Genomic DNA, 72,089 nt, shown 5'->3' with positions numbered 1-72,089 from the left:
TTTTCACAGACAGAATTTTCTATGTCACAGACTTAGAAGTGCTTGAGAACAGAAATCTATTTTCAATATGGCGTCTTAGTAAGGACTACATATTTAACTAAAATTATTTCAAATATTTCCAAATTCCCTCTATTTTTGACATTATAAATTGTTATTTACTTTTTTCTCACTTTTTTAATGCAAGTAAACTTAAAATGAAAGTATGTGGTTAATATTTCTGAAGTCCACCTACATCAGGAAATATTGTCTCCATGTGTAACAATTTCCCCAAATTTTAGATAAAGAAAATGTGGCATTAAGTATAATAACCTGAGGCTAGAGAGATGGCTCAGCAGTGAAAAGCATTGTGCTTCCGCAGACCCATGTTGGGCAGCTCACACACGTCTGTGAATCCATCTCTAAATAAACTGATGGCCTCTTCTGGCCGCCACAGGCCATTGAACACATGTAACATACACTCGCAGACACAAATGCATAAATTAAAAATGTTTCTTTTAAAGTAAAATTTTTGCAATCACCCTTTGCATAGCAGAACTGGTAGGGTTTAACACAATCAGGAGTTTAGCCCTTGATTTAAATATATATTAAATCTTTCATATATATTTAAATACATCTCACATAGATCTGAAGACGAAAATTGTTTCTCGTAAATAGATGCAATTACTTTACACTTAGAAGACAATAAATAAAAGTAAATCATATGGAACCAAAAAATAGGTAAGACTCTATAGAATGAATGAGACTGGATAAGTACAGAATATGAAAAGAAGGTGTAAATGGGAAGTAAAAGTAGAAAGAGGTAGTCTTGTACTGTGATTGACAGGTGACATCTGACTGAGCGGACCACAGGAATTAATGGGATATACACATGTCCACAGTGTATTCTGCTGTCGCTGGTGCTGCATGCATAAATCAGGTTAAGTAACAAAACAGGCTTAGCTGTATATCATAGAAAGATCCGGGGTATAGAACAAAGGCAATCTCAGAGCGGAGAGGGAAAATAAGTGAAAATCATGAGAGAGAAACTGATGAAACCAGAACTGATTCCCAAAACTACAGTATTTACAGGGAATCTTACAGAGGGAGTGAACACTGAAAGGGGAGGAAGAATAATCTTACATTCATGGAGATGGTGTAATTTTTAACTGAAAGCTATAAAACTTAAGATGCGAATGATCAATTATGATTGAACAAAGTCAAAAGTAACCTTTAAAGAATTCTTTATCACACCTACGATTGGCAGGTTTGTGGGCAATCAGAAGGGAAACTTCAGATCTCAGAGTGCATAGCAGACTAGCAGATTCTCACCACAAGGACTTCTGGCAAAATTTGACCCAAGAAAATATTAATTATATTTTCAAAAGTGTCATTAAAATGGCTTAATCCTTAGATTCCTCAAATCGCCCTATTAAAATTTAAATAACAGACGTAAACATCCTTTCAAATTTAAATGACTGAATTTTAGTACCCACAGAGGGAACTTTTTGAAAAAGAAATAAGATAAAACATACAAGCACACATAAATATCAGTACCTAATCCAAACTAATGTCATAATTAAATTTAATAATTTTAATTTGGTTACTTATGCATTTTAGGGAGACTAGGATATAATGTCTGATTTGTTATATTTTTGAAGTAAAATAATAATTTCTGGCATTCAGCAAAAAAAAATATAGGATCATAATCTAAAACTCAGACCTCAAAAAAAGGGGCAAGAATCATACAGACTGAAAAACATTCTTTTATAAAATATGTTTTAATTCTATACATCAAATGAAAAGCAAACTGAAAAACAACATGGGGTAAGTTTTCAAGGCATGTTCCAAGAATCACAAAATGTTTCTAAGAAGGAGATACAAATTTGTTCATTTCTCAATTTTAGGGCAGTTTCTCAAACAAAAATAATTGGTTGACAAAGAAGGAAACACAGACCAAGTCTGAGGTGAACACTGGAGAAGGAAATGTAAAGTATGAAAAGAAACTAATGTGATTCAATGAAAGAAGCATTAACTATATCAAAGAGTGCATAGTTTATACTATTAAAAGAACCAATCACATAAAGATGCAAAGGTTTTACTTGCTAATATAGCAAATCAATTGCTTCCAGCAATAAGTGTGTCCTTTTACTTTTAAAAGTCTACAAGTTTGCTAGGACAAGTACGGTTCACATGGGAACTCTGTGCGTCTCATTCTGGAACCCTCTGTTATCTTACAGTTGGCTCTATTACCAAATATAAAGCACAAAAATTCTTTTCCTCTCATGTAACCTGCTACTCGATTCCTCTGAATATTAGAACACTACTGTCCCATCAATGTCGTGTGGCAAGAACGCAATCCCCTAGAATAACCACTGTGGAAAAAATTGCTTAAAATTGTTCTCAGCCCCAGATAATTTTCCTTTCAGGATTATTCACTTGACTCTCACAAAAGGCATTCTTTTCCATAAGAAATTCTTCACCTATAACCTCTGGCTTAACTTTGGTTCTCTTGATCTGAAAAACAATTTCTAAAATAGATAAATCTATTCTATTTGTCTCATTTAACCCAACACAAATGGCCAAAGGGGAGCATGTTAACTTTTCTCTTTTTTAATATTTGTCTGTGCAAAAATTTTAAACCAGGTTTCTATCATAGGCCATAAGAGGGCATTGAATTCCCTGGAGCTGGAATCATGGACAACTGTGAGGTGCCAAGTAGGTGCTGTGAATCAAACCTGGGAACTCTGGAAGAGCAGCCTGTGCTGTTAACGACTGAGCCATCTCTAGCCCCAGCAACTCTTTTAAACGTTAATCAAGAAGACAGATTGGAAGGAACACATATGCAGGTTGTAGAATGACTTATGTTCTTTGGGACAGGGACACCACCTCCCCTCTAAGGTAGACTTATTCAGGCTTTGGGGGAGTGACCCATCACTCTGTTCTCCCCGCAACACCATTTGTTATCATGCTTTCCTACACTGCATTTGAGAAAGGCTGGGGAGAACACATCCTGCCTGACAACAGAAAGGTTTATTTTAGCCTGCTTACTGCCTGGCCAAAATTGGGGGCCAGTTGTCTTTTCCAATATTCACAGACTCTTTTTAATCCAGAATGGTAATAGAGTTCTGTCAAATTTTTATTTTAGTTTCGGGGAAAAAAATGTGACTTCAATCAACTTCACATGTCAAAATCATATCCAGTGTTCTTTTTGAGACACTATTTCAAATGCGACCCAACAGCCACCACAGGCTGCCATGAAACCCCTTTGCCCCACGCTACAAATTCATAAGACTCATCCCGGCTTTCCAGGTTATCAGAGGTGATGGTTTTACTAGCTCATTCTTCACTTCATAGCAGAGTTCCCAGTTAGCTTCTCTGCCATCATATTTCCATTGCTGTCTGTCACTTTTACTGAAAGCCAAAAGCATATATATATATTTAGCTTTTGTGACATTAGCAACCCAGTTCGGGATCTAGTTTCTGATTTCGGCACATTTCTGCAGCATCCTGCCACATAAAATAAAGCCCTAAATACCATGACCTTCCCATTGTGCTTTATGCTTTACATTTTTTTGATAACTCATATGGGGTTCATGAGCACAGCTTTTTTAAGTGGCACCAAAGATGCAGAAGTTCCCAAGTCAATGATGCTCTTATGTGGCTTTCTTTGTCTATGCCCACCATACATTTGTCCACAGCAAAACCAAGGTATCTATGGGTAGTACGAGTATGCCTTGTCCTTGGCTAGAACTGGGCCAAAAGTCCAATGTAATGGCTATGGATATATGAACCACTGCAAAAAAAATATAGAGAATTAGAATCAAACATGAATATTACCACAAAGGACTCAGACATGTCATAGCACAGACCAAAGATTAACAAGCGTCTTGCCAGAGGAAAATATTAGTTTGAGTTATTGAAGAATACTAAGAAAATTTTACATATTACAAAATTGATTTTTTATACAGCTGAGAGAGAATAACAAATTTTTAAATACAAATTATGAAAATAAATTTCACCATATTTCATAGAGAAAAAATCACTCTAAGACTGATATCATTCTGAAGCTAAATCACTTGAATATAAATGTAAAAAAACTAAAAAGAAGTGAGCGGACAGACCATCACCTGCATTTGGAAACTAAAACTAAAGATCTAAATAACAGATAAGAGAAAAGTAAGCATGGAAATCATACTGCATTGAGCAAAGGCCAACAGTTAAAAAACAGTGCCAAGGTCTCTAGCAGCACAGCACTTCTTAGAGGCAAAAGTATAGTTACAAATTACTGGAAAATAACAGGGAATAAAAACTTAGTTATGGCTATAACTACAAAATCTATGAAAAGAACAGCTGCCCCAGCCTGAACACAATAGAAAAAGGAACTAATGAAGACAAAGGCAGACTTAATGAAACAAGGAGGCTAAGACAGACTGCAAACTTACAGCTATATTATATGCTGCTTAATACATATGAATTTAAAAACTTTTAACTAATTGAAAATCTGACAGCAAAGTATAAATTAACTAAAATGTACTCTATGCACTGAAACTCACTAAGAACGTAGAAAAAGAACAGAATTCTAAACCCACACTATATGGATAACATGAAGTCAACACTAAGAGTGAATCCAGAAATTATTATACTCATATATGAGCTTAGAAATTAAAGGACAACATAGAATATAATTGTAGAAAAAACCCAAAAATATTAGGAAGTTAAGTGCATTGGAATATAGGCATTGATAACCACACCCTAACAAAATGCCCTTTGTCTCAGCATAGACATAAGGAGATGAATTTAGCATCCATTATTCAAGACTGAAACATGAAACATATATAATCACTTCAAAAAAATAAATATATTGATATGAAAATGAATTTCAATTAAAATCCTCATGCTAGCACTTTCCCTATACACAGAAATAGGCACAGGTGTTTGTGTGTGTTTGTGTGTGTGTGTGTGTGTGTGTGTGTGTGTGTATATGTGTGTGTGTGTGACAGATAATGGATGAAAATTTACACTTGACAAAGATTTGGTAGAAAGTCAAATAAAACTCATTAAGAGGAATGAAGTTCAAAGGCATTCTGACAAGCTGAAGAATGAAGCCCTGCTTCTGTTTGTGCTGCCACTCACATTCTCCTAAGGCAGGATCTCACTTAAAACAGAAGCAACAGTGAGCAGCGCACAGGACTTTACTAGATAAACAGGACAAAACTAAGTGGAAAGCATGAGATCTGGATTTTAAATGAATTACATTTTGTGGAGAGAAGAATAAAAGTTCCTCAGGTTATCTAGGTTAGGCACAAGTTCAACACCATTCCAAACAAATTCTAAAAGCATGCTTTGCATGACTGACAGCTAATGGCAAAGGTATCTGGGATATCAGATGAAAATAGTGCCGAGAGATTTTAGGAGAGGAATAATTGTGACAAGATTAACGCAATAGGAAGAAGTCTAATCCTGTCTGGAAAGCTTTCAGAACACTGTGCTAACCTAGTGATTAGAACATTTGCAGATTCTTAGGCAGAAGAACACACGGTTGAACAGAAAGTCCCCTGGAATTTACAAAGTGGCAAAGCTTTGGTAAGCATATTTCAATGCATGTAATTAATTTTGTTATGATATCTACTCATTTATGAAATTCATATCAAATACACAGTAAATTTCGTAGATACATTTGAGCTAAAAATATAAGATTACACTCTTCACAGTTAATGGTAAACTAGATGTGTCATAGTTTTTTTGTTTGTTTGTTTGTTTGTTTGTTTTGTTTTGTTTTTTGTTTTTTGTTTTTTGTTTTTTTTTTTTACTGACAGTCCTTATTTTTTCAAGACAGGGTTTCTCTGTGTAGCCTTGGCTACCCTGGGCTCACTTTTAGACCAGGCTGGCCTGGAACACACAGAGATCTGTCTGCCTCTGCCTCTCAGAGTGCTGGGATTACAAGTGTGCACCACCACACCCAGCTATTGATAGTCTTAAAGGAGGTAAATGGCTAATTAAGATTTTAATGGTATCATATCATCAAGATGCAATTTTATAGGTTATGCAGCAGTATACTGTAAATAAATACCTTCTAAATATTTCTTCCTGCCAAGTACTCAGAGAAAGGCAAATTCCTGATTTAAGCAAAGATATACTGAGATAACTTTGGTGATTCGGGCCTGGTTAAAATAGCCAAATCTGTTTTACATGCTAAATTCATGACCTATTTTTCTAGTTTCTGCCATAGAAAAGTGGTGTATGTTTCTGAAGAGACACAAGAGATCGTGTTCACTGAACTCCTGCTTGCCTTTAGAAAGATTCTGAGGCAAAGCAAATGCCTATCATTTGGAGACTAGTTAAATAAAGGTACATCAATATATAAATAGCAGGTAGTCATTAAAATTAATGAGATAAGTCTATAAGTACTAACCTTGAAACATGTTTATTATACTCACTGTTCACTGTAAATATCAAGTTAAAGGTCTGGACACATTTCTTCATGGTTCAAACATAGGTATATGTATGAATTATATGAGTTTTCATGAGGTTAGGCATATCATTGCTATGTTATATGAATACAGAGGTTGTTTTTATTACATATTCTTTGATAAATTGATTTATTTACAGAATTTCTTAATATTAAATATAATGAATTATTTTTAAAGTCTAAACGTTTATAATATCAAATTTTTAGGAGAAACTGCAAGGCAAAGTTTTGAACAAGCCATGGTTTCCACATGCAGCATATACTAATTATTCAAATGCTTTTAAAGCTTTAAGTTATACCCCAAGGCTTTTGTTGCTGATAAGTTTGACTTTCTTACAGGGTCCTTTTTATATGATGACAAAAGAAGGAAGTAGTTTTTGTTTCTTCAGATCTTTAGAATATTTGGAATTCACTTAAGTAAAATCGTAGTATTTTCTTTTGACAGCCGATAAAGCCAACACTCATTTATAACCCTCTTTAGAAAGGAATTGGTATTAGTACTGGCACGTATCAGGTCATGCCACTCAATTACTAGGAAAATATATTAAATTATCTCAGGGAAGGTTTTCCCAGAGCATAATAGTGCCAATCTCAAAACTAAGGCCTCAGAATTTAACCACTAAAAGTTGATAGCTTCATATAAATAACTCCTCCTATTCAGTTGTGAAGCTTGCTGCTGCATATGTGACATTTTCTTCATCACCGTTCTGTTCCCTCCTTCTCTATCAAGCCCCGTAGAGCGCCCTGCTTGTCATCACAAGATGTTCTCTGGCAGTTCTTGCATGTGTGGAATTAATGCCATTGCAAATTTGAGTCTCTAATATATGAATACCTCTCTTCCATTGTATATAGATGATATACTGTAGAACTGTGGGTTGGTTGTTTTGTTTTGGTTTTTTTTTTTTGAGAATCTTATGTACAGGTTAAAAGCATTGCTGAAGTAGATTTTTCTTTTGTAGCTAAGAATGAGTGCTTTTCTAAAAGAAGAGTGTACTAGAACAGTATTTCAATAACTATTCATCGAAATTACAAAAGTGAAGATGACATTTCAGAACTTCATTTTAAAACATATCATTCCGTAGCAAAATGCATGCATCTTTGTCCAATAAGATTTAACACTCAAATTGAATTATAAAATGCTACTTCAGAAAATTGGTAACAAAATTTCTTCAACTACTTGCCAGTGAGCAACACCCTTTTAACACTCTAAATCTTGAATACTACAGCAAAAAAATGTATCTTCCATTGGTGAGGATTTGTTTAGTCTTAACCAATTCTCTCTCAAAAACACATTATAGAGCATATAATAGTGACATCACAGGCCAAGACAAAATAGAAATAAATTATTTAGAGAAGATTTTCAAAATTCATGAAGAGTTTAAGTGTTGAAATATATATAATTTGTGTATTTTCAAAACTCATAAATGTAGAGGAAATTCAACTCACCAACATAGCTGCTCTGTCAAGATATCATATCCAAAGGCCTTCTAGGTTTATGTGGTCTTACTGGAATGCAGACACACTCTGGATTACAATATGATCTGTCTGGAAAAACTATTATCCATAAGAAATTGGCCCAAATCAAGACAGCCAAGTGGTTTCAGTTCTAATCACCAACTTGGAAGTGTCCAAACAAATTGATTAGAGATTTTGGATCATTGAAATTCATTGTAAGTCATCCAAAAAATACAGGTTGCTTATACTGGAACTATTCACAAGTACTCTGCAGCATCTGATTTTTTCCTTTCACATTTTAGAAATAATTTTTCATTTTTATTAAAAATACTTGTTGTTAAATGTGCTATTTTTTCCCTTTTCAGAATATGGACTTATAGAAGAGAAACACTTTCAAATGTTTAAATCTGAGTATAATACCTGCAGTCAAGCTAGAAACCTGAAAAAAGGGGGGATCTGGAAGGGTTGTCTAATGCTTACCTTCGATTTCAGCATGTATCTAAAGAAGACAATTTTCTATTTATCTCACTTCAGATTCCACGATTGTTGATGGACAAAAGGTAAATTTTGCCATCAGAAATTTACCTTGGTTTAAATTTTTCCAAAATATGTTTTCTTTTATGGAGGAAGTTCATTTCAGTGGCAAGTGGCCATGAAGCAGGGTCATGCAGGCTGTGCTAATCTTCTAGAAGAGGGGGAAATAATGAAATCCAAAATGAAATCCAAATCTTTATCTGACAGGCCATCTGAGCTTTAGAACTCCTTGTAAGGGGACCATGTCAAAATTTATAAAAATGTAAAATTGTGAATGAACTTGACTGCCCATGATCTGTGATGTTCCCATCATAGCCACGGAAGACCCCATCTGCCTCATAACCTAAGGCATAATCAGAAGGAAGCTTTCATGACTTTATTTGTTCATTTTTCCCATATTGTATGTTGTCTTTAGAAAGCCAGTCAAATACGAGGTATGGGACAGTGTAGAGACACAGGATTTAGAAATAATATTTTCATAATATTTAAGAGTAATTAAAAGCTAACCATTGTTAACACTAGAAGATATATGAAAAAAATCTCAAAATTGGATTGGGTAACAGATTGTGCACATGCCTTAGTTACCTCTTGCTGTGCGCAAATTGAAAAACTACAGCAATTAAAGCAAACAGCTAACTGAAGGCTTTACATCTTCATTCCTAATGACATACTGCAGAAAGGTTTTTTGTTTTTTGTTTTTTTGTTTTGTTTTGTTTTGTTTTGTTTTTGTTTTGTTTTGTTTTAATATTAGTGAAGGAATCACCAAATGAGATGTGTTAAGAACCCATTCCAGCTGCTCTTCTTTCTTTTCTCTGTGACCCCAAACAAGGAATGTTTCACATGGTTTTAGGTTTCATAGTGAGAGTTCAGCACAGCTGTGATATCAAATGAGGTGCCACCTGGTCTAATCACCATGACAATATGTGCTCTGTCCTGCATGGCTAACAGATGGATTGGGTATCAGGCTGATGTCATAATCTGTTAAATTTGTAATATGAAGCATTAGGCATCCATTGAAGATTCACGTCTTCTTCTCTGATGGCATTTTTCTACCCTTGGTGGAGAGATGATAGTGTCTTTACATGTTGCCAACACTAGTAATATGGGAACTTAATTTGCATCGTTTAAGGATAATTAGATGGTGCTCTGATTCATTCGGTGAACTATCCCTCCACTACCAAAATACTTAGGTAGACTTTTCCATTCACAACACAGATTACCAGTCTGACATTTATTTTATAATTTAAAAACTAAGTTTTGACTATGTTGCTTGGTTTTCTCTTTGGGGCATTTGAATGTCACTAACTGTGTAATCAGATGATTTTATATTCAAATCTATATTCCCCTTTTAAACTATAATATAAAAGTCAACATGAGTCTGCGGACTACAGTCAACACTTAAAGGATGACGGGATTTATGTTAATAAATGCATCACGCATTTATTACATGTTTCTTGTAAACGCAAAGGACAATGACAGGCAACAGTAATAGAGAGAAAATAACCACATATAAGCTTCAAGGGGCCAATATCCACTTTTAGTAACTTCCTTCATCGCCTGTTCTCATAACATCTCACACATTTGCTCATACAAACAGTTGCTTCTGAAATATGACAGGTGCCTTTGTTGGCCAGGTCAGTGGCATTCCAACACTTCCATCACACTTACTTTAATCCAGGAGTGCCACTACCCACCCCAGTCTTATCTCTACCTATTGCCAGTTAGAAGCCAACTAGGACTGTGTCCACAGTGCTTAAGTCCTCCATGTGCCTTATAGAAAAATTTAAAAAGTAAGATTACTTTAATTCTCTGAGAGATAATGTATTATTAATAGGCAGAAACAACGGATGTAACAATAATGTAAAAATAAATTGATGCTGTAAGTTTATCAAGGATTTCTGAGTAGTTATCTTATTTCTTTTGCAAGCTCTATTTATTCTTTAAGGAGAAATATAAACAATTAATATCATAGCTTGATTTTCATTTTTATTTGTTTGTTTTAATTTTAAATAAAATTACTTTGTTGAAATGGACAAACAAATACTTTACAGAGAAAGATTAAGGCAGCCACAAAATTTAACACTTGCGTAGCCTCTAACTCAGCACATCTCCATGAACTTCCACACAGTTATGACAGCTATTCTGAAGCATCACCTTGGGTTTTACACTTTACACATTAATTTCATCTTTATGAATGTATCTACCACCAAAAAGTTTTGACAGAATTGAAACTGGAAAGATTATGATCATTGTATTCATATTTTTGGCTCATGTCCACTTTACTACATGCACAGATGTATGCACACATATGCACATTTGTATCCTATTCACAAAACCTGCATGTGGCAGTCTATAGTTAAACTAGCTAATGCCATAGATATGATGCAATAGCTTCATTACCACATAAATAATCACTGTGAAAATATGTTAGTACACCATTCCTAATCATGCAAATATGAAACCTTCACTTGATTGAACCAAATGGAAAAGGCATTATTTTTTCATATTTTAGGGACTTACAGACCAATATTTACAAAGAAGAAAGCATTCACAAAAAACTCCCAGAGCTGATGATTTTCAGAATAGGGTTCAAATTTCAGTCTTCACATGATTATGCTAATCAGGTTTATTCTCCAAACTGTGGGTTTTATCACAGCTCCAACAAATGGTTCTCTTGTTATCTAATTACTAGACACCAAAATTGGACAGAAACCACACATATTTTATTCTATCAACAACGTGGCTTTGTAAATCTCATACATTTCCATACATCTACAATAGGCATTGCATGTTTTCATGGCTGGCTATCATGAGAAAAGAGAACTTAGATATGTGGTATCCACTGAAGGACACAGGGTCATGACGAGAGGGAACTCAATAGCTACTGAATCCTAAATATCTAAAAAAACACAATTTTAGAAAATAAAATGAAGCCCCCCCTTTATTTTTCAAAAAATATTTCTGAAATTATTCGAGGAAATGAAAAGGAAGGAAAGAGCTTGGAAGGAAGGAAGGGCAGGATGGAGGAAGAGAGGAAAGAAGGAAAGGAAAGGAAAGGAAAGGAAAGGAAAGGAAAGGAAAGGAAAGGAAAGGAAAGGAAAGGAAAGGAAAGAGTTTCTCGGAGTTTCTATTTGCTCAGACTAATGATAAAAATGCTAGAATTTGCATACAATACAGGTGACCTACGAGTGAAAGGCAGAACATGTTTCTGGGAAGAAGGAAAGAAGTGGAGGGGAGAGGGATGGAGGGAATGAGAAACAGAGATGGGTCAGACAAAGGTTCCCTTGAAAGTATTGGATTTGAGTTGGAAAAGGAATACATTACATCTTTGTAAATATCTGTACACACCATATTTGATTACCAAGCTCCCTCGGTGTTTACCTTTTCATGTGACATTTACTTTTTCTGACTCGATAGGAGAACTACAAACATCTTATTTATCAGTTCAATAAAAATCTAAAAATATTTTAATATTTCCCTCAACAAATTTGGAGACACACATAATAGATACAGAACATGCCACTTCCGTGGTCAGACATTTAACCCTGTAGGGATTTGTTCTGTGTTCAAGCAGGACTGAGGATGTGAAGTGCCTATCTTCTATGGAGCAAGTGGTACACAATTTGTTTTACATAAGTACTTAACATTAATAAGTCAAAAATTATTTTCGAAATAGATTTGCAATTTGTCTGGTTGTTTAATTTTAGCTGTCACTCATGTTAATCACTATAAAATTATATTTTTAAATACATTTCAATTTTTATAGAGAGCAAATGTTTGAATTCACTGAGAGGATTAATACTTAATAGACTTTTAACAACCTCATAGAACTCTCAGGTTATTCTAGAAAGCTATAACTATAGCAGCAAATATGTGGTTTTTAATGTAAAAATATGAATAATATATTTATAGAAATTATTATTTTTCACAATAAAATTGTTGCGATATGGGCAATGTTAGTTATATATTTAAACATTGATGCCATGTTTGTTATATACATCATTTCTAATTACAAGGGAAATTTATCAAAAATATGCATGTGCTCACTTTGAGTTACATATCTTCCTATGATAGAATATTTTCTATACTTGCTGTTCTATTATTTGGCCCTATTTAGGGATTATTTAAAATCCTGGAAAACTGAATAATGTCATGTTTTCAAGGCAGGTATTACTGACACTGTTTCCTTTCCCTACAAAATTAAATAGAAACGTCTTAGTACCCACAATTCTGTTCACGTGTCTGTCCCATACATACCCAGTCCTTCTCTAGTCCTAGAGACCCAGCGTGATTTAATATAGTTCTTTCTATTTCTAACACTCCTTCTTTTAGATCCAGTCCAGGGAAACTCTTGGTTTCCAAGTCTCAGTTGAAGCACTATATTTTAAGACGTCTTCTCTCCCTGATTCAATGCAGCACAAGTTAGATTTTCATTCTCCTTTCCACTTATAACTCTGTTAAAATATAGCGTGTACCTTTAAATACAGGCACATAGGTATGTTCCGTTGCCTGCTTCTACTATGTCTCCAGTAAAGCAGTAAGGAAAGTTTTTTACAGTTTTTGTCTCTTTGACTACATGGAGTCTTAGGCTTAAGGTGATTACTGTTTTAGGAAAAGTGTCTAGCTTCCTATTATAAATTCTATAAATTGCCTCTGAGTGCAAAAAAATATCGATTTTTACATCTGATCATTAATAAGGTAACTTACTGAATTAACTTAACAATTCAATATTTCCCAGTCATTTCTATTTTTTTCCTGACTACACATTATGAGCTATATACTACCACATTATGAACTAACAACAAATAAATATACTATCATTTTTGTGTCAATATTTTAACTTCTCAATTTTCTTATCAGATTTGATTGATGAAGCAGTTAAAAAGTTGTTTGTGGTATTTTTTCTCATTTATCATTGATGGAAATATTTTTATGATTTTCCCTTGAAGAATTATTATTAATTTAAAAATATGATGCATTCCAATGCCTTAGTGTAGATATAAAATATGTTTCCAATTAGAACTCATTAATAAAAAGTATTGTGAGTTTGGAGAGATTGCTTACTCATGGATACTTCTACCACACAAGTGTGAGAACCTGAGTTGTGATCATTGGAACTCACAGAAAGATGGGCATGGGTATGTGTGTCTCAGTGTTCCTATAAAAAGACAGAAGATGGAAGATGGAAACTGAAGGATCTCCTGAGGCTTGTGGGCCAACAGCCTTGATACACAGCAGAAAAACAAAAACAAAACTGAAGAGAGAAACTCTTCCAAACATGGTGGAATACAAATACCACCAATAGTTGTCCTCTGACATGGACATATGCACTTCTCATTTAATATAACCACATTACACAAAAATGCGTGCGCACACACACACACACACACACACACACACGAATTTAGAAGAACTATATTATTTTCTTTAGAAACATCAAAATAGCATAATGAAAATAGTCCTTGGGGCTTTGGGCTTGGATTTTTCTCTGCCTGCCTGTTGCTTACCAGCCTGGTACACTTGGGACACAGCGATCGAACAGGCAGAGCTGAGTTGGGCACACGCCACACCCCACATTAGCTGCCAATCCTAGAGAAGATATATGGGACACCTGAGCAACGCTGAGCTTGGACCTCTCTCCACCAGCCTGCTGCTTACTGGCCTGGTCCATCTGAGTCACAGAAAGAGAACAAGCAGAGGCCACAACACGCATTATCCAACATATCGAGGAGGTCTGAGGGCCACCTGAGCAGCTTTCAGCTTGAAGGTCTCTCAGCCTTCTCCTGTGTTGTTTGACCCCGCTGAGACACAGACAGGGAACCCAGCAGAACTAAGCTGGGTGCACGCTCCAACACCCATTGCGCACCATCCTGAAAAGTCTTCCAGGAAGCTCTAGCAAGAAGCCTTTAGCTTGGAGCTCTCTTTGGCTGCTCCCAACCTGCCCGGCCCATGTGAGAAACACACAGTAACCATATTGTAGGAACCTTCAGACATGCTAACAGCAAAGTCAACCAGATGGCTAAAGACCAGCACAAAAACACAAGCAACAAAACTCAGAGCCATATGACACCACCAGAAACAAATGATCCTACCACAGCAAGCCCTGGAGATATTAACATCCACAAAGCACAAGAAGATTTTGAATCTGAGGTGATGAAAATGACAGAAGCCTTCAAGGAGTAAAATAAATTACCCAAAAAAATACAGGGAAATACATTCAAACAGCCTACAGATTGGGAAAAGATATTCACCAACTGTACATATGACAGAGGGCTAATATCCAAAATGTATAAAGAATGCAAACAATTAAACACCACTAAACCAAATAATCCAATTAAAAAATAGGGTACAGAACTTAACAGAGAATTCTCAATGAAGGAATATTGAATGGCCAAGAAACAATTAAAGAAATGCTCAGTGCCCCTTGTCACAAGGGAAATGCAAATCAAAATGACTCTAAGATTCCATCTTACACCATTCAGAATGGTTAAGATCAAAAACTCAAGTAACAGCACATGCTGGAGAGGATGTGGAGAAAGGTGAAAACTCCTCCATTGCTGGTGGGAGTGCAAACTTGTACAACTACTTTGGAAATTAATCTGGCACTTTCTCAGAAAAATTGGGAATAATTCAACTTCAAGACCCAGCCATACCATTCTTGGGCCTATACTCTAAAGATGCTCCACCACAGAACAAAGACATTTGCTCAACTATGTTCATAGCAGCTTTATTTGTAATAGTCAGAATCTGGAAACAACCGAGATGTCCCTCAACCAAAGAATGGATAATGAAACTGTGGTGCATTTACACAATGGAATACTACTCAGCTATTCAAAACAAGGAAATCTTGAAATTTGTAGGCATATGTATGGTACTGGAAGTGATCATCCTGAGTGAGGTAACCCAGACTCAGAAAGGCAAGGGTGTTATATACTCACTTATAAGTAGATATTATCCAAATAGTTCACAGTAACCACCCTACAATACACAGACATAAAGAAACTAACAAAAAGGAGACTAGTGAGAATGCTTAATTCTCATTCAGAATGGCAATTAGGAAAGAGAACGGAAGTCATTGAAGGGAAGGAGCAGGATGGGAGCCTACCATAGAGGTATCCTGAAAGATTCCACCCAGCAGGAGATTCAAGCAGATGCTGAGATATGCAGCCAAACTTCTGCGTGGAGCACAGGGAGTCTTAAGGAAGAGGTGGGAGATAGAAGGACGTGGAGGGACCAGGATCTTCACAAGGAGAACAATGAAGCCAACAAAGCCGGGCAAGAAATGGTGGGGTACTGCAGACACTGATGCACCAACCAAGGACCATGCATAGTAAGGATCTAGACCCTCTGCTAAGAAGTAGCTAATAGGCAGCACAGTCTCCTTGTGGGTCCCATAATATGGGAAGTACAGAGAACTTCTGACATGGACTCTGGCCCCCACACATTAGTCACTTCCCCTTGGTGGAGCAGCCTTGCTAGGCCACAGAGGAAGAGGACACAGACAGTACAGATGAGACTTGATAGATCAGATGTTGGGGGAGGAGGGCTCCACTTTCTGAGGACTAGGGCAAGTAATGAGAGTGGTTGAGGAAGGAAGAATGGAATTGGGAGGAGATGAGGGAGGGGGCTACAATCAGGGTATAAAATGGACAAATTTTTTAAAAAATTAATTTAAAAAAGTAGCCGTTGGACGCTGGCAAGATGGCTCAGTTGGCAAATTGTTTGTCTTGTATGGGTAGGAACTGGGTTTGATGCACAGCACCGAGGTTAAAAGGAAAGCACAGTGGCACACACGTGTTATCTCAGTGCTGGAGAGGCAGAGGCAGCCAGATCTGGGGCTTTCATAGTCCAGTCAGCCGAGCCTATGGGATGAGTACTGAATCCCAATGTGGGACCTTTTCTCAAAAACTAACATGGAAATTTCTTGAAGAAAGGCACCTGTGGTTGGCATCTGTCCTCCATACAAATACATGCACATGCAAACAGTTGAACATGCAAATATCACACACTCATATATATATACACACACAGAAAGATAACATTTTTATTAAAAGTTTCATTTATTTTTTTCTAACTTCTTCAAAAACCCCACTTCAACTATTATTAAAGCTACTGAGACTATAACCCAAGCAGATGAAAAAGGTTTAAAGTTCAGGGACGGAAAACCTTCTACTATCCTACATGAAAGAAGTAAGAAATAATACATTGCTTTTCCAACAAGACAAGTGTTGGGGATTAAGGGGAAGAGAAGAAAAGAGGAAGGCGAGAACCCTCACCAGGGAGGATGCTGCTGTCCTTGAAATTCCAGAATTGCTGATAATACATTAGCAGCATTCCTTACTTCTCAAATCCTAGTCCATGTAGTGCCCTCAAAGAATAGTTTACAAGTGAGTGAATTAGTTATGCATGGGTCTAATAAGCACCATTTGAAAACAGCTTCCACAATGATTTAATAACATAATTAAGAGACAAAATAATGGAGCTTAAAGTTGCTGTTACATACGCAGATTGGGGTGCAAGGAAAGACAGTATGCACCTTGTGATTAAAATCTCTAAAGGCCACTAAAAACTTTCCAATATTCCTCCAGCATTAGTGCCACAATTTCAGTCAGGTGTCCATGATCAGATGTGCTGTATCAAAAGGAAGAGTCAACAGTAGTGTCTGTGGGTATGGCAGATGTGTGAATGCACATGCAGACAAATGCTGTAAAAGATGATGTGTTAAATTGTAAAGAACTTCATTCCATTTTATGCCAACTCAGCGTCTTGGCAAATTTTTATTGTCATGCAAAACATTGCCTATTTTTAAGTCTCTTAATATTTTTGACAGCTACGTTTGATTTCAGTTATTCAGATGGTGTTCATCATCAAATCTGGTATTCTTGGCCATATCTCTCAGAGGCATTTATTTGAGGTACATTTTACTATATAAGAATTTAGTCATCATCAAACTCCTACCCAGCCAGACCTAGCCAAGGGACAGAATATTCTCCACAGTTAAGTGGAGGCTGTGGACTGACTTTCACACGAACTCTGATGCCCCTTATTTGGCCATGTCCCCTTGATGAGGAGGCCCGATGGTGCTTGGAGGAAGGATAGCAGACTACCAAGAGGAAACTGGATAACCTAGCATCATATTCAAGGGGAGGAGGTCCCCATCAGTCACAGTCATAGGGAAGGGGAATGGGGTGAAAACGGGAGGGAGGGAGGAATGGGAGGATGCACGGGATGGGATAGCAATTGTATGAATGATTTTATTTTTTTCAACAACAACAAAAAAAAGAATTCAGACAACTGAACATTTTCTCACAACTTTTGCTGAACAAAAAAAAATGTGGAGTAAAAGAACCTTAAGACTTCATATCTCTTAGACTGTTATTATTGTGACCTTACATAGATGATAATTGGTCCAATGAAGACTTTCTTGATAGGTGTGTTTCCTCCTAAACTGAGCATTTGGTTCATGAAACTGGTTTCCAATGCTATCTATGGTGACTGTAAGCTTACAATTATTTAACCCCAGTTTCCTGAGTGCTGGCACTGGCTCCTTTTCCCTTCCTTTCTTGGAATAATACTTGATACGCAAAATAAATTTGATGCCACCACACCTTTTACATTCATATGTGTTAATTTTGTTAGTATTTGCTTGCTTTCTTCCAGTGTGATTCCTTTCAAATTAAAATTAATTATCAGCGTACAGTAATGTCATTTAACATCTCTTGGTTCTCCTAAAAATACATGCTGAATAAATATCTGTGCTACTATATTTTTCTTCTTGTGTTTCTTATTTTATGCTTATGTATATATTGCCTGCATGTATTTCTGTGTGCTATGTACATGCAGGAGCTGAAGCAGGCCAAAAGAGAAGTTAGATTCCCTGGAACTGTAGTTACAGACAGTGTGAGCTGCCATGTAGGCGCTAGGAATCAAGCCAGGCCTTCTGCAGGAGCAGACAGTGCTCTTAACCCTTAAGTCACCTTTCCAGCTCCTCTTTGTTATTATTTTAATTACATATATTTACACATTGGATTATATTATCTTTTTTCTCCTGGAAACTTCATTATATGTACTTAAGATTCCTGACTGGCCTTTTATACTTGGATTTCTTTTCACTATGTTCACTTGTTCACTTCAGTTTTGCTAAGCATTTTATTTGAGTTCTGGGGAACTTGAGCACTGATGTCATGCATGATTCAGTTTGTGAGGTTCTGATTCATTACTTTCAATAAGGTCTTTTCTTAACTTGAGACCATATGTTTGATCTTGAATACACAGTTCGGTTGCTTTTTCCGTGAATTCAAAGTCCCCTAAAATCTTACAAGGAGAACGTTATGGGACTGTTCCCTGTTCTTGGAAATCTTGTTCATAAAATTATGAGAACGAAAGCTGGAAATTTCCAGAAAGGTCACTTTTTTCATTTCAGGATTCAGCTTTTCTCTGTTTTATTTCCAGGTAGCCCATTGGTTGTGTATAAGAATCTTATATATCACTACATGTAAGTTCTATCTCTGTCTTTTGTTTATGAGGCCCAATATCATTCTTTGGGTCCAATTCTGTCTCCATATTCAACATAAATTTCTAGAAAAATCTGGTAAATAGATTATGGTCATCTTGGTTGCTGGATGCTGTATCCAAAATCTTCCTATCCACGTGAATGAGGGGATAGGGTAGATAAATTAACCCTTAATCTGAGAACTTCAGACAATGCTCCTCAACATGTTCTGTAAATGTTTTTCTATAAATGATTTGGCAGAGTTAAATAACATTACTAGAACTTACTAGAGTCAGAGTTCGTGCCATGGCAGCACTAACAAGCTAGGTTCAGTGAGTTGTTCTCAGCAGGCCAACTAAAGAAACAGGCAAGTAGTAGTGAACAACAGAGAAAGGAGATTTATTCAATGTGACTACATAGGGACGAAGTCCAGTGAGACGCCTGGTCCATCTTGAAGGTACCTACATAAGGTTTAGGTTTATATGGAGAGCGAGCAATCGCATACCTAAGGAGTCCCTGCTGAGCTGTGGCACCACCAATCATCATCGTCTCAGTTCTAGCCTTTAGTTTATGGATGTCTGGAAAAAAAAAAAAGCAGAACTGTTTAAATCGTTTTTACTCTTCTGGCTGGCACAGATATCATCCTTTTCCTTTCCTTCCCCCCAAAATGGGATACTTATGGAAGTTCCCAGCCTTTGGAGACCATTGTTTGAAAATCCTTATAGCTAAAGGAAAGAGTCCCATGTACCTTTAAGATATATTCTTGCCAGGACAGCTGCAATAATGCTAAGTGATATGTCCCAAACCACTCAGCTCCCTTTTCTTAATACTTTTTATGGTCTGTGTTATATATTCTTCTTATCAACATATCACAGGATAATTTATAAAAAACAAATTTTCTGAGATCTGCTTCCAAAAGAGTTCACTTAAATATGAAATGGAGGGTAGAAAGTCTGTGTCCCAGGGAAGAGGACAAACAAAAGGAAGAAGCACCCTAGAGGCCTGTATTAAGAACACTCATTCAAGAGGGAGAATATGTGATCACTACTTCTTAAAGCCATCACACATAATATAATGTGGCAGTATGAGCCCTTTCTCAGTGGATCTTCAATGTCTGCATTTGAGAATAGTTCTATTCCCCACATGGTGAGGCTGATACAGAACAGGCATTGCCAGTTGAAGTCCTTGAGATGATCCCAGTCTTTCTTAAAATTTTACCTTAAGTAAGTGAACACTTCCAAAGCCATTGGCTGCTATTAGAACCAGAACCCCAGCACCCCAACTCAGAACAGGTCTTTAGAAATAGTGTGCAATTGTAGAGCCTTTCTCTAGCACCTTGAGGCATGGTGTCCTCACAGATCAAGGTACCATCTACTTGAAATGCAAACTTCCTAATCAGTGCTTCCCAAAGACTTCTGTTCCTGTGAGAGAGGAAGTGTTTAACGCTGTTGTTTATCTTCATCTGTATAATCCAAAACTATGTTACAACCTAAAAATATGCCCTTTAACATAAGCCCAATTAACAGACTTAGGAGGTTTAATGACATCATTGATAAAATCTCTTTCAGATTTTACAATTTACCCATTCTTCCTTTACTCTCTTCTCTCTCTTTCTTGGATAATGCAAGCCCAACACCACCACCCACCACCTCCGTGAACTGGAGATGAATTCCAGGTACCTTTGGTTTTTCTTTTCCCTGATTGCTGAATATTAAATAAAATCGACCTTTACTGCCTTAACAAGTTTTATTTATTTATTTTGCTTAGGTTTGATTTGGGGTGAGGAGCTTTCCTCGGTTTTGGTGGGTTTTTGTTTGTTTGTTTTAATTTATTTATTTAATCAATTTATAGCCTAATCCCATCCTCCTTCCTCCTCTGCTCCCAGTCTCACCCTCCCTCCCTGCTCCTTTCCCCCTCTCCTTCTTTTCAGACAAGGGAGGCCCGAGGGTCCCAACCTAGTCTGGCACCTCAAGGCTCAGTGGGACTTTACAGAGATCTGGCGCGACAGCCCAGCTAGGAAAAGGTATCTAGAAGCCAAGCAACAGAGTCAGTGACAGTCCTTACTCTATTTTTTTACCAGGAAGATGTCTTTGCTTAGCAGGTCAAGGCATTTATCATCATGTGTCATGTTTTGGATAGGTGTTTGAATGCTTGGCCATAGGGAGTGGCTAAATTAGGAGGTGTGGCCTTGTCAGAGTAGGGATAGCCTTGTTGGAGGGAGTACGCACTGTGGATGTGGGCTTTCAGGTTATTTATGCTCAGGTTATGTTTAGTGTGACACGGTCCTCTTCTGCTTTCTGCAGATCAAGATGTAGAACGCTCTGCTTCTCCAGCACCATGTCTGCCTGCACGAACACTGCCGTGCTTCCCACAATGAAGATAATGGACTAAACCTCTGAAACTGTAAGCCAGCCCCAGTTAAATGTTCTCCTTTATAAGAGTTGCCATGGTCATGGTGTCTCTTCAGAGCAATAAAACCTGAGCAAAGACACCATCCATGACAACTTTAGTTGTATCCCTAGGATCTAAATCCTAGGAGAACTGACTTAGACAAAGTTGTCCTGTGATCTCTTCATGTGTAGACTAGTGCACGCGCGCACGAGCACACACACACACACACACACACACACACACACACACACACACACACACTGTGTAAAAAAAGTGTTTCTCACTACAAAAGTCAAGCACTGCTTCTAACCTGAGTGCATCCTCTGAAATTTAATTCAGCCTAGAAGTTTGTTTCCTTTCCCAGAGATTCTCATTGCTGAGTCAGCTAATGAGACTCAATGTTTCACTTCTGGCAGTTTACCTGGTAGTTCTAGGTTAGCCATTCGGTTTGTCTTTGAAAGAAAAGAATGCAATTAGAAGACAAAAGAAAAGAAAGATATGCACAGGGAAAACTAAATGTGCACATCTACTCCTAAGTGTTGACACTTATATGGAATTTTTTTTTTGGTTGTTTGAAATATGTCGTCTGTGATAGACATGCCTCTCTGAGGGTAAGGGACATATATATCTCCAGCAGAGTTAGAATGCCTTATTCCAAAGATAAATTAAAAAATAAGATAAATTAAAAAATAAAAAATAAAAAAAGTTAGCACTAACTTTTATAAAAACAACAAAAGTGGATGATACTTTACAAGTCATAAACATGAAGATCCATTGGAACATTTTGTAAAGGAGATGAGAGCCAAGCATGTGCCATGCAACAGAAGACAGCAGTGTCAGGATGCTAGTGGAAAGAAACCTGCAGGAAATTCAAAACTGAAAACAGATTACGTAACATGAGGGGATCATAAGATCAAAGCAATCAGGGTCATCTTGATGACCTAGAGGAAAAGCATGAGGAGAAAATGGAACTCTGTATTAACTGCCTAGTAGGAATATGTTAATGAAAGAGTTGCTTCAAAATTCATCAGATCTTTGTTTCTTCAAGATAATGAAGATAACTGTTGAATGCAGAGTTCTCGGCCAGAATTAGGCATTCTAATCATGTGAAGAAAAAACTAAAATTGCACATGGCCAGGATCTTCCTGAGAGGTGGAACCTGGTAATCTAGAACACTCTCTGAGTTTCAAAAAGCTCTCAGATACATCACACCTCCCATTAACTTTGAATGAGTTTGCAATTTCATTGGAGGCATTCCAAGATGGAATGTTGTTAGTTAACACCCAAGCATGGGCCAAATATGTGTCTAAATTAGGCAATTATTTATTATTGAGTTTATTACATATGAAAATCATTCTACCCTGTGTCAAGTACTTTTTGGACATTAATCAAGATGATTCTGTTGTCTCTTTCCTTAAGCTTGTTAATATAGTAGACTATAATTATTGATTAGCATGTTTTGAGAAAATCTTACATCTCCCAGATGAAACCCTCATTGTCACAATATATTTTATGGTATCTTAACATGAAGTGAATTTGGTTATCAAAGTATTTTGATAAGAATTTTTATGTCTATGTTCATCAACTTGTTCCTAGTTTTGTTTTTGTTGTATTCTTATCTGGTTTGAGTATAAAAAGTGTGTTTGCATTTTACATGAGTTTGGTAGTTTTCCTTCACTTCATAGTTCATAGAATAAGTTAAGAATTGAAAGTTGGATAGAATCCAGTAGCAATCTCCTTGCTTCTGGACTTCTATTTGAGGGGAGATGAATACAGCATCAATCTTATTGCTTGTACTTGGTTGTTTAAGCTATTTATGTCAACTGCCTTTAAGTTTGGTAGGTCATATGCACATAGAAAGTCATCCATTTTAAGATGACCATTATAAGTTTACAGAAATCCCCTAATACTCCTAATTGTAAACTGGCCAAGTGGGATTTTTAGTGACTCTTTTAATCTGGCTTTGTGATTTAATTTTTATTTGTGAATTACAACATTAATTTTCAAAAAAAGGAAAACTAATATATCTATTGTTTTACTTTACCCCTCTCAGAACATACTTTGGTGTGAAATGGAACCATATCTTTCCAACTGGTTAGCCACCTATATAAATCTAGGCATTCTGAAGAGATGCACACACACACACACACACACTCACACACACACACTGGGGAGAGAGAGAGAGAGAGAGAGAGAGAGAGAGAGAGAGAGAGAGAGAGAGAGAGAGAAGAGAGAGAGAGAGAGAGAGAGAGAGAGAGAGAGAGTATTAGGTAAATAGAAGTTTTACCAGAAGGAGGAGGAGAAGAAGGGAAAGAAGATGAGGAGGAGGAGGAAGAGGAGGAGATGAAGGAAGGAAGGAAGGAAGGAAGGAAGGAAGGAAGGAAGGGAGGAAGGAATAAGTGAGCAGGCCACCAGATTGCCAAACTAATCTGAGCAGAAAAGAGGGAGAGAAGAGGAAGGTTATGCTGAATGGAAGTGACATAATTGACCATGAAGTGACAAATTCAGCATTGCTTTGTGGAGGTACTTCAGCCAACTATTTCCTCAGAGCAGTTCCTGGCCTTTGAAGAATGGTTTAATCTTAGCTCTGCTCCACACCCATAATTGGCTGGGGTCAACTTCCTACCCATGAGAAGCCTAGTCTTGCAGGTCATTAATGAGATTCAAGCCTACCACCTGAAGATACGCTAACCCTGACTGAGAACACTCTTAGGAGCAAACTACCAAAAGACTACTAATATCCACTAACTCTCAGCACACAAAAGTGCTGTTATTGTTCTTGTTCAGCCAACGTGAATCAATCCCTAGTTCAGACATACAAATACCAAGAAAATGCTAAGATATTATGGGGTGAAAAAACATGTTATGGGCATTAGAGTTGATAGCTTCTAAAGCATTTTAAATGCAAAACTGATTGTGAAGAGAGACAGACAGTACTAGCAAAATAGAAAAAAATCTGATTAAAGGGAAATTCTTCATTATGTTGTGTTCTTGTGTTCATCTGAATAATTTTAGACTCCTATTTTGGAGTTGCTTGAAATTATTACTTTTACTTAGTTTTTAAGCAGTCTGAGTAGAATTTCTGTTGATTGCGATAATTTTGTATACTAAAGTAGTTTTCCTGTGTATTATACACAGATTTATCAAAAAAATTAACAATAAAATCAGTTCTCAGTTTAAAGATGATTGTGGCTTAGAAAACTGAAGTATTACACACAGGTGGCCTCAGCTGGTGAGGGATTGAACTTTGGCTCAAAGTCACACTTGCTCATTTGAAATCCTACTGTCATTCAAGCACTTATATAAGGTGTGTGTTTTTATTTTTTATTGTGAAAGTCCAGTGATTGTTTTCATGTTTTAATGTAAATTATGGGAAATCATTTGTTTGCATTATAGGATTTTATTTACATCTAATTTAACCTGTGCCTTTGGACATGAACATACAGGAAAATTTTCCATACTTGAAAACAAATAAAATTACACAAACATATGACTCTATATTTCTGTTATACTATAGACTTCCCTTCACAAAGTTAAACAAGAGGTCATGTACATTCTTACTATTTATAACACTTAATGAGTATTTTTCTGTCTACATTATGATATCATTAGACATATGTTTCTAATTTATGTAAGCCTCTGTGTTTATGTCTGCTAGTGTTTAAAGTCAAGAACACAGGAATTTTTATACGTAAAATTAAGTATTTCTAGTTACCTTGTTAAATAGTTTTAAATGAATGTCAAATAGTGGATAAGTCAATGAAAAAAGTATTCTGTAGTACAGATTCAGCTATGAAAACGTGTCTTTTACATTTTGTATACAATTGTAGATTTTATGTAATTTTGATTTTTGTATTGTGGATACCAAAAATATGTCCCTCTATTCTTATATTTAGAGTGATAGCCATTAAGCTCTTTTATTCAGGAAAGCCTTAGAGAACTTTTTAAACTGGAGATAGTTTTGATAACATGAAGCCTGACCCCTTTCCTTTGGGACGGAGGGCCCACGCTCTATAAATTACAGCCATCTGGTGATCCGTTCACTGGTTAGCTTTGGCAAAGCTGGAGCTACATCTACCTGGCCTTTCCTCCATTCCTTTCTCATTTCATTGAGGCAACTCTACAGAGGACTAATTTTAAAAGGTTTGGGTTACGTTTGCTATTGCTAAATTTTCCTATCATTTGCTAGCCAATTTTGTTTGCTGGATATTGAACTTTCTTACATGTGTCATTGCACATGAAGCTAATGCCAGTTTCCTAGAGCATCTCCCTTCCAATCCTAAACTAGAAGAGAGTATACTAGGGCTCAAAAATCACTTTTTTTGTTTGGCTGTCTAATATATACATGTATTTATACACAGCTGTTTTCCAGATCACTGGGCTGAGATCAAGTGAGGACACAAATAAGCTCCTAGGCATCTTCAAATTAAAATGTCTATAGACGGAGCCTGAGGATATCTAACTATTCACATGGAAGACTATTTAAATACAAAGCCTAGGTCAGGCAATTAATTATGCCATCCCGAAACATTATGTAAATATAGTTGCCATTTTACTTTCCACTTATCTATGATTTGTAGTGTTGTCTTCATTTAGGTGGGAAGGGGTTGCCGTGCTGGTCCCAACATCACTTTTTCGGATCCAATTCCCAACACTGTTTTCCCAGGCCAGTGAAAACACTCATAAATTAAACTTTTGCTCTGGAGTCCTTTCAGTTCCCAATCTGTGTCCACTCCATTAATCAAGATGATGTTTATAGAAGCCAAATCTGATCAAGTCACATTGACAAATCCTCAGACTCTTTAAGAAAAGTTCAAGCTCCTCAGCAGGGTAAGAAAAGCCCTGGAAAGTCTCCAGGGTGTTCTCTGTCATCACGCTCCCCTCCTGGCTCTGTCACTTACTGCCTACAACTGTTTTATTCCTCCTAACATGCTTCTCTATTCACACTCCAAACCTCAGAAGGTCTTTGCCCAGTCTAAAATACTTGGTGCACATCTTATCACCTGCAATATCTCATGCTTATTTTAAATAAAGCATCCATATTGCTTAAAATCCTTATTACTCTCACAATCCAGGTTGTTTCCATTCTCTCTGCTCAGACATCGCCCAGCTAGCACTTCAAAATCACGTTCGTCATCCCAAATGTCAATCATCTATTTACATGTTTTGTATAATGACAGATACTTCGCTTCCAGCCTCTGGTGTTTTCTGGGTACCACACCTGTGATATTCATGAACACTGGCTGGATGATTTATTTGCTGTAACCTTGTGTCTAAGTAGTGCCCTGGTTTCTTAAGATATTCAGTTTCTATTCAGATCTTGGAGTATGTATCCAAGATTGTAGAAGTATAAGCCATCACACTTTTTCAGAACAGACTTTCTGAATGTTTTAACTTTTTTAAAAAATGGATATAGCTTCTGTCAATGTGGAACGTGAAACTGATGTATATTGCAAGCTTGTCCCTTCACTTGAGAGTGCAGGCTGTAGGGGCCTGAAGGCAAATGTGCTTGAGCTACAAACAAGAACGCTCCATGCACAGCTCCTGTTCTAGCTTCAAAAAAAAAAATTGTGCTCCTTTAACTACCAGGTAAATCAAAGTTAAAATAATTACTCACCAAGGTCCTACTGGGAAATAACATTTAAAAGCACCTAATTTAATTTCCTTCCTCAAGATATGTTTAAGTAAATTAAACCAATACTGCCAATTATTAAGGAATCTGAGCAAGTTTCTAAATGTTATTTATGGAACTGGTGGATGTAAAATCTGGAATGTATTTCATAGTCGTGAGGCAATCAGTATTTACCACCTAAGACCATCAAAAATTAAAATTAACCTACTGACCCGACCTAGAATGGAGCATGTGACCTCATGAAGCAAGTAACAATAAATGCCGGTAAGGATGCTGGGATCAAGAGACTCTCAGTGCCTGTTGTAAGCTGATGGGGCCACTCTGAACGTCCATGTACAGGCATCTCAGAAGTTAAAATAGGCACCCATATGACCCACTTGCACCATTCCTGGGCATACATACACTCATAAAAAGCCTCCTCATCCACCACAGAGACACTTGAGCATCAGTCTCCATTGCTGCTCTTTTCACAATAACAAGAAGAAAATCTGTGCATCAACTGATTCATGGATAATGAAATATGGTATGTGCATTAAATAGAATTGTATTAAGCCCTGAATAAAATAAAATGAACCATCCAAGGAAATTTATGTAACTGAAAAACAGTATAAACAAGGTAATAGAACCCAGAATGGCAAATACTGTAATACAGGAGGCCCTGGTCTCTAACTGTTAAATTCATGTCTCTGGCTAGGAGTTAATGAGGATAAAAAGTCAAAACACTAGCAAGAGGGCTCATGAGACTGGAAGTACGAAGGATTAAGGGAAGGATGTAGGGAAAGCAACGGAACAAAGTTGAAGTAGGCAGTTCTAGGGCAAAAGGAAGCATCAGATTAAGCAGGACCAGGGAAGCAGAAAGAGAAAGAGAAGGATGTACCAAAATGAAAATGTATGTGTGTCTGTGTGTGTGTGTCTGTGTGTGTGTGTCTGTGTGTGTGTGTGTGTCTGGGTGTGTGTCTGTGTGTGTCTGTGTGTGTGTGTCTGTGTGTGTGTGTGTGTCTGTGTGTGTGTGTGTGTCTGTGTGTGTGTGTGTGTCTGTGTGTGTCTGTGTGTGTGTGTCTGTGTGTGTGTGTCTGTGTGTGTGTGTGTGTGTCTGTGTGTGTGTGTGTGTCTGTGTGTGTGTGTGTGTATGTGTGTCTGTGTGTGTATGTGTGTCTGTGTGTGTGTGTGTGTGTCTGTGTGTGTGTGTGTGTGTCTGTGTGTGTCTGTGTGTGTCTGTGTGTGTCTGTGTGTGTGTGTGTCTGTGTGAGTGTGTCTGTGTGTGTGTGGGGGTGTGTGCCTTACGTACAAAGTTGAGGTTCAAAGTTTACCCATTCTCACTTCTTTTCTTATTATAGGAAATGGAAACAGGAAGAATAAGGAAATAAAGAAGATTCTTTGCAAGTTAATTTTAAAAATAAATATAAGAAGAAAAGAAATGAGAATGGGTACGCTTTGAACCTCAACTCTGTATACAAAGCCTACACACACACATACACACACACACACACACACACACACACACATACACACACACACACACACACACACAAATACACACACATACCATCACCACCACCGCCACCACCACCACACACAAACCATTGACTATGAAGACCTGAACACTATGGGAGAGGCCAGCAGTAGAAAGACGCACTGCTGAACACTGCTACAACAGGTGTAGTCATGATGGAGGGAACAGACTGGATAGTTTGAGTAAAGTCCAGTCAAACACAAGTAATTCTTCAGAGTAAAGTAACAGAATAAAGAGAATTAAAGTGATTCATTTATAATATCCAGATCACATTTTAAAGTCATCAGACATGAAAATAAAAAGACCATAAACTTTGCCTGTTTCTTTTCTGACTGGGAGTCACTAAACACTGTCCTGATTAGGCCTGTGCATTGCAATTAACTCAGAGAATAAAGAGGCTATAATGAACACATGCACAAAGTCATAGGGAAAATGGCACCTAATGAATGTAAAGGAACTGCAGCAGAGAAAAAAGATACCAAACTAAAAGTGGAAAGCCCAAAAAGCAAAATAGAATTTCTAGCACAAAAGAGTATTACACATAAAAATGACTCTGTGGCTTGAACAAAAGACCTAAAATATTAGAAATAACCAGAGAAATAGGAAATATATAAGTGAAAATTACACAGTTTCAAAAATGGAGATAAGAAGATTAAAGAAAAATAAACTTAAATTGAAGAATGAACAACAAAATAATAGCTCATTAAAAACTCATGATAATCTATGTGGTAATAAAAAAAACCTACCCATTCAATGTTTAAAAAAAACAATGGTACAAATGAAAATTACTTCTCAGAATGAGTCCAGAAATCATAGTAAATGAAAGAACTATTTTTTGTACTAAGGGAAAGGAAAATAATGTAATAATAACAAAATAGATTGAAAGCATAGAACCATAATGTTGAGAATTTGTTATCTTTTACCTGAAAAAGTAAGTCCAGCAGTGAATAAACTGATGGAATGTTTGCACATTTAATTCTTAGGGGAAACCATTAAGAGTAATACAAACAGGTATAGCTAAAGGATACTCAATTAAAGAGAAGGTTAATTTGGCTGGGAGATGGCTCTGTATGCAAAAGAATTTGCTCCCAAGCTTGGTGATCTGAGTCTAGTCCCCATGACCCACATGTTAGAAGCAGAGAAAACGCTCTCACATGTCCTTTGACCAGCCCACATGTGCAGTGTCACACCTCCTCTCTCACACACTCATAGCAGGCAAAATATATTAGTAAATATGTAATGGCTCTTCAAATTAGGCTAAATTAAATATACAAAAAACAGCAGCAAATAAAAGTAAAATTAAAGAAAAGAAAATTAAAGAAAACAAGTGACAGACTATCAAGCCTAAATACAACTGTATTTGTAGTTTCATTAGATAGCAATAATTTGTTTGCATACAACACAATTATTAAGATTAATTTTCACTTTTAATAAGAAACTAGACTATGTAAAAATGTAGGAACAGCTATCTTGTGGCCAAACAAAAAGCCTGTATTTTAAATGAAGGAACAAATAGGTTACATATAAACAGTTAGGCAGAATAACTATATAGAGAGCAAACAGAAGAAAAAAATCAGGTGTCGTTGTGTTAAAAGTAATAGTCTCTAAGACAAGGATACAATGAAGAAAGGTTTAATTCTTCAATGGTTCACTGTGTCAGGAGAACATGTGCATATACAAGAGTACCTGCATATAAATGAAGCAAAATCTAACACAAACAAAATAAAACTCAAATAAATAACAGAACTAAATGTTTTAATATGTTCTCGTTAGTATATTTTAGAAATTAATATAGTTTGGTATATCAATAGAATAATCAAGCAATAGAGAAAACCTCAATCAATATCAGCAAAGAAAAGAATAGAACTGTGGATCCTAGGAACAAAGAAAGAATCATAATGAAATATTATTTTCAGAATTGTACAAGATATTTACATCTTACCTCAAGTAAATTCCATAAGAAACACAGTTTCTAACATACTGAAAAGGATTAGATAACACAAACTTTTTTACTAACCAAGGACAATGCATGCAGAAAACCTAGACCCCCCTGTTCAGATCTAGTCAATGGACAGCTTATTCTCCACAGTTGTGTGGAGAGTGGGGACACACTCTGACATGAGGTCTGGTGTCCCCGACTTGATCAGTTCCCCTTGGTGGGGAGGCCTGTTGACACTCAAAGGAAGGGGAAGCAGGGTATCTGCTTGAGACCTGATAGGCTGTGGCCATATGGTGGGGAGGAGGTCCCCTTCTGTCAGAGGTCTAGGGAAGAGGAATAGGGTGAAAGAGGGTAGAATGGGAAAATATAGGTGATAGGATAACAATTGGGACATAATCTAAGTAAATTATGATAAAAATTTTAAAAAATTAAAAAATTTAATATATATTATATATATAATATATAAGGGGTGTGAGTATGTGTGTGTATATATATAATTTCCCCCAAAATGCCAGGGCCACTTCAGTCTGCTAATTAACTTACTAGTTAATTGAATTTGCTAACAGGTTATAGTAACATAGACAGAAGCAATTATAAATCTGTTATTATTAAGGTATCATATGCTAGATATTAAAAACAGACAGGAGTCACAAAAATGGTACAGAAAATGCTGGACATCTACTTCAGATGTAGAGCACATGCTCAGTATGTGTATTTCCTGAGGTAAAAGGAAAAGAAAAAGAAAAATTGATCAGCATGTAGCCCTACCTTTTGTGTGTGTGTGTGTGTGTGTGTGTGTGTGTGTGTGTGTGTACCTAGAAGTAAAACTCCTTAGCAACTTATAATGCATTGTAGCGTGTTAGAGAACTGAAGGCAGAGATGTATTCAAAATCATAAAGCACCAAGATTACATGGAACTAATCATTGGAATACAATATTACTTTAATGCTCAAAAGACTAAGAACAATAGGAGAAATTAATGTAATGAAGGATAAGAAATACATGAAGTGTTGAAAATGTGGGTGCAATTCAGTATGGAAGCACAGGTTTCCAAGAATTTCTCTTCAAAGCATACTGACAATGAAACACCCAATTGGGTAAGGGATAACTACAAGTAACCAAAATCCAACTCTACTTTTAGTAATGAAATGTGAATGCTTTTCTCCTAAATTTGAAATAGGTAAAATAATTAAATTTTTGTCCCTTTCATTTGCTGTGTTAAAGTCCCCACTGATACAACAAAACATGATATATATTAGGCAGATATAAAGATAGACGATAGATAATGATAGATAGATAGATAGGTAGATAGATAGATAGATAGATAGATAGATAGATAGATAGATAGATAATAGAGAAATTAGAAGACAAAGATATAGTTGTCTATACTCTCAGATGATATTATTGTTACTGTTGATTTCTTAAGAAATTAAATACTTCTAGAAATAAAATAGTTCCGACCCCTCCAAAAAGGTGATTGTACAACAAAATTGTTTTGCATAGAAACATATTATCATCTAGAATTAGACATTTATAAGAGTACCAAAACCCAAATACTTTAGGCACATGTACTAAAAGTCATTTAAAATTTCTTCCCTATAAATTTAAAATTATTGTTTATACATGAAGTTCATGAACTGGTAAATTCCAAACTGTTAAACTTTAGTTTTACTCAAATTGAATTACTGATTCAATGATCCATCAAATTTTTGTAATCAAAATTTTGAAGTGGACATTTACAATTTCTGTACAAAATATTCAGGTAAATTTAAAAATTCCAAGAAGGACAAAATAATTTCAAAGAAAGAAAGGGGTGGGGAGGTTATGGGATTCTTTCTGTGTGGAGAAAATAGAATTCTAAGAAAGCTCCTAAGTGTCCTTCCTCCTGAGTGTGATCCCGAGATGTGGAACAGTGGCTGTGACTAATGGGTGGAATGTGCTACAGGTCCTGCAGTGCTCTGAGGTTATAAGGGGAGTTTGCAGCTAGAAGCAGAAGTCTGAATTTGAATCTGGAATCCAGCAGGGACAAAGAGTTCAAGTGTGAGAGGACATCAATGTCAGAAATTTGCTCTTAATTTAGAAGGTAGAGAGGCATGCCCTGAGAATTCAGGGAACATCCATAGACTAAGACTGGACCCTAGCTTATATTCAGCAAGAGTACGTGGAGCTCAGTCCCACAAATTTCAGAAACTGCATTCTGCCGCGGATCTAAATGAACTGGGGAGAAAAGCCAGAACTCACGATGTGAATTCACCCATCTGATATCTTAATTCAAGCCTGTGGGATGTGAGCAGAAAGCCCAGACAGGCATTGCTTGTATTTGCAACCTACAGAAATGTGGGAAAATCATAGCTATTGTCTTAAATTGCTAAGTGTGGTTAATTTGCTACTAAGTAAGAAGAAAGTGAATATACTGACTTAATAACTTACTAATAGCTACCATATGAAAGTTATATTGTGTTGATTAGACATTGTATAAAGACAAGCAATGACATGGATGAAATAATACACAATCAAAGCTTGTCTGACATAGAAATGGTTATATGATTTTCAAAATGCCAACAATTCATTAGTGGAATGAGTGTTTTTCAACAAATGGAGCTGCAACAATCAGATATCCAAAGGAAGGGGAATGCGTGTCTACATTTCTCACATCACACAAAAAGATGTGTCATAGCTAATGTATAAAATCCAAGATCTAATTATTAGAGAAAAACACAGGAATAATTTTTAATATCAGTAGAAAAAATTTAGAAAGAACATAAAAATTTATATCATAAAAATGAATGTACTATACTTCATCAAGTTTAAATTACTTGGGGGAATAAGAAACCATTATGAAGCTGGAGAGATGTCTCAGTGGTTAAGACAATTGCTACCTTACCAGAGGAACCGAGTTCAATTCTCAGCCCCCTGAAAAAGATGGTTTATAACTATTTGTAGCTACAGTTTCAAGGATTCAGAACTCTTCTCTGGGGTTACAGCCAGATGTACAAAATAGAACACACACACACACACACACACACACACACACACACACACAGGCATATGTGTGCATATACACAGACTATTTTTAAAGAAAAGGTTGTGGGAAAACACAGAGCAGCAACAAGCGATAAAATATTCACAGAACACTTGTTATCAGTTTCAAGTCTTCCCATGCAATTCCCAGAATGAAGAAACACGAACAAAGAGGAAAACTACTTGTTATCGTTGAGAGGATTCAAGACATGGTCATGAGCTTGTTGCAGTACCTCACAGAGGGAGAACACAGTAGAGAGAACCACTGTATTCAGTGTCATCTAAGTAGAGATGACAAGCAAAAGGTAAGCCCCATATCATAATAGTCTATTAGGCAGCACCCACTACCCTGAACCCTCCCCCTAGTGCATATCTCTTACATATTTTACACAATGAAGAAGTTTCCTCTACTTCCTTGTGAAACAGGCTGAGAGCTGAACCTGTACCACACAGACCCAATGAGCTAAAAATCTAGAAAGAAGACCTATTGTGTCATCCTAATCTTAAATGGGAGAGAAAGAATTAGAAAGAGAGAAAAGCAGAAGAGAAGGGGGTGCTATACTGAAAATGGAGTAAGACCTCAGCAAGGAATCTGTCCCCTGTCCACACATGGACACAACCTGCCTAATGTATCTTCTTTGGGAATTCTAGAGTCTGCTGAAGTTTTGCAACTTCCAAAAGAAGGCGTGAATGCTCGCTCAGTTCAATGTTTGAGTAAATTTTAGCTCTAAGCACAGGAGAACTCAGTTCTTCCGCTCACCTGCACTGTGGCAAGCATAGCAAGTGTTCTAAGAAGAGCTTGCATACAGTCTTCAGAAACCATGAATGAATGGATGGATGGATGAACAAATAGACGGATGAATGGATAAATAAATAAATATCAGAGTGAAAGTGTAAAACCCCAAGCAAAATTCCATTGCTTCAGAATGGCTGTCTTAACTGTCTAAGAGTTCATTTGGATGTACAGAGTTGAGGAATAGATAAGTGCTTGATGGCTTCCTTAACTAGCGATGTGATGTTTTGATGTGAGGTCAATTAAAATATAATTTAAAAGGAAAGCAAAGCTCTTTGTTTTCCAAATGTCAGGAAGCTGTCTGATCACTGATAGTTAAGCTACTAGTGTGTACCACAGTACAGTGTGCATAGAGAGAGAGAGTCTTGTGAACCCATTGTTTCATGAACTTCAAAAGAAAAAAGCAAATTATTATGTTGGCAGAAAAACATGAAGCTAAAGAAAGTTATCACCAATGAGCCTGCTCTGCAATATACACTGTAAAAGATGCCATATATAGGTTAAATTCATACAAACAAATATATCAATTAATGTAAATGTGAACACAATTGTTAAGAATTGTTTTCCTTATCTATATGATCTTTCTATTTTCAGTTTCTTAAAGAATGTATGGAATTAAATCCTTGTAATTTGCATTAACATGTGTTAATATGTAATTTATGACATCTGCAATTGAAAACATTAATGATAGAGATTTTTAAATACTGGAGGTTCTTTATGTTATCAAACTTTACCTGCTGAGAAATATTTAAGTTTGAATGATAGAGTGTGGAGCTATGAAACATAACTAGGTAACTAATTAAAAGAAACCATAGTATCTTCATAACAAAATTTGAGAAAGAAAAAGGAAAGTTATTTCAAAATATCACAGGAAAAAACCCTAAAGGATATTAATATACTAACTTAAAGATAAAAGGCCATAGAGCACATAGAAAATAGATAAATATCATAAATCAGTACTTTCTAATCAGTAATTTATTTAAATATAAAAACATTGCACTCCCTTTTCTGGAAGGGATCTGAGATTATTAGAATGGATTTTAAAGAATCCAATTCCATGCTGGCTGCAGGAAACTCATCTTAGATCCAAGGCACAAATAGATGGAGGGGGTGGGGAGTGGAAAAAGATATTGAATGCAAACAGTAAACAAGAGGAAATTAGTAGAAGTATGAATTCTGGAAAATAATAAGCAACAAGCGACAAAGAAGAATATTAAATGCTAACAAAGGTTTCAAAAACAGCCATAAGATGCTCTTAGGAACCTTGGAGTCAGATCATGAAACCCAAAGACCAAGTTCTCACAGAGAAGATTTATTTTCCCCAGAGGGACAGAGGGTGGGGGAATAAGACAAAGACAGAAGAGAGAGGGCAAGGGAGAGATGAAGGGGATGAGGTCTATAGAAAGAAAAGGGGCAAGGGGGGGGGAGGGGTAGAGACTGTGTGTCCCAGGGAAACAAAGGAATTTCTCTGGATAGAGAGGAGAATGATATGGCACGTAGGAAAATGGCAGTTTATAAAGGTAAACTTAGAAAACCCACATTAGGATGAGATGTTTAATTTCGATTGGACATGTTAATTTGGTGAGCCAAAGGGGGCTTTTGATTAATGGACTTCAATATTTTGGTAGCTGGGCCTTGGTAGTTGGCCTTAGGAGGAGGAAGTGGCCAAGTAAGGGAACAGAACTCAGGGTTTAGCTTCAGGGATGCAATCTAATGGTTGTTTTTTATCAAGAGGAGGCAATTGGGGAGCAGGGCAAGGCTGTCAGAGCCACCTGCTTGAATGGGCTAATGTTCCTTGTGATACAGAATTACTTATGATATTAAACACAATAGGGAAAACTTGATGCTGTTATCCTCATCAAAACTAGACAATTATGACAATAAAAGTGAGTGAAACTATTGTGTGATTTCATGTTCATTGAGTATTTAAGGTAGTGAAAATAAAAGATCCAGAAAATGAAATAATAGTTAGGGAGGTTGAGAAAAGTAGAGACTCGGGAATTGTGCTTTAAAAATCTTAATTGTCATGTCTACAGGATGGTAAAGTTCTGAAGATCAGGGTTTGATGACTTATCAATACTCTTGATGGGAGATACTTTGTTCTATCTGAAGGAAATTGCAAGTCAGTGGTAGAAACTCAAGTATTGGCCTTTGGCAGCCTTTGCTTTCCTCAGTGTTCTAGCACTAGCCCCATTAGAATGGCAGTAGGTGTTCCATCTAGTGTTGGGTTGCTCATAAAGATAGCCGATGCCTGTACCCTCAACTCTACAATGTTTCTAGCTTTTGTGCTGATCTAGGAAGTCAGATCGTCCAGCAGCTGGCTGCAGGTGGCACTGCAATTATTGGATACTTCAGTGTTCAGGATTCCTTGGTCTTTAAGCCCTGCCAATATTATCCCTCTTGTATAAGCCTTAGGAATCAGGATTCCTCAGCCCTTACTCCTGTCTAGTATTATAACTCCTTGGCTGAAGTTTGTGAGATCTTAAAGTTTTGGCTGCTCTCTGGAGTTCCTTAGGAAAGAAAAGCTTGCATTTCATAGTGCCTGGCTTCTTCAGGCTTTGGCTTTCTTGAGCCACAGATGTTCTCCTTCTCTTACCCTCTCTCTCCTTCCAGCGTCCTTCTTCTTTCTTTGCCCACTCTGGAATGGTTTCTATTTGTTCATCAGTGCTCAAACTCCTGAGCACTCAGCTACTACTGCCACTTCACTGCCTCTCTGCCTTTGCCACTCCCACGCTGTCTCTGAGGATGATGTCTTTGTGTAACCCGCTCAGACTCCATTGTTAAACACCCTCAGGAAAAGACAAGGTGCACCTTTCTATTACATCTACTATTCCTCGCCAAATGAGCAGCCACAGTTGAGTGCTTCCCAGATCACTCATTCAGAAAGCATCAGCTACCAGCTTACGTGTCCTAAAAGGGGATCTGAGACCAGTCACAGACATGGAGGCTTGGGCTTGCGTGAATTATGATCTCTTCTATTTGGCACCAGTTACAGGAGTCTATTAGGCCACCATAAGAAGTGCTACCCCTTCATCTCAGGCAAAACTGACTTAATAGTCATCTAGAATTCACTGAGGCTTGTGGTACAGATACTTAAAATAGGCCTAGGAATATTTATGTAGGTCTCTCAAACCACCACGAAGTATTCAAGGCTACATGTGCTGGTATAAGAACAATCCAGCTAGCTAACATCTTGATCGCTTTTTGCACAAGACAGATACAAAATTGACAAAGAATCCAACAGATACTGATTGGGGAGCCAAAGTGCTCCATCATACAATGTCTTTACTTACTTGCAGAACAATAAACATCAGGAGCAGTTATAATAAAACCATAAAGAAATTCTTATGCACACTTATAATAGTGACTTTTAACATATTAAATGATGCTTTAACATCTGCCCAATGTCTCTCATTTTCTTAAGTGCACTTGTATAACATTACAAATTTCCCCTGCCAGTAAACCATATACCTAAATATTTGAAAAATCATTAATTTTGATTCTATTTTACCACAAAATTTCAAAATGGAAAAATGAGCTAAAAATTTTTAACATCCACTCTAAAGAAAGAGGAAGAAAGTAAAGAGGGGTCATGAAACTCTCATCAGTAGCAGATCACATTCATGATGAGTGATCACACTCATGGTGGGTGATCACATTCATGGTGGGTGATCACATTCATGATGAGTGACCACATTCATGGTGGGTGATCACACTCATGATGAGTGAACACATTCATGGTGGGTGATCACATTCATGGTGGGTGATCACATTCATGGTGGGTGATCACATTCATAGTGGATGATCACATTCATGGTGGGTGATCACACTCATGGTGGGTGATCACATTCATGGTGAGTGACCACATTCATGGTGGGTGATCACATTCATAGTGGGTAATCACATTCATGGTGGGTGATCACATTCATGGTGGGTGATCACATTCATGGTGGCTGATCACATTCTTGATGAGTGATCACATTCGTGAAGAGTGATCTCATTATGATGCCATAAGATTGCACCATCACCCAGTCATGTCTTGCCCAGTTTAATTTCTGCCTCTTCACTGCCTCTGCCTTATCAGTGTAGACACACAGTAGTCTCTAAGACTAATTATCAATAGGCAAAATTACACGAAAGTATACTTTATATTAACTGTAAGAGTGTACCCGACTGAAATGTTTTCAAAGTTAAAATACTAATTGCACTCGTAAAATGCTTTCACAGTAACATCCACAAAGTGTTTTAGACCAAAAATTGGAACAACTTCATCCAATATAGTTGACATATAAAATTATCCAACACCAAAAGAGTATTAGAAAAAGAGAAGCAATGGTGTCGAAATGGCTATACACGGCAAGAGTGAAGGAGCTTTGAGAATAAAACCTACCACTGACTATTTTTATGCTATGTACCACAACACTGTAAATCCTAGAACTTCCAGTTTTTGTGAGGTTCTAGGATTTACATGCATACATTCCTTGCACATATATTTTGAGAAGAAATTAATTACATTCATTATCTGAACTGAAAGTAAAGGAAGCATACCAGGTATCCAACGTCCCACTGAAATACAACTGCAGCAGTTTATCAAACAGAAGAAACAGGGATCAGAGCATGAGTCCATCCTGCCTACCACCATCCTCCAATTTCAATTCACATAGGACACCATTCAACAGGGTGGGGTTAAAACGTTTTAATACTCGAGGGCAGTGCACTGCAATCGATTGCATGTCTTATAAAGGGAAGATCGCAGGCCACAGATCTCAGGCTGAGGGTCATTCCTGGGGAGCCATGGGATGCCCCAACAGATTCAGAAACTGATCATTGAATGAAGTCAGATTTCTTTTGATTAATACAGACTTTATTGCCTAGGGAGTGATCACCTCACATAGAAATGTGAATCAGGTACTCTGAAAAGTTTTATGCCAGGGCTTCTTCCTTGTACTTATGCCAGTGATGGGTGGCTTAACTGGGACCTCTTAGGATAGGAGTTAACAGATCTCTTTGGTGAAGATAAAGTCTAAGGCTCTGCAGTGAGGATTTTAGACCCAACGGTAGAAATTCTTTCCTCTGCCTAACTTGTATTCCTATCTGGGAGTAAAGCTCAACAAACAGCAAACATTACCTTGTTTTGTTTGTTGCAAAGTCATAATTAGACATTAATTTTTCCTCTATAAAATATTTTTGTCCAAGTCAAAGGAAAATTTTATTGTTTGCTCACAAGATGCTAAATTTTGACTTCTGTTATTCTCATCATCTTAATCCCACTAGGTAGGTGATACTGGTACTGCTTAAGCATCCTTGATGACAGGTCCCTTTGTTATTTCTGCTTCTATTTAGGGCAAACATCTCAAAGCACTCAATAAAATTGCCCACACTTTTGTCACTGTCATAACTTAGGAGCCTTATTGTGGTTATCTATAAAAGTTATGAGAAAGCAGGACTTGCTGTATGGTGAGTATCCAGAAAAAGTATGGAAAGGAAATGCTGGATTGATGAAGGCCGTACAAGGCTGTTGGCATGACCATGTTTCACAGGAGCTATCACAATGAAGCTAGCGTTACACAGCTCTGCTCCCCCTGTTCCTTCAGATAATTTTATTTTAGCGGTAGTAGATGGTTTCTCTCAGCCTCAGTCCTCTCTTCTCCTTAGTTCAGACACATTTCTTCCACAAATATTTGCTAGGTATCTATTAAGAACCAGAGCTTCTCCTGCATATATAAGTAAATTGGATATGATACGTTACTTCAAGGTAATGTAGTAAATATGTAAAGTTTATAAGAAAGCAGAGCAATACTACTGAGTCATCATTTCTCCATTACAGAAATAGAAAGTAGCAGGGAAAACGATGAGCATCAGCAGAAAAGTCATCTTCCTGATTTGGTAAAGGTTGACAATGTGTAGAAATACAGTGTTGATAGGTAGAAGTGCCTAGAACTAGATAAGACTCTGTGTGCAGCTCCATAGAAGGTTAAGGAGTAAAGGATGCTCAGGGATCAATGCAATTGCAAATGGGAAAGTATCTAGGGAAACGTCAACCATGCAAATGACCATCTAGGGAAGTGCCACAGCCCAGCAATGCCAATTTTAATACAATGTCTGGATGGCACAAAATTAACTAGTAATTGTTTCCTGTTATCTTAAAGTGTCCAGTTTTTTATGAAAGGAGAAAATATTAGCTTATTAAATGAGTCCAGGATATTATCCAAGACAAAATACTTAGAAATTTCTACAAGTATAAAATGGCTCTCAGTAGATTAAACAATTCCAACAAGGTCATATATAGGAAGGAATATACTGACATAAAAATGCACATTGTATTCTCTTTCCTATAAAAATATAATTTCTCATGCTCTATTGTGTAAAGGATCAAATGTCTACACCACAAAATTATTCAGAAGAGAAAAACTCATAATCTTGTGCAATAAAGAGAAAGTATGGAAGTGATATTATTTTAAGTGTAAATATAGCAAAGACTGACATTTTTTGTATTTTAATAAGAATTACCAACTCCGAAAAATAATAAAATAAAATGGCTCTCCATTTTTTTTCTTTTTTAAAAACGTAGTGTGCATCTGTGTGTGTGTGTGTGTGTTTGTATGTGTGTGAGAGAGAGAGAGAGAGAGAGAGAGAGAGAGAGAGAGAGAGAGAGAGAGAGAGAGAGAGAGACAGAGACAGAGACAGAGACAGAGACAGAGACAGACAGAGGCAGAGGCAGAGGCAGAGGCAGAGGCAGAAGCAGAGGCAGATGAGGAGGTGTCGTTGCATGCCTGCATGTGTGAAGTTAGAGAACAACTAATGGGAGTAGGTTTTCCCTTTCTACGATGTGAACTCTGGGAATCTAATATAGGTTTCTTCTTTTTAAAAATTTTTTATTAATTTATTCTTGTTACATCTCAATGGTTATCCCATCCCTTGTATCCTCCCATTCTTCCCTCCCTCCCATTTTGCCCCCACTCTCCTCCCCTATGACTGTGACTGAGGGGGACCTCCTCCCCCTGTATATGCTCATAGGGTATCAAGTCTCTTCTTGGTAACCTGCTGTCCTTCCTCTGAGTGCCTCCAGGTCTCCCCCTCCAGGAGACACGGTCAAATATGAGGCACCAGAGTTCGTGAGAAAGTCATACCCCACTCTCCACTCAGCTGTGGAGAATGTCCTGTCCATTGGCTAGATCTGGGTAGGGGTTTAAAGTTTACTGCCTGTATTGTCCTTGGCTGGTGCCTTAGTTTGAGCGGGACCCCTGGGCCCAAATCTGCCTATCATAATGTTCTACTTGTAGGTTTCTAGGACCCTCTGGATCCTTCTACTTTGCTATTCTCCTTATAAATATTACTAATTCATCAAAAAACAAAAAACAATTGTACACAGTAACAAGAAAATACATTAAAATTAATACTGCCAAATATTTACCCTTAAAATCTCTGCTTATTTTGTAAGTCACAGTATCCAAAAGTGGAATCCATGAGGGATTATACATGCTAATCATGACCTCATTATCATAATCTTGAAATTAATATTTATTGAGCATTTATTACACAGATCAGTTCCCTGTGGACTAAATAAAATGCCTAATTGAGTCATTCTCAACTCCCTTGAGGTAAGTGTGTATAAGACAGAAGATCATAGTGGCCCAACTATGAGCTTTAGACTCCAGAGGAGCTGGTTAGAAACTGTGCTTTCCTATTTCCTGCTCTTGACTAATTACCCAGTTGTGCAATAAAATCTTCAGCAGCACATTGGTTACTCTCTTTTTCTCTGACAGTATGTATGAGAGAAGCAACTTACAGAAGGAAGGACTTGGTTCGTCTCACAGTGGATGGTGCTGTCCACAGTGGGTGGGAGTCAGGGTGGCCGGCCTGCAGGCAGCTGGCGACATCACATCCCGCCTCAGAAAGCAGAGATGAATTCTACTCACATCTCATTTTCTCCTTGTTAAGGGTTTTGGGACTTAAGCCCATGGAATAGTGTTGCCCACATTCATGCTGTCCCCCATATTTATTGTGGATCATCTTGGCTCAGTTAGTCTAAACTAGAAAGACACAATAAGATCGGTATTTTCATGATGATTCTTAGTCTAGTGAAGCTGACAATAAATATGAACCACAGCATTCAATTCAAAAGAGTAATAATTGTATCTTCATCCTAAGGATAAAGAACTTAAAAAAGTACTGGAATGTTGTATTTTTTTTAAAACAAACATTAGCTTTTGTTAACTGGTAGTCTACAATATTATCTTACTATTAACTGTCATTATGCCTGAAAATTTTGTCAATCTCGATGTAAGTGTGATGTGTATAAATCACAAGATATTTTACCCCTAAATTCATGAGTAAAATAGTTTTGGTTTTAGTCTTATGTTCATGCTTATTTTCATCTTTTGAGTACTATATCTTACATTTTACTTTGAAATACTTCTATGCTATATTCATACATATAGACTCTATACTCTCTCTCTCTCTCTCTCTCTCTCTCTCTCTCTCTCTCTCTCTCTCTCTTTCTCCATATATATATAGTTTTAACTTAATCTGCTAACTTAACTCTTAACTTTAACCTGTTTTTGTTTTGTTTTGTTTTGTAGGCAATGAGATGAAGAATACAATGATTGCCTGAGTTTCATTCTACCAGAAATATAAGAAAGTCATCTACCTTCTATCCTTTTTTTGGGGGGGGTCATTTTTTGTTTATTTGTTTGGTTTTTTGAGACAAGGTTTCTCTGTGTAGCCCTGGCTGACCTAGACTCTCTTTGTAGACCAGACTGGCCTTGAACTCACAGATATCTGCCTGCCTCTGCCTCCTGAGTGCTGGGATTACGGGCCCGCACCACCATGCCTGGCTTGACTTCTATTGGAAACCAGAACACTAGATCAGTCTGTAAAGCTGTGAGGTTCAGATTGCTCAGAGAGAACACATAGAAGCAAATTGAAAACTAGATCTGTAGGTTGGAGGAAGTGCAGTGGATGTTTTCTGGAGATGATGTGTTATCCCATATACTCATGCATTTGACGGTGTGTGTGTTCGGCTCCTGTTTGTCATAGTTGTCTTACCATGGATTGAATGATCACATCTAGTTATCATACGTTGGTTGTCTCTGGGATGCACTCGGGTCTTTGCTCTGGATGCTCCACTTCAGGTACTACACTCTTATGTTCTTAGTTGTCATAACTGGGATTTTAAATTTCAAAACATTATAGAGATAGTGTAATTTGAAAGGTTGAAATACTACATACAAAAAATAATTTAAAATCTCCCTTATGAAGTGACCCACAGCAAACTGGCAATAATTTGAAGTGTCGGTGCTCTACTTGGTACCTTAATATAACATTGTAGTTAGCTGGATGAAGTAAGCCATATCTAAATTCCTCTAAATTTGTTCTTTTGATTTCCTTTGATGGTCTCTACAGGCCTAGTATATTCTGTCCCTGTTGCCCAGTGCTGAGATGATAGTTACGTAACACCATACAAAGTTAGTACTGTAGTTCTCACTAGCCTCTCAGGATTCACAGGGCCCCCTCTGGTGCAACCAGAGCCCAATATAACACGTTCATTGCCATCTGCTTCTCTAATGGCTCAGAACATTACTTTGATACCTAAACATGATTGGCAGATCACAGAGGTCATTTTGCAATCATTATTTAATAGAGGGAGTTGCAGGCAGTCTATTGTGTATCTTCTCAGGAAGAAGATTGATTCACATATGTAAACTACAGCTACACGATCATTTTATATTCTCCTGGATTGCTAACTTTAAAAATCACACATCATGATACATTTTCCTTTTCAATGCTAAGCAGACATTTTATAGCTAATCTTGGGAAAATATGATTTATGTATTGTAAGTGTCTGTGGTTTGTAAAAGAAAATGACAACTAATTATCTGGTGGAAAGAGTAAGAATAAATTTTAAATCTGCCCTCATTCAATCTTCTTTAATTTTAGAATAATTCTCACAAATTTAATTATATTCACATTTCATGGTATTGTTAGCTTTTTGTAAAATAAGCTAAAAATTAAAGTTTTAATTTTAAGTTAAAATAAAATAATTCCCATCCCATTATATAATAAAACAATTGAGCTGTCCTTTATTTTAGACTAGTCCATTTATTTTATGCCACCTGTGCATTTCTTCTCCTCCTTGTTACCTATCTCACAAACAAATTTAGACTGAGATATATTTTCCACATGTTCCATGGGTCAAAATAATAGTTGTTTTCCATAATATGATATTAAAACAAACATAGTCTATTAAACACATTAAGCATAATTTTTCAAAAATGTTTTGCCAAAAAGTGTACATACAATAAACATTACATTCTTAGGTGATATTACACACATTTAATATTTTTCAGTCTATAAATAAACTGTATTTTGAAATAATGTATTCTCTTAGTCCTTCATCAGCAAAGAAAACTGGCCCATATGAATCTGATGGAAGGTTGTTTACCTAAATACATTCAAATTTAACCTCTTTAATTATATCTTAAAATATTTTTTCTTATACAAACCAAGTGTAGGACTTTAAAAATGCAAGTGATCTCTTGTTTTCTGAGCATCTGGGACCTCAAATCCTACAAAGGAAAACATCAGGCAGCCAATACATAAAAATCTTAGTCTTTGTTGTTAGTATTGACTCCCAAGATCTTTATGAACATATTCCTGTTTAAGTGTGCAATGGGAACCCTGTACGTAATTTACTAATTCCTGTAAATAGTGGAGGGGTAGTCAATACAGTAAAAGCTCTCCATAAGGCCATGCTAATGTGCACCACCATGAATTCTTTAAAGCTGTCTATCGATTTGCTTACAAAAAGCTAACAATACCATGAAATGTGAATATAATTAAATTTGTGAGAATTATTCTAAAATTAAAGAAGATTGAATTCTCTCTGTGCATCAGCTTGAACACTGAAATATCACAAGATGCTACAAACTGCTATGCCACACTATGTCAAATATGGACTTTAGACAGCAGTTATTATTGGAAACTAACTTTCGCAGTCAGTCAGCATTTATGTTTTCTAGGGCTAGTGTGTACCAGGAAAACAGTAGAGGGGTCTGTGACCATGAGGAAGTCAGATAAATGTGTTGAACCTGACCTCAGTTTTCTGACCATCAAATAGAACTGACAGTTAATGGGTCAAGTCTCTGCTTTGCCTATAACTACAGGAAGAAACCCACATGGGTGGCTCCTGCCCCACCCTCGCTGTTTTTCATCACAGCCTGAAGCACTCCTCATCTCTGGCACATCTTCACTATGTCTTTACCTAAAGCATCATTTCACTGTTGCCTAATGAATTCCATAAACTGTTTCCTCATTTTTGCAAACTTCGCTTCTGTAAGAAGTGGAATCTTTTTAATACCTAGAATTTTGTGTATTTCCTAATTATAATTTATATCATGGCCATTGGGCTTTAAACTTCTTGAAACCAAAACCTGCGTTTTGTTCACTTTCATATTTCCAGGAAATACCTGTTTTTTGCTGCATAGAAGACATTCTGAGAATACTCGATGAGTAAATTAACTAATATATTAATTGATTACGCTAACTTTATAATTTCATAATGTCCCCCAAATGACCATTTTAATTGTTTGCTCAGCAAAATGGGTCATTGGGCGCTGGTGCTTGCCACCAAGATGCAAAATCAATCTCTGAAATACACATGTTGAAGGAGAGAGTGAACTCTTGCAAGCTGTCTTCTGACTTCAGCATGCATGTATCCTTATGGACACACACGCGTGCACACACACACACACACACACACACACACATACACATGCGTGCATGCACACACACACAATATATTAAATAACATTTATAAATATTCAGAAAAAATAAAGGAATTGGTGTCTATTCTTTTCAAGGAATCAATCATAAAATGAAGGTTGACTCTGGAAGCAAATTGAGAACTCTAGACATAGCCGTGGGCTCTGCTTGTCATTAGAGCACTATGGTCATGATTCTGGTTAGAATAACCCTTACAATAATGAATATTAGAAACAACAACTACAGATCATTTCCCTCCACAATTGTGAAAAATGAAGAGTTCTAAGTGGTCCTGTGCCAATCCAGTGAGGCTTTTCAAGTTGTTTCTTAGCCAAAAGAAACCAAAAAGACAAAATATTGCTGTAAGAATTGAAAGCTCATTTTGTTTAATCTTATTTTAATATAATAAACATCTCTTTGGGGAAATAATGAAGAAAAATAGCTCTAAATATTCAGAACTTCAATAGCTAAAAAGGACACATATAGCCTGAAAACTAGCACGTTAAAAAATAACCGGAAGAAATAATTTTTTTATCTAAAAAAATTGTTAATTCACAAAAAAGCCCACATATTATTTTAATACTGGCTATTAAAAGCATGCTTACATAGTTAGTCCAGGATATGTGAAAATTATATATAAATCAGATTGATAAGAATTGAGTCAATACATATAGATGTTTTTGGTATTTCAGAACACTAAGAATAATACTAGGCAATGTTCAAGGTTTTTAGCATTAAAATTGGAGTTTAATTTTGAAATACATATAAATATTTATAATCCCAGATATAAATATATCACTTTTGTTCTTATTAAGAGATTTAAATGTCTGATAATATAAATTAAAGAAATTGTGGCGGACAATCCAAACACTACTACAAAACATTTAAAAGTGTGGAAATTCATTCTTCAGTTTATGGACAGCTAGTTTGTTTCCAGACTCTGGCTATTATGAATAAAGCTGTTATGAACATACTTAAGCATATGTCATTGCTGTTTCCTGGAGCATCTTTCAGGTATATGCCCAGGAGTGGTACAGCTGGTTCCTGAGGTACCACTATTCCCATTTTTCTGAGAAAGCGCCAAATTGATTTCCAAAGTGATTGTACAAGTTTGCACTCCTACCAACAATGGAGGAGTGTTCCCCTTTCTCCACATCCTTGCCAGCAGGTGCTGTCACTTGAATTTTAGATCTTAGACATTCTAGAGTTATAAGGCAGAATCCCAGAGTCATTTTGATTTTCATTTACCTAATGTCTAAGGAAACTGATCACTTCTTTAAGTGTTTCTCAGCCACTTGATATTCCTCTGTTGAAAATTTTCTGTTTAGCTCTGCACCCCATTTTAGCCGGATTATTTGGTTTGGTGGTGTTTAATTTTTGAGTTCTTTATATATTTTGAATATTAGACCTTTGTCAGATGTAAGATTGGTGAAGATCGTCTCCAAGTCTGTAGGCTGTCGTTTTGTTCTGTTGACCTTGTCCTTTGCCTTACAGAAGCTTTTCAGTTTCATGAGGTCCCATTTATTAATTGTTGATCTTAGAGCCTGAACTATTGGTGTTCTGTTCAGAAAGTTATCTTCTGTGCCAGTAAGTTCAAGGCTCTTTCCCGCCTTTTCTTCTAACAGACTTAGGTTGTCTGTTATGTTGAGATCTTTAATGCACTTGGACTTTAGTTTTGTGAAGGGTCATAGATATGAATCTATCTGCATTTTTCTACATGTAGACATCCAGTTAGTCTAGCACCATTTGTTGAAGATGTTATCTTTTTTCCATTGTATTTGTCGTTTTGTCAAAAATCAATGCACTACTACTATTCAGTAATCAAAAACAAAGAAATCCTGAAATGTTCAGGCAAATGGATAAAACTAGAAAAGACCATCCTGAGTGAGGTAACCCACACCCACAAAGACAGGCACGGTATATACTCACTTATAAATGAATATTAGGTCAACATAGATGTCCTCTGAGAGACTCCACCCAATGGGTGGAGAGCTGTGAGTTGTATGGAACAGCTGGAGGCAGATGTAAGGACCGAAGGGATCAGGTGCTCCACAGGGAGATCACCAAGGCCAGCAGATCTGGACCCAGGGGCCCTGCACAAACTGATGCACCAACCAAAGTCAATGCGTACAGAGTACCTAGGACACCTGTTCAGAAGTATCTGATGGACAGCTCATTCTCCATGTGTGTGAGGAGTGGGGAGAGAGGGCACTACCTCGGCCATGAGCTCTGCTGCCTGGGATTTGATTATTACCCCTAGGTGGGGCAGTCTTGTGGACACACAAAGGAAGGGGATGCAGTCTATCCTGATGAGACCTTATAGACTGTGATCAGACTACGGGGGAGGAGGACCCCACCTGTCACCGGTCTAGGGGAGGGAAATGGGTGGAAGAGGGAGGGGGGTAGGAACTGGGAAAGAAGAATGAAGAGATAATAATCTGGATGTAATGTAAATAAATTATAATTCTTAAAAAGTGGGAATCCATTTGTACGAGACTCAAGTTCCGATAAGTTTGCACAACAATAAGATAATATGAACTGTGTGAAAATGAAATGTTAGCATGTTTCCGTGTGTGGATAGGTTGTGTGTACCGGGCAGGAAAATACTGTGAAGGTCTGCTTCAAATGTTCACAGTTTTCTCTTCAGGGAATAAAAACAACATACGCCTAAACACATTGTAAAGAAACACAGATAGATCTCATAAGATATTTAAGTACATACCATACCATACATAGATGAACTATAAACCACACATAAAATGAAATCTATGCAAGCTTATTTTTATTTTAAATTACAAAATACTGACTTTTAACTATCATTGATTTTCATGCTCTGCATTTCCTAGAACAAACTTATATTTCTTTGGTTACCAGATAATGCACGAAAAAGTGACTTCAATCACTACTACAGAAACTGTGAAAACAGCTCTAGACCGAAACACCACAAATATAACAAAGGAAAAGAAACTAGGAAGACATCCCTCAATTTCCTATCTAGTGTCATGTGAAAGTCACCTTTCTCCAGAACTCTCACATTAAATTCCTTTTTTCTTCTTTCTCTCTCTCTCTCTCTCTCTCTCTCTCTCTCTCTCTCTCTCTCTCTCTCTCTCTCTCTCTCTCTCTCTCTCTCTCTCCTGACTTTCAGATATCAGATGAAAAAAAATGGGCCATGTCTGATAAAATAGCCATCCTAATAAAATTGAAATACTACCTTATACCACATAAAATATTGATCTATTAGGCACTTTAAAATGTTGGCTTGGGTAATGGCCAGTTAGCCATCAATATGGGTGAGATATAGGCAACTGTTGAACTTTGTGCAACATGCCCCAGGGTTCTCAAACTCCACAAAGGACCTAGTGCCACTCCCTCTATAGCGTTCATTTCTTCATGTCATTTACATCCTCTGCCTGTGGTGGCAGGTTTTTGTTGTTAGTGTTGTTGTTGAAATTCTCCAGGTCATGTAAGAAACATAACAACAATCTTAACAGCTCATGAGAGGTGTACGACTGATGGCATTTCCAGAAACATGATCCAGATATTGATCATATATCCAATGATTAATTTGAATTCTCATGACTTTTCAGTAGCCTATAAAATAAAAGGTAATTGTACGAACCTGGAAGATAAAAAAAAATATCTTTTTCTTCCTCTGGAAACAAAGTTTTGAAATTACATAGTTCCCCAATTGGTATTTTGGGGAACTGTGTATAGAGCGGGAAAATGGCTACTAGCTGGTTTTTGGTTTTTTTTTTTACTTTATTTTGTTTTTTCATTTTGTCCACAAATTGAATTTCAGTGTGAAGACATTTCTTTCTGGTATAACATGAAGATGGAACAAGTAAACCTTTTCCTTGTAAATAAATTTCAAGCACTGTGGATATTTCTCTACCTAATTGTATTATAAAATTCTCACAGTCCACACTTTTCTACCCTAGAACACAGCAATAAGCATCATCTTAGGAAAGATACCACAAATGTGTTTTTAATAGGATCAGAAAGGGATAATTAGTGTGGATTTATTAGAACTTAGATAATTTCCAGATCCAAGATGTCAGTGCCAATCACATGCTGTGTCTGATCAACAGGACTGAACCAAGGAACTGGGTTGAGAGATACAGAGTAGGAGAGCTGCAGTGCCCTGCCTAAGAGGGGTCCACACGGTGTGGAGCAAAGCTGGGTCTGGACTCCGGCCATCTAGCTTGCCCCTGGATCCCTGCAGGTAGGTGCCCAGTGCCCAGAGTCAGGACGCATACCTGCCTGTGACCTACATCTGCTATCTACATCTTGGACTCTGTGTCTCTGACTGAACTGTGGGTTGCACAGCACTGGGGTCTGGGTCTTCTAGCCCAGGAGAGAACTCAGGATGTGGTGCATTGGTGGATCTGACTTCAGATCACCTAGCTAATCCACAGAAGGCTCCAGGGCCCAGGTAGACATGGACAAGGTCACCAAAGCCCAAGCAAATGCAGGCCAGTGGGATGCATGGATGGATCTGACCTCAGATCACCTGGCCAGTCCATGGAGAATTCCTGGGCTGAAACAGGTGCAGGCTCCAAAGCCTAGGTAGTCACATACTGGCTGGTGAGCAGCACCTATGCTCTGTGCTTCAGGCAGAACTTTGGGCCACAAGGAGACAGTGTCTAGGTCTTAGAGCCCAAGGAGAACCCACTGTGTAGAGTGCAAGCAGATCTGAACTCAGGCCACCTAGACAATTGACAGAGAATTCCCAGAGCTGAGCCCAGGTCAACAGCCTGATCTACCTGAAGGGTTCCCTCATCCCCACAGGAGAGGAGTCTCAACTTATAGCCAGTCACCTATAAGCTGCTCTCAACAGGCAGTGAAGGACACCAGAAACTACCACCCATTGCCCAAAACAACAAAGTGACTAAAGACCAGCATAGAAACACAAAATCAAAATCCAAAATAATATGGCATCTCCAAAACCTAGTTATCCCAAAGCAATCACCCTTAGGAACTCAGACACAACTGAGACCCAAGAAAATCACCTCAAATATTTCATAATGAAGACGATAATGGAGGACACTAATAAATTCTGTAAACTAATACAGGTAGATACAGCAAAACAGATTGAGGACCTTAGACAGGACAAGACAGAATACTATAAAGAGGAAACAAAGAAATCACTGGAATAAATTCAGGAAAATGTAAATAATCAGGTGAAGGAAATCAATAAAATGGTTCAAGATCTGAAGATGAAAATGGAAATGATAATAAAAGTACAAACTAGAGAAAGCATGGAAAAAAAGAACTTAGAGTAGAAAACAACAACTGCGGAAGTAAACTTTTCCAACAGAATACAAGAGATGGAGGAAAGAATCTCAGGTGTAGAAGATACAGTGGAAAAATGTAATACAATCTTCAAAGAAAATGTTAAATCTGAAAAATTCCTGAAACAAAACATCCAAGAAATCAAGGACAACATGAAAAGACAAAACCTAAGGATAATAAGAATTGAAGAAAGAAAAGATGCCTGGCTCTAAGGCACAGAAAATACTTTCAACAACATAATAGAAGAAAAATTTCCCAACTTAAAGGAAGAGATGCATGTCAACATACAAGAGGCCTACAGATCACCAAGTAGGATAGACCAGAAAATAAAATCCTCCCATCACATAATAATCAAAACACAAAATTTACAGAACAAAGAAAAATATTAAAAGCAGCAAGGGAAATATTAAAGTAACATATAATGGCAAACCTAGCAAAACCATACCAACATTTCAGGAAAAACCATAAAAGCCAGAAGTGCCTGGGCAGATGTCATGAAAACCCAGAAACGACAAATGCCAGTCCAGACTATTACACTAGGAAAATTTTCAATAAACAATATATTCCATGAAAAAACAAAAACAAAAACAAAAATTCAAACAGTACCTAGCCATAAATCCATGCAGAAGATAATAGAAGGAAAACCGCAACCCAAAAGGCTAACTACATCTAGGATAATACAGGAAATAGAAAGCTTCACTTTCCAAAACAAAAGCCAGACAAATACACAAACACAAAACCACAACCAACATCAAAATCAGAGGACCTAACAGTCACTCATCATTAATTTCTCTCAAGATCAATGATCTCACCTCTCTAATAAAAAGACATAGACTAACAGTATGGATGCATGAACAAGAGCGAACATTCTGTTGCATTCAAGATACACATCTCAGCCACAAAGATAGACATTGTCTCAAGGTGAAAGGCTGGGAAAAGTATTTCTAAGCAAACAGACACAAGAAGCAAGCTGGAGTAGTCATTCTAATATCTAATAAAATAGACTTTGAACCAAAACTAATCAAAAGATATGAGTAAGGACACTTCATATTCATCAAAAAAAAATTCAACCAAGATGACATCAAAATTCTGAACATCAATGCCCCAAGTACAAAGGCACTCACATTTATAAAAGAAACATTAATAAAGCTTAAACCACAAATTAAATGAAAATGAAGGTACAACATACACATATGTATAGGACACACTGAAAGCAGTGCTAAGAGGAAAGTTCATAGCACTAAGCGCCTTCATAAAGAGATTGGGAACATTTGATACAGGCAACTTAATGACAAATCTGGAAGCCCTAGAAAAAAGAAGTAGCAGAAACACGCAAGAGAAGTAGATGGCTGGAAATAATTAAACTCAGAGCTGAAATCAGTAAATTAGGAACAAAGAGAACGATTCAACAAATCAACAAAACAAGGCTGATTCTTTGACAAAGTCAACAGGACCGTACAAACCCTTAGCCAAACTAAATAAAATGCAAAAATACACTATCCAAATCAACAAAATCAGAACAGAAAAAGGACACTGAAGAAATCTAAAGAATCATTAGATCCTACTTCAAAAGCCTATATGTCACAACATTTGAAAATCTAAAGTAATAAATTACATATTCAAGTCAATGTATCTAACAACTTGATATATGTCACCCATTTTTGGTTAAGATTTGTTTCTACCTCATGTGTCTGGGTGCTTTACTGCATGGATGTTTGTGTATCATGTGCTATAGTGGTCATGGAGGCCATAAGAGAGAGTAAGTCCCCTGAAACTAACATAAGATTTGACAAGAGAAAATTGAATTCTTTGACAAGTTGATTGTTTCTGTAGAGTGGGATAAGGTCACTGGCCACTCCCAAACCATGTACGCCAAAGCATGTACCTTAGGTTCAGAGCTTTGGTATTAATGTGCATGTCCAAGAGTCCATACACTACATTTGTAACCCATATATTTCTTCCTAACTCTATCTTCTTCCTACAAAAATCTTATACCTGTTGTTAGCATATATTCATCATTTGCTTTTATTCTTCTACTTTTCCTAGTATTTTTAACAGCATAGTTCTCTAAAAACTTCTGGCATTACTTTCAGGTTACCTATAATAATAAAATGGTGAAATGAAAGCTTGATTTTCTTGTTTCTTTACTCAGCTCAAATGTTAAGGAGTTATGGCTTAGAAATAGATGCACAGGTGCATGTGACATTCTCCAGTTAAGGAAGAGAAACAGCCTTGTTGGGGCTGGGAAAGAGAGCGTATACAGAATGCCTCTGAAAGCAAGGAAGCTTCTAAATGTTGAGCTTTAGTCTTTAACAGGCTCAAATGTTCAGCCAAAACTCTGTTCATCTGCCTTCTGCAGAGAAAAGGAAAAACCGAGCGAAGATCTCCTTGCTTTTTTTTTTAACTTGCAAATGTGTTTCATAAGTGCATAACACATATGTTTCCATACTCACACTGCAATTGTTTCTTCTCTTCTTCCCCCCTTCCAACTGGGAGCACAGTATGCACCCAGCATACCTATAAAAGGTTGACTGAAAAAAAAAATCATACTTTCTAGTCTGCCAAACGAGAGTGTGTATGAAATTGCTTCAGGAGAAAGTTTCGTTGTGATCAGTCTGGGGAGATATAAAAGAATCATAAAGTTTGGGTCATAATGTGAGTTTATAAGGCTAGTTGCTACTTAATTTAAATTATAGTGGCAGTACAAGAAATTGTGGTTTACCAATACCTAGGGCTCGGGCCAAATGCTGTCTTTCCACTAGCTGCCACACTGGCTTGCTTCTGTTGTAAAGAGGCAACTTGTTGGAGGAGGTATGCCTTGTAACTCTTCTTCTGAGGAAAATAAAACTTATTAATCACAGGAAGGAACATGCATTCCTCTGCTTTGTAATTAATAAGCTGCATATTTGGGGCGGTGTAGACATGCATCAGTAAGTTTCCTCCTATTGTTTTGTTTGCCTTGTGTTGCCTTTTGTGTCTAGATTAGTTGAAAACTCAGCTATCTGCCTGGATCTACAATGTGAGCTCCAGAGAGAATGACATTAACATCACTAAAATGTACCTTAGGATTTCATCTGGCTTAACTCTTTATATTTTTGCTCATACTGAATTCTACAAACTAAACCCATATTTACACTGAGCCAACTCATATTCTCCTTCATTTCTTGTGTCTCCTTGATTAGTAATGTATGACAGAGATAAACTCTGCTACCTAATCTTTGACCATGTCTCCTTGGCAAGTTTGTTAAGCGATAGAAACAGAGAGAAAATGTAGCTTTGATCAAATCCACTCAATTTTAGTGGTTATTTCAGGTCTAACATCCAAGACATAGGGACAGTAATCAAGAAGAAAAATTAGTTTTTAAAATGTCCTTACTTTGCCAGGTGGTGATGTTTCATGCCTTTATTCCCAGCACTTGGGAGGCAGAGGCAGGAGGATCACTGTGAGTTCAAGGCCAGCCTGGCCTGCAAAGTGAGTCCTGGACAGCCAGAAATACACAAAGAAACCCTGTCTTGAAAACAAACAAACAAAAAAAACCCTCAAAAAATAATTAAATAAAATGTCCTTACTGTATATTATTTTCACAATCATAACTAATACTATACTAGGTTCTAATATTAATCTAAAATATTTTATAGTGTAGCAAAATAACATATCTACCAACAACAAGACATTACATATAATATCTAGGAAGATAACACAATTAAAATATCATCATTTCATCTGTACTCATAGTTTAATTGTCCTTTACACAAAAGGTTCTTTTTAGGAATGATGGGTCAGTGAGATATTTTCCAAAAGAATATTCCATAGTGTTGCAGGGACTCTTTCCTTAGGGAGATGAAAACAAATATCTCCTCCCTCCAGCACTAAAGACAGATCAAATTACTGTTTAAACAGAGTCCAATTCGGGGAACAAATAAATTAATTGGAGTTACTTACAGAGCACTGGTAGATTATTGTTTACAGAATGTGGGTGACTCCAAAGTAGCTGCACCATTAAAATGTCTCATCCCTTCATGAATGAAGACCTCTCCTTAGCTTTACAGATAGAGGGCCTGCCTCAATCATATTTAGTCAAAAGTCTGCCTTACATGGGCATATTCAGGCACCACCTGAGAAGATTGAGCTATGAGGGCAGTATCCTACAACTTCCCTGGAGCTGTGGATGGTTGGAGTACAATCTCGGTTAAGGGCTCCATGATAGTCTTTATATTTTTCTTTTCTAAGGGAATTCCCACAGAAACAAGACTGATTTCAGGTGTTCCTTATCAGAAACCACAGCTTCTGAGAGGAAGATGATGACTATCCTCTGGGCGGACAGTGCTGTATAGCATTTGGTTAAAAAATAAGTTGTGAGTGTCTTAGATACCTTGTTGTTGCTGTAATAAAACACCATCACCAAGGCAACTTAGAAGAGAAAACAAACATTTAATGGAGCTTACAGTTACAAAGGGTCAGTATTATGTCTAATCTTAAGTCAACTTGACACACAGACTGGAATTATCTGAAAGGGGGAAATTCCAATAAGAAAATCTCCCCACAAAATCCAGCAGTAAGGCATTTTTCTTTTCACATTTACTTGTTTTTAATTAAAATAGTTTCTTCTTTCATACAATCCTGACTACGGTCCCCCAACCACTCCTCCCAGCTCTCCACCACTTCCCCTCTTCCTGAGGTCTATTTTCCTTCCATTTCCTCTTCAGAAAAGAGGAGGCTGGACAAAGTAATCCAAAAGCAGGAAAAGAGTTACAAGAACAGGTAGAGTCAGAGATACACCCAATTCCACTGGTAGAAGCCCCATAAAACACCAAGCTAACAGGTACAACACACATTCAGTGGACCTGGTGCAGACCCTGGATTTTCTTCTTCAGTCTCTATGAGCAAATATGAGCCTAGCTGATTTGTTGGGCCTTGTTTTTGGATGTCCTCCATCCCTTATGATGCCAACAAACTTTCAACTTCCTCTTTCACAGAGTTCCTCAAGCTCTGGAGATGGCCATCTTGAATTTAGATCCTCTTTTCGCATAATGTCTGGGTATGAGTCCCTGCACTTGCTTCCATCTGCTGCCGGAAGAAGCCTCACTGATGATGGCTGAACCAGGCACCAATCTGTGAGTATAGAAAAATGGCCAAAGAGACTAATACATAGTGGTGAAAGCTTGATGCATGTACCAGCTCTACCTTTCTTCTTGAATGAACAGTGTGGATGTTGTCCTCAACACTTTCTTAATTAATGATTGCTTGGGGAAGGCCTAGGTCATTATGGGTTTGGCAATCTCTGAGCTGGTGGTAAGCGCCATGTCTCCATGGCCTTTGCCTCAGCTCCTAACTCCAGGCTTCTGCCCTGCTTGAGTTCCTGTCCTGAGTTCCTTCAGTGGTGAACTATACAACAGTGGAAGTGTAAGCCAAAAAAATCCTTTCCTCGTTAACTTGCATTTTGGTAATGGTGTTTCATCACATCAATAGAAAACCTAACACAACCTTGATACTAGGAATGGAGGGTTACTGTTACAGAGCTGACCATTTTATTTTCAGAGGCTGTGGAAGGATGTTGGGACTTTGGGCTAGAAAAGTCAATGAGTGTTGAGAGCTCAGTGAGCTGTTTTGAGGGATCTTGGAAAAATAAGAATGTTAAAAAGCAATGCAGAATATGGAAGCCAGGCCTGTGAAGTTCCAAAGGGAAGTTTAAACACTCTATCATCGTTGAGTGGAGAGTGGGGTCTGACTTTCATGTGAACTCTGATGCCCCATTTTTGACCACGTCCCCTTGGTGGGGAGATCTGGTGGCACTCAGAGGAAGGATAGCAGGTTGCCAAGAAGAGACATGATACCCTATGAACATATACAGGGAGAGGCGGTCCCCCTCAGTCACAGACATAGGGGAGGGGAGTAGGGGGAAAGCAGGAGAGAAGGAGGAATGGGAGGATACAAGGGATGGGCTAACAATTGAGATGTAATATGAATAAATTAATAAAATATTTTTAAAGGACTCTATCATCAGGGCTGATTGATATTTGAATTGAGATTCTGTTGTGCTGGTCAACTGAGGCTGAAGTGACAGCCATAATTAACAAGACTGGCAACATAGAAATGAAACTTTTGCATTACAGGGACAACTCATTAGCTGGAGTTAAGAAATTAACATTGTTTGAGAAGACACCAGCATAACTGAGGAAAAATCTGAGAAGTGATTCCCTGGGGCCAACATATACAAGCTGTGTTCCCAAGGTTGTCAAATTTGCATCTCACACTGGCAACGAACATGGTAGTATAAGAGACATGCATGTAGTACTGCACAAAGAGGTCATGGAAAGCAGGTGACCTTTGACACCATGAGATGCCAAGAAAGGCCATTGCTGGAAGTGCAGTCTCAGTGGCAGAGAATTAAGTCTTGGCAACATGAGCATAGCCTATGTGAGAATACTAGTGAAAGTTCAGCAGAATCCAGTTGCAGCAGAAGACTCCAGCATTTTGGAGATGCCAGTACCATGATATGATCACTAGGAACAGAAACTGTGGTGGAGGAGAACTGGTAAGATAATTTGTGTGTGATGCAAAGGAGTGGAGAACGACCCAAGCTCCTTGGAGGAACCCAGCAGATTATGAGTCCCAGACAATTGAACATTGAGTTACTTATAGTTTGGAATTACTTGCTTTGATTCTTCCCTCTTTTTAATTTATTTGTTTTTGTTTCTTTGTTTGGACACAAAGTCTCCCTGTGTAGCCTTGGCTGTCCTGGAACTCACTCTGTAGACTAGGTTGGCCTCAGACTCAGAGATCTCCCTGCCTCTGCCTTCTGAGTGCTGAGAGTAAAGGTATACGGGATGGACAGATGGCTCAGAGGCTACCAGCACTGTCTGTTCTTCTAAAGGTCCTGAGTTCTATTCCCAGCAACCACATGGTGGCTCACAACCATCCATAATGTGATCTAGTACCTTCCTCTGGCCTGCAGGAATAATAAATAAACAAACAAACAAACAAACTCTTAAAAAAAATAAAAGCATGTGCCACCATAACCTGGAGAGGCTTCCCTCTTGAAGAAGGTATTTATTTTAACTTTGACTTTTACAAGAGCCCACATCTGAAAAACTTCAAACTTTTAGAAAGATTTTAGATTTTTAGAGAGATTAGATATTTTAAATAGGCTAATATTTTAAAGTGCTTTGGTTTGTAGAGTACAAGCCTTTTAATATTTTTATGTTTTTAATATATGGTCCTGGAGATGAATAAGAAAGGAAAAGTGTGGTTTAATACTGATGTGTTTTGTGTCAAGTTGACACAGGGTCAGTTGTGGGATCTAAGCTTATGTTAATTTGACTAACTAGAGTTATGTCGAAGGAGGGAATATGAATGGAGAAAATACCTTCATAAGATTTGGCTGTAAAGCATTTTCTTTATTAATAACTGATGGGAAGGGTCCATCATATTGTAGGTGGCTCCATACCTGGCCTGCTAGTCCTAAATTCTATTAAAAAAAAAGAAGAAGAAGAAGCAGGCTGAGCAAGCCAAGGTGAACAGGCCAGAAAGCAGCAGCACCCTTCCATGTCTTCTGCATCAGCACCTGCGTCCAGGTTCCTGCCCTGCTGGAGTTCCTGTCCTGTTAACCTTCACTGATGAATAGCAACATTTTCCTCCCCAACTTGCTTTAAGGGCACTATGATTAATCACAGCAATAATAACCCTATCTAAAATGCTCATAGGCCATGATGATGCAGAATGCATGATACTACATTGAGATCCTCCTGCTTTGGCAGCAGGTGTTCATGTCCACTGAGCCATCTCCCCATCCCTGACAAGTACATTATATGTACATATTCACTCTCACTTTTTTGAATGATCTTCACAGACAAGGTACAAGTTCAAGAAGTCCAAACTAGCCATGATTGCCAAAGAACAGTGTTTGAGTAGCAAGACAGTGTCAGTCCTTTGGAGCAAGGTTCCTTGGACAAGATCATATGCCCAGATCCTTAGCTCTCCCACAGTGTTTTTTGGCAAGTTTCAAATTCTATTATTTCTTATGAACTGTAACTTTCTGTGATACTTTTAATCATGGTTTCTAATATATCGTTTTTCTTGGTGAACACTTGTTCCTTGAATGAGTATATGGAAGACTAAATGATATTATTACTTTGTCACATAGGATTTAAAATATTACACAGGGGGCTAAAATGATTAAGTAAAGTATTGCTAAACAAAGAATTATTCAAGATCACAAAGTATTCTCTGGTAGTATAAAACCTAAAATATCATTTTGGTGGAAATAGTAAACATATTTCACAGAAGGCAAAAATTCTCATCATTTCCTTGGATCAAAACAGATAGTTTGTAGATATCGGTCCATCGATCACTTTAACAGAGAGCAAATACAACAAGCATAAGGGATGCCAGTGTTTGATTGCTTATTGAAGGGGAAAAGCTGGGTTTGGTGATTACAGTAAATAATAATAATAATAAGTGTGTCCTATTATGTGGTTCAGCATGTTAAGGTGTTTGCCACTAAGCCTGAAGACATGAGTTTAGTCCCCAGAACCCAAAGATAGCAGGACAGTTGACTATGGCAAATTGTCCTATACTCACCACAGGCACAGCTCTCAAACCATTGAGATCTGCACTAGATTACATATGAACCACCATAGCACTGTGTCATGACACCCTCTCTCTTTCTCTTCCTCTCTCTCTCTGTCTCTCTCTCTCTGTCTCTCTCTCTCTCTCTCTGTCTCTCTCTCTCTCTCTCTGTCTCTCTCTCTCTCTCTCTGTCTCTCTCTCTCTCTCTCTCTCTCTCTCTCTCTCTCTCTCTCTCTCTCTCTCTCTCACACACACACACACACACACACACGCACACACACACAAATAAATGTAAAAATGAAATGATAAACAGAGTTGATGGGCATAGCTCCAGTATCTCTCTTTACTGCGTAAGAAACACCCAGAAGTCTATTGTTTTTTCAATTTCTTTCAAAATCTATCTTTGGTCAAAGAATTAAAAAGACAGCAAAGAAAAGAATGAAAACAGCTTCTTAAAATTTTATTTGAAGTTTCATGTCATTTCTTTTTAAACAGTTATCAATTAGTCTAAAGAGAATGGCACTGTTAATGTTTACTGATGTCATCACAAATAAAGCCATGGCCTGCCCATGCCCTGCTGCCCAGTTGCCTTGCTTAGGCTGTCAGAGCACAGCTTTGTGCAGCTCATGATGGAGTCTTCCTTATGACTCCGACATTAACCAGAATCTGTTGCCTTCCCCTAATTTCTCTTCAATATTTCAAATTGGCAAAAATCCAGGTTTTGTAATTAAATAAGAGGACTTTAATTCTAAAGGCTACTAATATTATTAGCAATTAATCAATAATATGTTTTCAATATTTAACCTCATCAAACCCTACCCAGTCAATATTTGTATGTATTTATATATATTAAAATTTATTGCTTTTGATTTATAAGGTTTAAGTTTACATATATGCCTTTTCTGTACCAGATTGCTTTAACTTCTGCCTTCTTTTTCAGACACAGCCCCTATGATGTATTGTAGTAGGCTAAATTGTGGTCTTCTGTTAAATTTGCAAGCACACAATTGCAAAATGATACAGAGCATATTCATAAATACTGACCATTCTTTGGTATTCAAAGATCAAAAATCTTAGTAGGTATTTCTCTAACCAAAACCTCGTTTACCACAGTGACAAGAGCTTTCTGTGGCCAAGATGATGTGTCCTGTTATTTTGACTTAACGATACATCATGCCCATCCTGTCAGGCCAGTGTGTGTAGATCCAACCCACTCATTTGATAGATGACTTTAGACATACTCAGTAAACATTTAACCTTTGCCATTTCAGCAGACAATCAAGTTGGGTTTTTTTTTTATTAAAGCTTTCCAGAAAAATGTCTTCAGAGATACAACCTTCTATAGATCCATAACGTCATTTTTATATTTTTTATTAGTAACTTCTGATAGTAGGAACACAATGTCATTGATAGATATGCCCACAATTAAAATTTCAAGGAAGCTAATATTTTTTTCTAAAATCTTGTTTCAAATTCCACTTTTTTTCTTCAGATATTTTTAAAATGTTTACTGGCTACTGTATACTCAGGTAGAATCTGAATTTGAATGTTATTCAAGAGGTTTGCAGAAATTCCACCTCTTGCTTGACATGGGACAACCAACACAAGAATTCCACCCCTGCCCCATTTTAAATCAGCCCTTGCCATATCCTGAGTAGCCTACACAAATGGAATTTGCAGATTTATTTAACTTATATATGTATATAATGTAAATAATGACCCTTTAATGTGTCGTGACTTGTAACTAGATCAGACTCTCCAAAGGGATTAACCCACAGAAATATGAGGACATCTCCCTGAGGAAAAACAGCTATGTGCATTGAAAACAACATTAAGAGGTTGAGACAGTGAGTAGTAGAGACAAAGAAATATAAGTCTGAGAGTAAAAAAGAAAGAAACAGGATTTACCTGTAGCAAATTCATCTTTTGTTTGTATTCTATAGGCTGTATGAGACAAAAAAAATTACTCAATAGGATGATTATGGGTCCTGTCTGGGGAAGGAATCAGTACATCTTCTAATAACATAAAGTATATTTCTGTCCTTAATTAATATACATGGTTATTATGATCTCAGACAATTATTTTCTTCTCAGACTAGATAAAATAAACATTAATTTATATGCATAAATGGCTGGCTGGTGATGGAGCTCATTGGCAAAGCACCCAACTATCCTCCAGGCTAGTGTTGGAAAATGAAATGTATTGATGGCAAGTTGTGTGGGTAGCTAAGATCAGGATCCTACTTGCTTCAAGACAATAAGTTGGAAGAAAAAATATGTTGTTCTAAAAGCTGGATTCTTCCCATGTTGTAACCAACGTGTCAAGTTTTTTGTCCTCTCTTTTGTTAACATCTTTTCCATCCTGCACCACATCCCCCAACAGAGACACGTCCTTACGTAACTCCATGTGCAAAGGTCTCCAATTTATAATGTGTATTTGCCAAAGTTCTTATATTGTAAAAGGAAGTCGGAAATTCACCCACAATCAAGCTATGTAGATGATATTTTTAAATTAATGTATATTTTAGGCTGCCCCACATTTATTTCTTTTAAAAAACCATCATCTTAAGAGATATTCAGTGTTTGCTATTCTCATGAAATCTCAAAGGTCATCATTACATACACCAGATTTTAAGAGCTGGAACTGCGCAGCTTACTAAGCCACATTATGTGACTTGTTGTTTCCTGGGCTAATTTCTTGCCTTATTGTCTTAAAAGGGCATTGCCACTGGACATGGTAGCTCACATGTGCAACCTCAACTGTCAAGAGCCTGCACTGGCTCTTGGCCTCAGAGTAAGACTTTCTCCACCATGGTATTCTTCCTGCTCTGTACTCATTGAATCGTCATTCTTTCAACCCAATTTCTCTGTTTCTAATTCTGCCTTGTAAGATTTTATATTCCCCACAGTTACATGTGTTTATTAAAGTACACATCCAATTACACTTGAATTATATCTTGAATTACATTTGGGAAACAATTGTGTTTTAGTTCTCTTCATTGGAATATTATGTTTCCACATATAACTAGTTAATATCATGATGATTTCAGTTGTTATTTCCATAGTACATGCAAGGAAAATATGATGCAAATAGTGCAATAAAGGAGTAGGGAAATGGTTCCATGAATGAAGCATGTATAGCTCAAGCAGGAGACCCTGAGTTCATATACTCAACTCCCCCTTTCAATGCTATGTGGCTGCCTGTAATTCCTGCTCTGGAAGGGTAGAGACATGGGATTCCCTAAGAAAGCCAGAGAGATAGATGGGCCAAATCTGTAACCATTAGGTCCAAGTCACTGACCCTTCATCAATCTATAAGGTCAAATATTTTCAACAAAGACTACCAGTATTAAGCTCGGACCACCAAACACAGGTATACACATAGGCATATATAACTGAACACATACATTTTCCCACAACTGGCAACACACACACACACACACACACACACACACACACACACACACTCATGGAGGGTGGAGGTTGAAGTTTCATTGAAATAAGGACCACGTGATTTACACAAGGCTCAACATAGTCCTGCCTGACTCTGAAGCTTGATATTTTTCTGTAGTATTTCCCTGCACTCAGTAAATTTCGGTTAAATGATTGATTGCACTATATGCCAGCTAATTCTCTAAGATTAGGCAATTAAGCAATCATCCCTCATTTCTGTAAACCTAAAGAATATTTAAAAAACATATTTTTCTTTCCTCAGCTCATAATCTTAGTAACATTTCCCATAGAGATTAGTGAGCATGAGAAAAAACAGAGTAGTTGCTTTGTGTTTTAAAGAGCGATGTAGTCTCCTCCTGGCTTTAAGAAGTTCTGGAAGTTACTAGAAAATCGCCTCATTTCTGTGATTAGGAAAAGAAGATTAGATACCTGTTAGTTTGTTAGATGAAGAAAAGCTCATAAAAATAAACCCAACATTTTAACATTAATAAGGCAGCTGTTTTGAGAATTTGCTTGGTGTCCCATCTAAATGAGTGTGTTCTTATTCACATGATACCGGAGGTTTCATTCACTGTCTTTAAACTGTGGCACACACACTGCAGACAACAAGTTGCCACAACAGGCTCAGCTGGGCGTGTTAGAGCCTATCAGGGAGCTGATAGATCCCTGAACTCTTCCAGGATTATGTCATGCTTTTCCCAAGAGTCTAATATTTTTAACCATTTCATGTCCTGTGACTGATCACCTGCTTTCTTTAAACAAATGACCAAGTTCACTGCTCATCCCATTTTATAACCAAACTAAGCAAAGAAAACACACTAGCTGCCACTTATCAGCTCCTGAAATCATTGTCTTGCTATGTTATCATTCGAAGTTAAAGGAGACATCTCAATGACTATACTTGAAAAAAATATATATATATACACACAAAAGGCGATGGAAATTGGAAAGATCACACAGACTTCCCAGTGTCAAACTCCTATACTCCTGCACTAAGCAACAGAAGCAACCCATCTTCTTTGTCTTCTTGAATTAGACAATATTGCTTCATATAGCATAGAGATGGTAAGTTGAGTCCTCAGCTCCATATAAGTGAACTTCTCCAAGACCCAAATAAGGCTCTTATCCCCAAGGTGTAAATTAATTTAAATAGACTTCCATCCGATCTGGCACTAAGAAGCATGCAAGCAGAGGCCTGGCTTCCTGGGGACTTGGATTACTTTGGGATTTTGTTATTAACTCTAATCAATTTTAAATTATTAGAATGCTGGCAACATGGGGGAGATAAATATAGTTCATTTGTTCCCAGAAAGAAGAACCAGGGGCCTTCAACTTCCCCAGTGTAAGTCTCATTCTGCCAAAGAGACTGATTTCCACCTTGTGCATCATGTCTGGCCTCCCAGCTGTGACTGCCCAAGTGCTGCTGTGTGGCTGTATGATCCAGAGCCTGCAGTCTTCCTCTGCATGCTCACTTGTTCCACAGAATAATGCATGATTCCAGAACACACTTGTTTCTAACACCTCAACAGACTGGACACCTTCAATACTCACAAGTTGTTGGGTCTAGGTACAAAGGAAGGTTAGAAAAATCCAGGAAGGCAGAAGAAGCGATAGCTCATTGCTTTAGAGCACTTGCTGGTTTTCCAGAGAACCAAAGTTTGATTCCTAGTTCTCAGATCAAGTGGATCACAATGACCCGTAACTCCAGCTCCAGGATATTACATACCCCTTTCTGGTTTCCATACATGCTTATATATGTGTGTGTGGGTTATATATATAGGTTTATATATGTTTATATATATACATACATATATATTATATATGTGTACATATGTGTGTTTGCCAATATAAACAGAGAAAGGTATATACACATACACACTGACATACACTGACACACATACACACACACACACACACACACACACATTTATAGGGGAGAAGAAAAACACCACTAAAATGATCTACAAATTTCAGTGACAAAGAGAAGAATGCTAAATGAGACAAATTTTAATAAAACTGTTGGCTTGCTGAGGAGTTAAGTAACAACATAAAAAAAAATCAAAATCATCCTCTCAGGAGTTAGCACAAGCTGGCCTTGAAACCAGAATTTTAGCCAAAGCTGACCTTGAACCATGATCATTTTTTAAGTGCTGATACTGTAGACATGTAGCATCTCGCCTGGAGTTCCATGGTACCGGAGAGGTAGCTCAAGACTTTGTACATGCAAGGCAAGCATTCCAGAAGTGAGCTGTATCCCACATTATCACAATTATTAAACAAGTTACACTGGGGAAAGATAATTGTAAAACATAGATTACAACCCAAATTGATTATTAAAACCTCTGTAATTTAATAGGAAAAAATGAAACTAGGGACAGGTAAGTGTGGGGACAGTTGTATCAGACAGAAGGAATCTCAAATAGCAAGCAAACAAACGGATGGGAAAATACCTTGTTAGAAACCTGCAAAATGCAAACTCAGAGTATAGTAGAGGCCAACTTTGAAAAAGTGTCTGAAATACTAAATGTGTAAGACAATGATTGACCATAAAGGTTCTCAGATGTTCTTGGATACCTATACATAGTAAAAATCTTTCATGGAAAATAGTTTGGTGGCCTTTCATAGAGACATGTACATCATTATGCTCTGTGCCTCAGCAGGGCCACTTCTAAGGTACATTTTATACACTAAAAATTAATACAGCTGAGGGCAAGCAAGATATATCAGTAGGTAAAGGGCACTTGCTATAAAACTTAACAGCTTAAGTTCAGGATACTACATTGTGGTAGGAAAGAGCTGACTCCCACAACTTGTCCTCTGAACTTCATACAACTGCTAAAGAACACAGTGCTGGCACACATGCATACACAAAATAAATGAATGTAAAAATACATCTGGTACATATTTGTCAACACCAGGAACTTGTACACAATGTTCATAACAGCATCACTCAAAAGGAAAAAGTGAAAACAATCCAACTATCCAATGACAGGGAACAAGACTAAATAAATGTAAGCTATTCACAGAGCAGCATGCTTTAGAAACGTAAAATGCCCTTTAGCTATGTGCCAAAGCATAAATGACTCCTAGGGACATGATACTGTTTTCTCCTTTGTGAGCACTTTCAACATGGAACATTGTATGTCTTCCACTGGTACTTATTTGGGGATAGGAGCTTTGGGGGGTCTGAGAGAATTTCACTTAAAGAAACTCGGCGATTCCACTGATGCTATCCATGTGTTAGGGTGGCTCACACCCAAGGCTTCTAGTGGTTCTTGATTAGATGTTTACATATTCATGTACATAGTTGTGTGCACATGAATTTTAAAAAGGCAATACTATGATGGCATTGCATTTAGGATAATAGATGCCTCTAGAGAGCGGAAGAGCTATAGGAAGATGGGTGATGCTAGGGTAGCTCTGATTTTCCTGCCTTGGCTGGATGGTGAGTAGGGAGATGGGGATTTAATTATTGTATCTTATAAACAATATATTTTTACTTTTATGTACCACTTTAAATATATATATATATATAGCTAACAGGGAAATGAAAGCACAGAAGTAGAAAAGAGGAAGAGGAGGAGGAAAACTCAGAAAAAAGAGAAAGAACTGAGAGGTAGGAAAGCAAGAAGAAAGAAACTGTGCAACTGGGTTTCAGTTAGGATGTGAATGTGAAGTTAGACTAATCTTTCAGCGTTTATGAGCCCCAAAGAGGTGAAAAGAAGGTGATGAAATGGGTCTCCTCTTCTAGTTGGTCTTTGCTTCAATGTTCTTCAATTCGAGGTCAGATGGTATTATGACCAAGGTCATGACCTTCTAAGGTCTAGGCCTTCAGACACCAACTGACTCTCAGCTTTAAAACTATAAGTGAGGGCTTACTCTTCAAAGCAAGAATTTGTTAAGGCCAAAGCATGTCCCAGTGGTGACTGTTGGTTAGAAGCCCTTATGAGGAGACCTGCACCCACGTACGCTCCTCACCTTTCTCTAACTTAGCGCTGTACACAAAGGCAAAGCTGCTCAGCCTGGTACCTGCTTAGAATCTCTGTTGCTGTCCCTATCCCTGTCCCTACCTCTCTCTCCCTGCCTCTCTCTCCAGCCCTAAAGACTCCAGAGCTCAATAAACATAAACTTTCCTGTAGCTAGAAACCACAAATTATGACAGTAAAGGTCATATATTTAAACACTGCCTTAATTCTGCTGAGCTCATCTTGGGCTTTTCAGATGGGGGAAAATTTTGTACAGTTCTGAAGACATATGCAGTCTTAATACCTGGGATGGGCAAGGGAGGGAGTTACTGGTGGTGATGGTGAACAGAAAGCACAGATGCTCTCGGGAAGCTTCCCACAATGCACAGGGCAGAGGCAACTACAAGGAGCCAGAATATCAACAGTGCTGCTGATGAGAAAGTGTGCTTTTCCCTCTGTAGCCAATCTAAGCTTGCTTTCATCTGACTTGGAGTCCCAAGGCAGCTCTGTCCTGTGAAGGAGTTCTATGTTGTGGGGCTCATAACGCCTTACGGCAGGGGTTATTAAGCCAAAGATCCATAAACTGGCTTACGGCACTTTATATAACCCATGAAATCATATGCAAATTTCATTCACATGTACAGGTTTTAAACAGATCTAAACTTTAAAACTTTCTGAAAAGCTAAACACTCACATCTTTTTTACTATTTTCCTGGAAAGCCTGACAAAGAATCTCAAATTCCCAACAAACAAATGAAATAATTTTGGAGAGAAAGGGGGTTTTTACTCAGTTCTAGGTGGGACTACAGCCACATGAGTCTCCTCCCACACCTGGACAAGAAAGAATGACTCCAGTGTCCTCAGTCCTATTCAGATTATCCAAGGGCTATAGAGCCGTCCTGAACAATATCTTCAGTGCCCTATTAATAAGTGCCCTTTGCCTGTTTGCATGTGGTAGGGTGATGTGGCTGGATGCCTTACTACACAATATTTTAGGATGTATTTACTCACCAATGGTTTTGGAGAGAAGCTGAGTGGTAGATTTGGATAGAGACTCACCCAGGGTCTCTTTGCCTTATGTTGGCCTCACAAGAATGAAGTAGATGGGTTTCAAGCACAGAGTAAGAGTCAGGAACAGTCATAGGGGAGAGGAATAAGGGGAAAATGGGAGGGAGGGAAGAATGGGAGGATACAAGGTATAGGATAACCATTGAGATGTAAGAAGAATAAATTAATAAAGGAAAAAAATGTAAAAAAAAAAAAAAAAGAATCAGCAGTGAATCTACACAGTGAGCATAGACTCATGGCTGGAAAGTTAGAGTCTATAACCAGAGACACCTCCCCCTCAGCCCCAGGACACCCCTTAGAAAGACCAAACACTTCCTTATTCAGACTCAGAGCAGAAGTAAATTGCAGAGGGAGTGGTAAGTGCTTGTTAAACAAGCTGCCTTCAGATCTGCAACCTTCGACACAAAGGCTTTTTAGAAAGGAGACAGCTATTAAACACGTGCAGGCTGACAGGGCCCACACAGCAACTCCAATCCCTTCCGAAGGAGCATCTGCTCAGCCTTCTCCATCCACTTTCCACTCCGTCCCAGTCCTGAGGCAGTTCTAGTCTCTGCATTTTCCCTCCATAGTGCAGAGGCCACAAAGAAGGACCATGAGACTGCACCTGGCTACAGTGTTAAATGTGCAAAAGGAAGAACCCAGGGAACGGACCCCCCCCCCCACTGGAAGTAGAACAGCATAATAGAGGAGAGGAGTTTCTTCAGTTGGTTTCTGCACTTGGTCAAGCTATAAGGAAACTGAAGTTACCAGATTAATATGTTTAAAGTTGATAAAATGTCCTTGTTTTCCAAATCTAAATGACTATTCCTTTATGAGAATTTGAATTATAAATTGTTTTGTTTTGTTTTTTAATTTTTTAAATAGTTTATTCGGATGCCATCCCAGTTTTTTTTATCTCCTCACTTGTATCTTTCCATTCCCCCCTCCCTCTCTCTTTCGCCTTACTCCCTTCCCCTAGACCTCTGACAGAAGGGGACCTCCTCCCCCACCATATGATCACAGCCTATCAGGTCTCATCCTGATAGCCTGCTTCTCCTTCCTCTGAGTGCCACCAGGCCTTCCCACCAAGGGGAAGTGGTCAAATAGGGGGCATCAGAGTTCATGTCAGAGTCAGTCCCCGTTCTCCACACAACCATGGAGAATGAATGAGCTGTCCATTGGCTAGATCTGAATAGGGGGTCTAGGTTTACTGCATGCATTGTCCTTGGTTGATACAACAGTTTGTTCAGATCCCCCCTGGGTATAGATCAGACAGCCTGGATGATATGCTTGTGGGGTTCCTGGACCCTCTGGGTCCTTCTATGTACCCGTTCTTCCATATGCCTCTCATTATGCAATTTTTAAACAGTAAAACTGAACAGCTGATCCTATAGAACAGTGTACATGCTAACTAAATCAAAGAGCTTGCCTCAGAGTAGAAATTTAAAGATTCTTCAGGGCTTTTGTCATCCATTCATCAACCCCATCAGTGTGTGTGTGTGTGTGTGTGTGTGTGTGTGTGTGTGTGTGTGTGTGACTGTTGAGGCCGGGCTATACTCAAGGTCTTGGTCTCAGAACTGTGTTTACCTAGTTTGTTGAGATAATAAGTTTATCTAGAATTCACTAACTGGACTTAACTGGCTTGATCTGCTTGTCCCTAACTCCAGGATACTCTGTTTGTTTGTTTATTTATTTGTTTGTTTTTATCAGTAGGCAATGCCATTTCTGCTTTTATGGAGTGTTGGGTCCTCACTGTTTACTTTACTAACTAATCCATCTCGCTGTCCTCTTATCACCTTTTATATCACTGAATGTTTATCAAATGTCACCGCCATGGGCCAGGAATTGTGCTATCCAATATCACACATAAAGAAATTCTGACACCAAACCACCCAGATTAGCATGGTCAAGCATCCCTTGGCCAAATGGGTGACTTAAAGTTTTTTTTTTTTAATTACTACACACTTAATAATTAATTACAGTCGCTGTAATATCACTGTGTGTGCCTTGTAAGCAAGAACACAGTCAGATTCCTGGCATCTATTTTTGGTAGTTTCCCGAAGGAATTTAGGAAAAGAAGGGGTAGAGAATGTTCCTGGCAGAAAGAAGCGTGCCTTCAGAGACAGAGTGAGAAAAAAGTGGGCTGTGGATGGAGGAAGATAAGTCATTACTCACTTACACTGTGTGGAAACATTTAGGCTCCCCCAGATGTTTTCAGACTTCAAAGAGTCTTTTAGCATTTCCCCCAGATAGAATGTAAAAAAAATTTAAAGACCCCCTTCAACTCTCCGTTATGGATAATTTTTTGATTACATGAACCAACGTCAGGGTTAAGAGGAAAACCACAAGTTAAAAAGAAAACAATTCAAAGAGGAAATAGAAACCTTCAGTGGTGACTGGAACATATGAGCCTAGTTTAAAAATGTGTTTCTGCTTCGACTAATGGGTCGTTTTCACCTGCTTCTGCAGACCCACCTGGCCTCAGCCTGGCTGCGGCCCAGAGCAAGGGGATGAGTTCTTTCCAGCTATGCAGCATCCATCCCCAGGATGCTGAGGTGGCCAGAGGGTCAGGACAACAGAAGCTGAACCTTTGTAGGAAAGGGTAATCCTCAAACAGGAAAATCTACTCCTGGGTCATTTGGAGAAAAGTGGAGAGCTGCTGGGCTCAGGGAATCACCAGCTGGGTTTCCGTGCCAAACAGAATCATCAGAGCCATTCAAAGCCAACCCCCGCACGGAGAGCGTAGGGTTTGCCATATGCTTGGGACACCTTTGGAGTTTGCTAATGCCCTGGGACTGACTGTGAAACCGATCTAGAGAAAACCGGGCTGCGCGGAGAATGCAAGCGGCTTGGAAGAGAGCCCGTTTTGTTTGTGTGAGTTTGATCGAAGCTGAAGCTTTTCCGCAGGAGCTACTGTGCTAAGGCAAGAGAGGCAACCTTTCAAGTCACCCCTGAGCTTTCAGTACAGCCTCAAGCAATAAGTGTAGCGCAGGAGATGCCATGTGGGGTAGTTTTGCCTTTTACTTTTCCGAGCTGATTTAGAAAATATTGTTGTTTGTTTTGTTTTCTTGTTTATTTGTTGATTGGCTGGTCGGTTTTATGAAAAACAAATACTAAAAAGCCTTTTATATAGTTATGACCAATGGGGAAACACTTTGCATCTCAGAGCATTGATTACAAGCCTCTCTGAGAGCAAAAGGTCGCTCCTATTTTCCTCCTTAAAAGGACACAGTTGATAACTAGCTCTTTCTTTCCTCCGTCCTCCCTTCCTTTACATTTTATTTCCGTACTGGGGATGCATGTTCAGGCTATCCAAACTACTGAGACCCTCTGGTTCCACACATTAAACCTTAGATCACCAGTCCAGAGGGGTGGAGAAAAAAAAACTTTTATACACTGTGACATTTTTAGCTTGTAAAGCATTGCAAATGTAGGTAGGTGGTGGTTCTCACAGCCTGGTGTATTTTGGAGTCCCATAATCCTGCTTTTCTTCAAGGTTTTGCCTCGCCCAGGTCTTTTCTCTATAACTGCACTGTTGACGGCATCCTGATGAAAGGTGCTGAGCTGGGAAACAGAACATACACTCTCCTGGAGTTGCCTGGTCCTCTCCCTTTCTCCTTAGCTCTTCTGTCTCCCCTTACCTGCCTTCATCTCTTTGTTTTCTTGTCCTGGCTTTCTCCTCTATTAAAGTTACTAAAATTAAATCTTACCGTCTCTGAAATTATTTTTCAGGTAGGAATATTTTGTTTTCGTTTTCCTTCTGGTAGCAAATTCATCTGCAT

Source organism: Acomys minous (assembly GCF_964271855.1).
Source record: "Acomys minous genome assembly, chromosome: 14".
Lineage (NCBI taxonomy): Eukaryota > Metazoa > Chordata > Mammalia > Rodentia > Muridae > Acomys > Acomys minous.
The sequence above is the reverse complement of the archived record's forward strand: the minus strand, read 5'-3'. Positions refer to the sequence as shown.